The sequence below is a fragment of the Xiphophorus maculatus genome, chromosome 5 (genome assembly GCF_002775205.1).
Source record: "Xiphophorus maculatus strain JP 163 A chromosome 5, X_maculatus-5.0-male, whole genome shotgun sequence".
Lineage (NCBI taxonomy): Eukaryota > Metazoa > Chordata > Actinopteri > Cyprinodontiformes > Poeciliidae > Xiphophorus > Xiphophorus maculatus.
This window is the reverse complement of record NC_036447.1, coordinates 19,848,255-19,919,714: the sequence shown is the minus strand read 5'-3', so window position 1 is coordinate 19,919,714 and position 71,460 is coordinate 19,848,255. Positions and strand designations below refer to the sequence as shown.

Sequence of the window (71,460 nt, the reverse complement as noted above, 5' to 3'; positions counted from 1 at the left end):
AATTTTACAACTTGAGAGAAATTCAGAGGTTGTGGACTCAGTTTGGAGTAAATGCATCAAAAGGCACCACACACACACACACACACACACGCACGCACACACACGCACACACACACACACACACACACACACACACACACGCCCCCACACAAACATCCAGGATGCATTCCTTCTGTTAAACTCCTGAACCAGAGACAATGGCAGAAGTGTGTTTCCTGGGCAGCTTCCTCAGTTGCCAAATGTCCACTTTTCATGTGAAGTAAAATATTCATTATGTTTGACTATCAATACCTCCCAGCCCACCACCGCTGTCACCTGTGTAGTGACAATGAAGGGATTTATCATCAGATTATTCAATAAACAGTCCCTCAATTTAAAGCGTGTCTCCAAAGGAAATGAAGCAAATATATTAGAGTCACATACACCAAACAGACAAAAACTAACACATTTAATACACTGCTATGTCTTTACTTCAACAGCTTGGAGAAAACCGAAATTATTTGAAAGAAACAGCTTGAATCTTGTCAAGTTTAGATGTTTCCTCAGAATATTGTGCAGTAAGGCAGAGCAGTGTGTTTTACTCTGATTTGTACCACATCTTGCAGGAAATACCAATGCCATGACACAAGCAGGTCTGAGAGATCTTTAGTTTTACTTAAAGCTTTATGCCACTTCTGAGGATTCCTCTCTCTCTGTGTGTACAACCAGCAAGAAAACATGATTCATTGGAGCTGGCTCCATTCTTTCAGTGCTCCAGCCTTCATTTCAGATACTTGACTCACGCTGCTCACTAAGTGCTTTCCTAATGCACACTTACCTTTCCATCAGAGCCAGCTTCAGAGCAGCCCCTCGGTGCTGCTCTTTACTTCTCAAACACATCAACAATCCAGAGCCACACATCGACCTGACTGTTACATAATCAGACACTGTCATGCTTTGTGGCTGGTGCGTATAGACTCCCTCTTTTTGAGCAGCACTGCAGCTACACGGTAAGCTCTGCTACTCGTCAAGGTGTCAAAGACCCTTGTATGGTTAAAGTGCCTTGGCAGTAAGTTTTTTTGTAATATTTAGGTGATAACAGTGCATCGTAACGGTATCCATATCTCTTGACCGTTTTAGTCATGCTACAACACAGACTTTAGCATGTCTCCTGGAGATTTGATGTGGCAAAAAAAAAAAAAAATCTGAGAAGTGCAGCATGAATTTGTGTTTAACCTCAAACCACTTTTTGCTGCAGCTATGGGTCTTTTGAAGTATGTTGACCAGTTTTGCACAGCTGGAGGAATTTGTCCCATTCTTCCTGACAAAACTGCTTGAGTTCAGTCAGATTTGACGGAAAGCGTGGAGTTTGAACCATTCAAACATGTAAAAATGCATTTCTATAAATGAAGGGACCTAAACTTCAACCCCAGAGGAGCTGGTGTCCTGCAGCTTGAAGGTATTCAGCTGTTTCAGAACAGCTGAATCAGATATTTAGGACATTTGCAGGACTATAGTATTTCTGTGCCATGCTGAGGAGGTAATTCAGTCAGTGTGTTGGACCAGGGACACATCGAAAAGTTTTAAATATTTCCTAAACCATTTTGTTGTAGCTCTGTATTTTTAGTGTCATTTAGTTTTTGAGTCATTGACAGCACATAACGCTAATATTGAAAAAGATCTATCATTTACTGCTGTAATTCATTTCTTCTTTTGTTGTTTTACTTTTAGATTTAAAACTGGATCTTAAAATGGTTCCATTTTGGATGTCATGAAATTCTCACATTTTGGGGCCTTTGGGAAACCCCAACCAGATTTTTTTAAAGTATTATGAATCTCAACTAATTAACTGAATAAAACTATTAACTGGGTTTGTCCAGATGATAAATGCTAGTGAAATGACCCACTGCTGAATCAAAAGCCAGCTTTAAAACTGTTGTCCAATCATTTGTGGGGAAAGAAATGTCATAATGTTATTAAAAAAAACTACAAGAAAAATTTAAAAACGGAGCCAAGAGTTGCACAATAATTCAGTTCAGTGCTTCACAGGGCAAGTTACACAAGAGCAGCCTGAAGGGAAGAAGAGCGTCGGGCTGCGAACCCAGAGCCAGCCGGCCCCCTCCTGCCTGCCTGCCTTTAATGCAACGAGTGCTGCTGGGAACAGCAGGTTGGCATGAGAGGAGCAGGAGTTACATAAGAAGAATGACAGGAAGGAGAGCCTATCGCACACTGCGCTGTTGCAATCTGCAACATAAACATAATTTTATTTTTCTTCTGAACTGATGACAGCAGCTCTGGCTGGAAATTGTCAACATGGCTAAGACAGGGAGCCCCTCCCAGGAACTTCACACCGTGTTTTCATCCCTCGCAAAGTAAATCAAATGAACGGCTTCTTGTCTTGTTTCTCACTTTCAGACTGACTGAGTGAAGGGTGTGTGGTGGTAGCGGCTCACCACACACAGATCTGGTGGTTCCAACCAGTAATATGAAACTCGTTTTTTTGTTTTGTTTTGTTTTTTGGCTTCACTCCTGCTCTCTGCGCCACCCAGCAGCCAACTACAACAAGGTGACGTTCCTGAGAAACCACTTTTGGATCGGATCTCCTGTTTTCCTCCACTTTCTCACTCGTTCCCCCACTTCTTCTTCTTCCTCTTCTTTTTTTCTCCAGCCCATATTTGAGCTGTACAAGCTGCTTTGTGTTGTGCAGAGGCTTGTGAAAACAGGCCAGGAGAGAAAAAAGTAGGTCAGTGAGGAGGGATGGGAGAGGATGGAGGAGAGGGGCGAGCGGCAATGTAGAAGAGAGGGGTTATTCAAAGTGGAGAGAATGAGAGCCGGGAAGGAACGGGGGAGGGAAGGTTACATCACATCCCTCCACAGAGTAAACTTCGGCAAAGTGCTCAGAAAGAAGCTTTATTCTGTTCCAGGGAGCAGGTCAGCGGCTCACAATGGCCGATTATTTCCTCTCAACCAAAACACCTTTATGTAGGAATGCTGCGTGAAAAAACTGCAGATTATCAGATGGATTAAAAGAGACACTATTTTTTTTTTTGTAGCTTTATTTAAACAGTTGCCTTTTTGTCAATTACATACTAGAATCTGAGCAGAGGGACGGACGCATGAGTGTGGAAATTTAAAAGCTGGAATAGAGCAAGAATTATTGAGACTTACTTGATTTGACTTTTACTCTGTTTCTCCTCTGAATTAATCCATCTCTGTCAGATGCAAACAACCCTGGAAGTCAGTTTTAAGGGTTCTGTAAGGAGGGTATGAACAGTCAGTATCTTTTTGTGAAATGTACTTTGCATGACAGATTGAAGGAGCAGGACTTTATCAAAACAAGGTGTTGAATTCAATCACATTGAAGTTATTTCCAAGAATTAAATTGTTCAAATTAAATCAACATAATTCAGTTCAATTTAATTCACTTCCATCCAGTCCATACCAAGTCAACACATAGACAAAAACCAATTAACCTAAAAACTAATGCTTATAGACTATAAGTTGGTGAGAATCCAATTTTATTAAATAATCTTTATTTTATTTTATTTTTGGTATTATAGTCTCTTAACTCAAGCTCAAAAAGTATATGCATTTTTAAATTGTTCTCAAATGAAAAGATGCACACAGATACATTTGGTTTTTCTATTGTTTAAGTTTTTCTAAGTATTTTTATAAACTTTGTCCACATTCCGTCCTCGACTTAAACAAAACACTTTAAAGGAAAAACTGCAATAACACCTGCAGGTCATTAGTGAGACGATATATCAAATGAATATCGGTATCAGAGTTTGTATCGGTGATACTGGCTCTGAGTTCACTTGGTATCGGAGCGACACTGATATATGCAGTATAGCACACCTTTAGTGAAATCCATCTAATACTAAGGTGCTGAAGGGATTTATAAAACATGATTTTGTTTCATTGTTTTAGAACAGCAGAAATGTACTTTGCTCCTAACCCTACTGTACCATCAGCTCAGCTTTCCAGACAGAAATATCTTCCTCTCTGAAGACTGTGGAGCGCTTCGGTGAACGCAAGGTGCTGATTGACAATAACATCACCACGTAACCTCACGTAAAATAAACATACTGTCCCTTTAAATAAGGTTAGGCTGTAATACTGTGCTTGTGAAAGTTAGAGACTGAGAAGGGGGTGTTGGCCTCGCCGCCGCCTGTGGTGATCAACAACACTGGCTGGTTATGTAACCGGGATGCTGCAGTATGTAGGTCAGCAGCGCAGGGAGAGGCAGGGATTGGGTAAGGAGGATGAAGCTGTGCAGTGTGTGTTGGGCTGCCTGTCCTCTCAGCCGCTCAGCCGCACAGCGAGGATGTGCCGCTTAAACCGTGGCGAGGTGACGTCAGACTACATCAGTCACTAGTTAAAAATCTCTGCTTAATGACCTGAAAATCTGGAGGCAGAGGGGAGGAAATCATCAGAAGAGGAATGCTGCAGGAACTTGTTGTGCAACGAAGCCAGACATGCTCAAACATTAACTTGGTTAATGATTCCATTTCACATTCTAGTTCTTGTAAACAAAGTAGGTCACACTAAGTATCTCATTTCTCATGTGCATTTAGCTCAACGTAAAAACACTTTTTGTTTTACAGCAATAAAAGTTTGGATAAAAGTTGTCAAGTCTCAATGAGGAGAGACACTCTGTTGTGAATATTTACTGCATGACAGAACGTGATGTTCTCACACTTTGCAACTGGATGTTTGTTTTGATAACACCTCCGTGTTTTCCATTTTACCTAAATTTCCTTCAGCACAACTTAAATACGAACAAGCATCTGGCTTCGTGGTTCCCTCTGACCCAGTTTGCTCTAAAACGAGAGTTCCTCTGTCGAAACCAAAACGTTACACGTTGGTAAAAATGTAAACATTTCCCCACAGAGCAGATTTGGCCCCAAGCCTGCAGGAAATCGGGGAGACAAAACCCGGAGCGACTGAAAACAAGTCCTCGATTGGCTGACGTTCAGGAGAGAGTTAAGCTGCCTGCAACAACCCATTGACTCTCCCACTCCCTCTGTCTGACACGGTACTGTAAAATAGGTCAGTGTGTAACTCTACAGATGTGCGTGCAGAGGGCTTTCAGCGTCAGAAACACACACACGCACACACATTCATCTCAGTGTTAAAATAGGTCACAAGGAAGTTGTGCGCTTCAGAAATGAAAGTAGGCCATCAGGAATAACTGCATGTGTGTTGGTGAGCGCATGTGTGAGAGATGAATCAGCTTCGTGTTATGCAATGATTAAGCCTCACTCCAGTCTCTTTGCCTTATCTTGTGCCCTCGCGGTGAAACATGTCGCTTGCAGGTGTGCATGTCAGGGTACATAATGCAGGATGAGAGAAAGTGTTGCTTCTGTTCTGCCTTTTACTCACTTTGAAGCATTTAAATCAAATTCTGGAGTAAAATCTGGTAGTTTCGCAATCATCATTTTGTGAAAAACTTTGTGAAATAATTTATATTCAACTTCTGGATATTACCCACATTCAAGAATTAGTGTTCTCTCTCTTTTTGCACTGTGTTGAATAATCTTATGCAATGCCTTGTTATTTCCCCTCTTATGAAAGGGGAAATATTGTCGTCTGACGGATAGTTACTGCATTTGTGCGGAGCACCACCTACCGTCTCATAAAGGATCTGATAGTCCATTTGTTCTGCATAGATCCCCATAGGGACCACTTATTGCATAACCTGCACAAGCTGAGAAACCAACAAGGTCAGAGGTCAGCTAATGCGAGTGCAAAGAAGGCAGAGGTAGACGTCTGCAGAGGCATTGCTGAGCTGAGCAGTGAGCTTTACCATCACCGAGGCTAAGAAGAGAGAAGAAGAAAAGCTGCTGCCATTAACTCTGCTTTTTCTCCTGCATCAGTTCCTTCTGTGGTTTTTGTCTTCTAAAACCCCCAGTCAGTAAAGGTAAAGAGTTAGGTGAATAATTACAAGTTTAGTTGTATCTAAGGACATGTTGGTCCTCCGCTCCATCCAAATATAATTGATCACTAATCACTATCCCTCCTTTTGTTTTCCTTTTCCAAGTCACTGTAAACAAAGAGGCGAAAGGGAAAAAAAAAACCTGACTAGCTCATCTTCATGTCATCAGAAAGTGAAAGTATTTTGACACCTCTTCTGCCAGATAACCTCTAAAGTGTCAACAAACCTCTAGGAGTCACTAGACCTCATCAAGACATAATAAACTCCAATGAACTCCAAATGCATTCAGTTTGTTATTTGTTACCGGTGGAACTGGATCTGTTTCTGCTTATGAACTGGTATGTGTGCCTTGGGGGACAAAATGGTGTCCTGCAGCCATCTGTTGCATTATAAACTAACATAGTTGCTGTTTTCACTGTTTGCCAGCTGGTACTATGACAGATTTTCTTTCCCTCCAACAGGCCAAAACGTCACAAAATTTTAAGCTATGGAAACAAGTGTATCTCTGCAGAAGGTTAATAAATATTTACATTACCAAGACGCTTAGGAACTGCCTCAATGTATATAAATGTGGCAAAATCATTGAGAGAGCTGACTATGTTGTATGGCCACTGCTTTCAGAGTACATTTCTTTGGATTTGCTCATTAAAAAAAATTCCCCATTATGCAACAAAATCCAGCCCCTGACTCAGTTCAGACAAACAGCTATGTGGGAACCGCTGCAAGTTTCCCACGTTGCTGCGGGACGACTCTGACTCAGTCGGCGCGAACGCCTGCTGCCTGTTTCCATGTCAAAACATCCGCACTGGTGCCACGAACGTGGACAGAACAAATGTGCTGAAGCCAGAGCGACGCTAACGGCTCCCAAAGCTCATGAGCTCGAGTGCACAGCGCTGACTCCAAGCTCACAACGCTCCATAATGGCAATTAAACACAGCATGGCTCTGGACTTGAATATTTAACGTTTTTTCAGAACTTTATTTCATCAGAGTGAATACTTTCCACTAAAACGTGCTTCACTTTTATGATTTTGTGATGTAACAGCATCACCTGAAATGGCACATACTGGCTTTAAGTGAAGACAGGGCTTTTGTTGCAGGATCGTCTCAAAAAGTTTACTCTGGTTAAATGTTGAGCGAATAGTAGGCCGTTGGGATTTCTTAAGTAGAGATGTTTCCACTTATATAGAGTCAGATCTGCTCTGAAAAAGTTGGAAAAAGTTGTTCTGGTTGGGAAACATGCAGCTCCACAAGGCAGAATACCGTTATAGTGTGATAACTGGCTGCCATTTGTGTCAAAGGACACAACACATTATGTTTATGAATTTTATTCTCTGAGCAGCGGGAAAGAAATGTGTTAAATGTCAATGTTTGCTTCTGTTAAGATCACAGCAATTTCCTTGTCCATATGTGAACAATAAAGGAAATGTGAACAGATGAACATGGCATTAGCTCAGAGTTGCACTATTTGTTCGTTTTGTGGTGGTTTAATTTGTATCAACTTGTTTCTGGTGTAGTGTTTCAAGAAATGGCTAAAGAATTAAAAATAAAAAAAAAACAGCCAAGTTGAATGCCAATAAAAATACAACATAATGATATTCACCTATAAAAGCTGCATCATTAGCAGCTTAACAAGCCCTCTAACCCGACCTGAACTATGCAACAGGTTTGCAAACAGGATCAAGCTGTTCGTTTCTGATTCCTGAAGAATGAACTCAGCAAACATTCTGCTGACTTTGTGTGAGAAACTCTTTCCAGTCCATGCGGTCGTCAGTGCTGGACTTTTGCTTTCTGCCCCAGCGCTCAGAAAGCTTCTTTAAACGTTACCATCTCCAGTTTATTCCCCGGCTCTTACTGCTGAAATGAACTCCAGTCAAAGGTGAATGTTATGCAATCTGTGTCACGTTGAGCTGCTCCTCCGTCTGCAGCGCCTGGGCAATAACCTCGAAGCTTTGATTGCACAAGTTTTTGGGATCATTTTAAGAGACTTGCACCTTTGACCAGTGACACCATGTTTTGTTGTTGCCTTTCATCTGATTACTGCTGCAGCTGCATTTCCACTAGTTTCCACCAGGCCACTGAAAAAACCCCCAACAGGTTCTCTTTGTAACTTACGGAGGACTGGAAGATCTTTGGTCTCAGATTATTGGCTGATTTCAAATGAACACAATCCAACCAGGTCAAAGGAATGTTCTGGTGGGCAGCTGTCATTTTATGAACATCCTCAGTGGAAGTGAAGTTGACCAAATAATTAATTTTTTAAGAAAATAAAGTTATGATAAAAAGAAAGAACACCTATGTCAGCATGCAAAGGTTTCACAAATTGAGCAAGTTTCCAAGATTTTTGGGTTTTATTTTGTGAAATAAAAACATTATATAACTTTGACTGAAAATACATTACAAAGATTGAAATTACATCTGATAGAGCCTGTAGTTTACGTAGTTTATACAGGTTGTATCCATACTGGACAGTCTTCACACTCACTTTTTTCGTGGTATATTTACGGGTTTTTATGTGACAGACCATCACATTAGCAGAGCTAGTTTTCAGCCGCAGGTAGTGTTTTACATTAGACAAAACGTTCAGCTCCTCTCAGATGTTTGCTGTTTGTTGAGGGACCTGAAAATGGGATTTCTCATGGTTTTTTTCTTCCCATTCTTCTGTAAAAAACAGATTTGTGGAGCCATAATCAATAGTCGTCCTGTTAAAATGTCCTCCCACCTGAGCTGTGGATCTCTGCAGCTCTTCCTGAGTTACACTCCTCTTGGCTGCTTCTCTAAATGAACGCTGTGTTCTTCATGATGCTGTTTGTCCTCTATTGCAGATGTCTTCACAAAACATCTGGATTATTACTGTAATTAAGTAACACGGAGAAAAACTCCTGGTGACTTCTGAAGGCAAGTGGTTCATTTTATTCGGGGGTAACAGAGTGAAGAGTCTAAATCACTTTTCTAATTTTTTTTTATCCATAAAAATGTGAAGACCGAGCATCACATTCCCTCTAGTTTAGATTTGTGCTCCAATTTCAATTCATCTGGAACATGAAAATGCCACTAAAACTCACTGGTTTGTTTTTGTGAATAGGTCTGCGGGATGGGAATATTCGCGGGGTTTTGGGTAGGTGGACTGCACACTGCTGATATTTCATCTGAAAGATGTTGGCATTCCTGAAGCTCCGCAGCCTGACAACATGTTTGTCGCTGAGATAACCTGCTGTTGTTCCCGGTGGTTATTAAGTGGATTAACCCCTTTAGATTAGTCTCGGCCACTTCTCCCATCTGTCCACTTGAGCACCCCAGGTATGGTTCTGCAGGAGCACCCAGGGGATCACACACACACACACACACACACACACACACACACACACACACACACACACACACACACACACACACACACACGCACACACACACACACACACACACACACACACACACACACACACACACACACTGCACAGCAAAAGAGGCTTTGTGGACAGCCTCATGTTTACATAAGGAAATCCTTTTCCATCTTACCCACTGTACATACGGCCTGAATGTGATCAACACGCACCGATCAGAGCGCTTTATACCACCTACATGTGTTACTGCAGCCATGACCACAAGTAGAAAAATACACCAGGACTGTACATGGTTAATGATTTAAACCTCAGCTGAGAACAGTTTACATGCAGCTCATAAACACCGTCGACACATTAAGGTGGAGCGAGTGACTCTGGGCTTTGAGCGCAGCTGTTCCTCTGTGGGGACTTTAGACTAAATGGGTTTTATGCCCTGCATACATTTCTAGTGATGCATTTTATTTGTCTTACACAACCGTATTCTGATCACAAGTGACCAAACGTAGAAAGGAAGAACAAACATTGTTTGAAAAGCAGCTCCAAAAGACAAAAGTGCTTAAAAAAAGGTGAGTTTCTTGGCAGTTTGGGTAAGAAAGTTGACACAGATCCAACTAAATTACGCTGAGTCATTCAACTTAATCCTTTCTTTTGGTGTCTAAACGTTTGTCACTTTTTATCCAAACATAAAAAACTTTTTTCATATTGGTTAGATTAAACACAATTAGCCCAAATGTTTATCAGAATATAATATTTTCTCTCCATAATTGACACGATGTAGAGTTTACCTTTTGTTAAAAACTGAATGACCTTTGCTTCATGCAGTTTGCGTCACTTTTCCAGAAAGAAAACGAATCTGATTCTACATTACTTTTTAAACCAGCCTAGTTTCAGTGTGTGGTAATACTAAATAGATAATTAAACGTACAAGTAATGGAACAAATTTCACAGGTGGTAGTTTGGAAAACTTAGTGCAACCTGCACAAACAAAAACTTGCGCAAAGCTTAAAAAATGAAATATAATTAATTATGTTTCTGAAATTAAACACATTTATCTTTAAATGTTTACCAGTAAGGCTAAGACAAGCCTGATTAGGTGGATGTTCACAACAAATAAATAGTTCTGAGCATTTTATGTATTTAGTTATTTACATAAATGTACAACTGATATAATTTGTTAAATAACAAGTTGCCAGTCCTGTTTCTTTTCAGGAGCAAATAAAAAAGACAAAATAAACTCAGACAGTAAAAATGTTTTTGCGTCTCCAGCTGAAGTCGGAACCAGGATAGAAACAAGATCCTAAATATGGAAATATGAGTTTTAACAGCAACAGAACTGGCTGGACAGGTTTTCCACACTGGTTTCTGTAACGTGGGGCCCCTCACAGAGTCCTGGGCTCCCGCTGGACTCAACTTAATGTTTGTTCTTGTTTATTTATGTTGAACATGCAAACAATATGTTCTTACACAGATACTTTTATATAATAAAAGAAAGGCAAGTAAAAGAGTGTAGAAAAAGATCTGATTTCTGCACTAATATGCTGTGTTGTAAACAATATTTTATATGTACATGAAGTACACTTTTAAAAAGTAATTGCATATTCCTTGGATCATACGTGTGTATGTTATTTCTATTTGTACTGTACATTATAACTATTATAGTTATTGTTGAGCTTGTTCTTTTACATATCGTTTTAACGTTTTAGTAACTTTTCGTGTCACCCTTTATGTCTGATTTTTTCCTTTGCAATGTACATCATCCCTCGCTTTCAGTACAAAATGATTATTTTACTTAGATACTATTAACTAGAAAAATCTAATCAACAAAGAATCTGTAACTGAAAAAAAGCCTTCTCTACATTTTATGGAAATGCTTTTTAAATTGCTTTTTGTCTGAACTTCTCCTTTTTTCCTTCATAGGTCGAGTCCATAAACGAAACAATAAGTTTTCCTAACTCTGCATGGTTTTAAAGCAAACATACAATTATAATTTATACAACCTCTAAATTATAATTTACCTCAGTGAAATAAATATTTTATTTTCTCATAAACAGTCTTACACAGAAAATGGAAAAAAAGAAGAATGAGGAGGAGTTCACTTTAGGAATAAACAAACCAGAATGCGATCTTTGTGTTGTATCTGACTCCATCTAGCGGTCAGATATGATAAAACATTTTAAAGCAGTTTCGAGATTTAGCAGTAAAGATGTGCATTCAGTGACTTTTGAGCTAATAATTCCTTCCAGTATTTTTTCTGTTTTTCAGTATATAATCTGTTAAGCGCTCATAGAGAACCTTTGAAATTATAACTCTTTACGCAAGAACTAAAGAGGATAAATAAACTAAACGTGAATTCTCAGCCAAAATGAAGAACATATTTTTTTGAATGGTTAACCAGATCCCAGAACTAAGTCTGACAGGAACATCTGTAAGGTCACCTAAAGAGGGACAGGAAATACGATCTGTAAGATTTGAAGAACTTTTGGTCGAGGGAGAGAGGCAGTAAAACTAAATAATGAAAGTGATTTTAAATTTGCCTCAACCAAATATCAAAGTGTGCGCGCCCAATGTCACAAATAAAAAAAGCAAAGCGTAGAACTGTAGACTTGCTTTATTAGTGAATATATTTAATACTAAATATGTACATCATGTGCTTAGATTAAACAAAAATAAAACATCTCTTAAAAAAAACAATAAAAACATGTTTATAAAGTGACAATATAAGTAAGTCAAATGCATGAACATAATACTGCACAACGAATGGAGGAACAAGCGGCAGAAGTCGTCGATTTCTTCTTTACTGCAGATTTCAGCCCTTTTTGTCGTCAAAACTTCGGCTGAATGTCTTCAAACTGCAGCAGCTTTTCAAACTGAAGACGTCGCTCAGGTCACATGCAGAAACACGTCTTCTCACATACGAGAGCCTTCCCTCAGATCAGAAACAGCGAAGCAGCCGAGGGTCACACTGTGCATCCTTCAAATGACCAGCAGCTTTTTACATCACTGACTCAGCAAAATATAAAACAATTACACAATTCAGACGAGGTTAGAGACCAAAACCACTTGAAATCAGCAGGATGTTCCTTCATTTGACCACTACAGAAAAAAAAAAACTTTCATTTAAACTGAAACAAATATGGGTGGAGCTTATGAGAACTGTAGTAAATCAAGGTTTTATGTCAGATTTAGGCACAAAAATCAAAAACCAAACTCCTCCATATATTAACCCAGGTGTTTGCTAGATCCTACACATGACAGGAATCTTTTTAGCAACAAATCTACATGCGCTCAATAAATCGCTGCAGTCCAACTGAAACCTACAACTTGGAAGGCTGAGACATTTACAAAATTCAAATCAACGTGAAAATCCTTCATAACTCTGGTTTTGTTTTAAAAAGGACCAGAGGAGCTGTTACTGGGAAGATCTTCCCGCTTTCTGTACCTTATCAATACAGGTCAGATCGTAACAGAATAAAAACAGGCTCAAACATTTTCTCACACTGCAAAAACAAACTCGCATAGCATTTTTTTTTGTCTAGTTTCTAGTGCAAATGTCTTAGTACCCTTTAAAAATAAAAAAACCCCTAACTTTTCAGCAAGGTGACAGAGTTTTTCAGTCAATAATTCTTTAACATTAATTTGAAAAAAGTACTATTTCCACTGGCAAGTTATTTTACTTATAACAGGGGGACATTTTCTTGTTATAAGTGAAGTAATCTGCCAGTGGAACCAGTATTGTGTCATCCATATTAAGGAATTATTGATTTAAAACAAGCTTCTGTATCTTGCTAAAGTTAGTTGTAGATTAGTTTTGTCTTACTTCAAGTGGACTAATATATTTGCACTAGAAACTAGTCAAAAAAAACCTTGATATTTTTGTGTTGTTGCAGCACATTGTGCCACCATTGCTCTGACACATGAATACTGAAGTGTGTTAAATAATTTAAACAGTTAAAATTACATTTAGAGTGTATAAAATATTTAAAATTTCAACTAAAAGACATGTGAATGTTCATGAGTTTCTCTCAGGACAATGTTTCTGTATCCAAGGAGTGTTACAAATATAAAAACATGGTCTGGTTTCATATTTGATCTGTCCGAACTCGCTAACCAGTGAACGTCAGCAGCTCTTGTTACGCTTTCAGATTATCTGGGTGAAGCAAAAATGCTTCTGTAGTCATTCAGGAGTTTCCACTGATGAGTCAAACTCAGGACTGCTGATGATTTCCTCCACATGGGATTCAGATCCCACTACCGTCCAATATCCCACACTACTAGAAATCCTGGATGAACATCTGGATTATTCTGGTGTCATCTCTCCTCTCACAGAGCAGGTTTTCTCTCGCTCTGCTGGTAAAGTGAGAACTGCTCAGAGTTATTCTTCAGTCAGAGTCAGTCAGACACACTGACGGTCTTTGCGGTGATGAACAGAAACGAGGAGGAGCCTCGGATGCATCTCGGGTCTTCTGACACAGACGAGGAGATGCAGTCAGTCAGTAAATATTCGGCCTGTGCAGAAGCTTGTCATTCATTTGACGTGCCGGCCCCTGGGTCGAGCGCCGGGGCTGGAGAAGGAGCCAAACTGTTTCCCGTGGCTCCTCCAGCGCTGCCGCAGCACAAAGTCGTAGTTGGCCGAGGTGCACATGGCGTAGAAGACGTTGGCATTGTCAGGAATGTGAAGCTCTGAGGAAAACAAAACACATGTGAGGAGTTGCTCGGTGTGTCCTGTGTCGTCTAGATTTGATTCAGAAAATCTTTAGTTTTTTTTTTTTTTTTTTGGCAGCAAGAACAACAAAATCAAGAACTTTTTGAACAAGACTTTGTTTTTGTTTAAATACTGAATTCAATTAAAACAATACTTTTTATACAAGCAGTTTAAAAGTTGTTTAGTTTAGAAGGGAACAGTGGTCCGATAGGAACCTGTAATATTAATAATGATCTAAGCAGAAATATTCCAGCTATTCAGACAGACTGAAGTGCAGATGGTCACCTCTCCCATGGTTGAGCAGCTGGTAGAGGCCGAAGTCGCTGCTCCTGAAGTCCTCCATGTTGTGTTTCTCTAGAGCTCTCTGGATCACCTGCGGCGTGTGGTCCTGGCTGGTCAGCTGCACAGAAAACAGGAAGACTTCTCCAATGTAGTTACTGGATAGAAAACTCAATCCTGATATTAGCTTAATTATCTTAATGTTTAATTTGCAACTACAGAACAAATACAAATGAATAAATTAGGAACGCATGATATATCCACACTAATATGTTGGCTGATGTTAGTTATTTTTCAACCAATTGGTATCAGATTGGGTTGATATTAATGACCAATATTATTTTTATCTTGCTTTTTGTTTCTGGAGTAGAGGAGGTTGGTCGTGGTATTTGTTTAGTCATGAGATTGATGCAGCAAAGAATTGTGGGAAGTTAACCGAAGCAGAGAGGCAGTTTCTATTTTAAAGATTAGTGAAATATATACAGTATGTAATGTCTGTAAATATCGGAAATTGCAGCAACATTAATATCTGATATCAACATCGGCCCAAATTTGTATATTGGTGCATTCAGAAAATATTGCAATTATTTTTAAATTGTTTTTAATGTACAATATTACATTGTCCGCTACCATTACAATAACAGTAATAAACTTCATTTCATTCTTAATTTGTTACTCATACAGAAAAATTGACAGAAATAAAAAAGTGAATTATTCCTTTGTCTTTTATTTTGTTCAAGCAAACACTGCTCAACAATAATAATTTCTTTAAAAATTCTAATTAATTCTCAACAATGTCATTTCATTATTTTGAAGTAAATTCTAAATTGAGTGGTCCTTATAATTGGCAACCATAACAGAATAAAAGCAAGAATAGGTTTTATTTTTTTTCTGACTGAAACAGATCTCCAGTAGTTTGGTCAACGTACCAGGATGCTCTTGTAGACGTTTCCGTTGCTGACACACTCCACCGTGACCCTGATGATACACGAGTCTGCGATCTGTTTGTTGTAGAGAGGCAGCACGGCCTGAGGAGAGCAGGTGGACTGTAATGAAGACGACGACGATGAGGAGGACGACTCTGGGCTGAGCGCCAGAGAAGAAGAGGAGAGGTCAGGCTGCGAGGAGCAGCAGGATGAGCTGGAGAGTCTCGGTGAGGACGAGGAAGACATGGAGAAGTCCTCCGCTACGTTGTGAAGCGAGCCTGGGAGAGACTGAAGCCAAGGGAGAAAATGTGAGTTTATTGGAGCCCAAGCAGGAGTCTGGACACCTGCTTGGGCTCTTTTACCTTCAGTTTGAGCCTGAAGGGTGAAGGCTGAGGCGTGGAGAGGTCCTCCAGGTCTGAACCACTGGACCCAGACGACGACACGCTGATCTGATCCGAGTGCGATGTTCGCAACCTGCACATAAAACACACAAAACAAGTTACTCTAAAAAAACTGACAGCAACCAGTAGTTAATTTGAGTTTTGACAGCTGATCTTTCAAAACTTACAAAGCGAGCTTATTGGCCAGCAGACGGCGGCTCCAAGAGTTGGGAGAGCTGGGGCAGGGGTCAACAGGAGGCTCCAGGTCCCGAGACCGCTCGTAGCTACGGAAACAAAAAGACAACATGAGACATTGCAGGGTTTGGTGAAACCTTCATTAAAACCGTTTTGTTTTCCTGGTTTTACCTCTCCTGCTCCGTGAGCAGAGTGTGAGCCTGGAGCCAGGCTGTGAGGTCAGAGTTCACCGAGAGGCTGTAGTGGGAGCAGAAAGCCTGCAGCTGTCGAATCTGAGAGAGGATCTCATACTCCTAAAGGAAGCAAAGTTAAAAGCACTGAATAATCCATGAAACATATAAAACTGATGATAATAAATCAAATTCTGAACCAGTCATAAAAAGCCAGAAGTATCCACACTCTTTACAGAGTCTGAAGCTCTTTTTAGTCAATTTTGATTGAAAATATAAATGAAACGTTTGACTGTTAAAGATCCATTCACTTATAGTAGGAGTGCTGCAAACCACAATTCTTTCAATTTATTCAAACAGATATTCCTATGAAGCGCCACTAGGGGGCAGAACTTACCCGTCTCCGTTTCTCAAAGTTGATGAGATTCTCCTGTAAAAAAATTAAATAACCAAAGTTATAATGGGACCAGACAGCTCTGAATTGGACCCTAGAGAAGAGTAGGAAAAGAACCGACCTCCACAGTGTCGGTCAGCGCCGTGTCCAACATGGTGAGGACCGTCAGGTACGTCCCCAGGTACGGCACCACACCGCAGCTGAAGCTCTGAGGGAGAAAACAAACATTATGCATGATGCACACACAGAAAAAAAACTAGAAATATAAAATATTCTGACCTGAGGTTTTCATTTCTTCATAAAATAAAAGTATTTTAAACAACACATTTGCTGCTCTGTCTGAAACATTGAATATGATGCGAAACATTTTCCACAACCACCAGCCTGCAATATTTATAATAAATGTAGGAATCACTTTTTTAATTCCTTTACCTTTGTGCTGAACTTGTAAACATTTTCCATTTTCAAGCACAAAAAGAAGAGGAGGAAGCTTAAAACACAAAATCAGCTTAAGGGAAGTGGATCTGATGATTCAGGAAGACATTTAAAGACTTTATGTCACACATTTCTCTACCAGCTGACACATTTATTCTATTTCAGTGGTCAGAACTGAAATTTGGGAAGTGAAAGGGAATTTCAGAGCAAATCGCGGGGTTTCCTTTCACAGTGGGTCTAGACGCAGTCATGACTTACAGCTATGTGCGGCACTGCTTTCACGATGACTCCTCTGTTACAGGGAGAGGACAAGAGTCGTGTCAACGCTCGTGAATCAAAGCGAGGCGACAACAAGTGGACGCGTTATATAATCGTTTCCTGCACGGCTGAGTGGAGCGGGGGATGTGGGAGGGTGCAACATGACCAGTTTAGCTTCAGCCATTGTGCAACATTAGAGGGCAGGTTTTATAAAAACTGGAGTATCTGACTGTAGAGTCACTAAATCCACATCCTTATCGGCTGTTGCTCACAGTAACAAAAGAAAAGGTGAAAAGTTATCTAATATGTGAAACACCTTGAGCAATAAAAAAAGTTCACCTGGCAACCAACAAATGGATGTTATGTGTTGAGGAAAGCTGCAGTTTCAGAGAAATGTCTGCTTGCTCTTCAGCATTAAATAAAACATGCAGGATCTAGTGATTTATTTGTTGCCGTCCCAGATTCAGCATCGGCCCTCGTCTTTGCACAGAGATGATAAATGAAACTCCTCAAGTCAGAGCAGTTTCACCCAATTCCTTCCTGTTGTGCATTTGCTTACATAAAGCCGCTTCTCAATATTCTTTTGTTGCTCTGCTCCCATCCAGACCAGCCATTCCCAGGACTGGTTCTATTGGAAGTTTCTTTGGTTTGAACTGGATATGTCCAGTCACAGCTGGCTCACGGGGTTTCTATAGATGAATATGCCGAGGTGTTAAAACCTCTGGGATTTTCATTGAGACCGTTTTAATCAAAATTAAAAATAACCTGGAAATATATTGAACATAAGCACTCAATCATAAGAGCTATAAAATTTCAAAACGTCCCAGTATAAAATAAAATTTAAGACAGTGGTTATTTTTTTCAATTGAAAAGACAGATATTTAAACAACAACAAAAAATAAACAACACCTTTATGGTGGAGAAGTGTTTAAAACCAAAACAAATGTATGCGTGATAAGCTGCTTCCCTGAAAACAGAGTTGTTGCAAAAGACAACATCGCTTTATAAAAATTTGTGTTTTTTTCTAACATAGTAATAAAATATCTCTTAGGTGCTTTTTTTTTGTCTTTCACAGACTACCTTTAGAGGAAAGTAGGGAAAACTGAGATAGTCAAATTTTCAACATAACAGGAAAGCTGGAAGGATTACAGCAAAATTGTTCCATTTTATCAGCCATCAACCTGGATTTTTAAATACTTCAGCCTTTTGGAAACCTCATAGTTAAGGAAAAAATCTACATTCCCAACAGGATGAGCATAGAGACTTCTCCCTTTTGATGCTAGCTGTGCAAAATTTGAAAATCGCCAATATAAGACGCTAAAGGCTGTTTAAAATGCTGTATTACGGCAACCGTTCAACCAACTCAAGATATAAATCATTGATTTTTCACAGCGGGGGTCGTGAGAATAAAATCTTTTCAGTGTTATTTTTGTATTTTCTTTTATTTTGACAATTAAAAAGAAAGAAATCAGAATCAACCAAAATTTTTGCAAAAACCAAAACCCGGAGGTCAGAAATCAGCATGAAATTGTGATCAGTGAAGCTGATTGATTGTTTTTCCTCTTGTTCGAGTGAAAAACATGGGCAGCAAAATCAGACGCCTTATTATTAAGCCAAAAATTCAGCTGTGGTGTTCTGTAACAAACTAAATCCTTGGCAGGAATCATTTCTCTTTACATGGTCAGAATTGGGACTTTCTGCTCCAGTTACTTGCAAACACAAGCAGTTTTACTTTGTCAGATAAGTTTATGTCGGGTTACTAGAGTGCAACTTTTCAGTGGTTATCACAATTGTCAGATAAGGGTTTTCTGATAAACGCAGCTCAGTTCTGCTGAAATGCAGCTCAGTTCTGCTGAAACAACATTTAAAGAATATACCAGATTTGTTCTTCATTTGTATTCCATGTTATTTGAGAGTGAAGCCAATTTAAAATTTGATGTTTCAATCCAAGTTTCTTACATGTATGAGGATGAAAAACATGTTTACCTCAACTAGTATCTCTCCGTTTGTGAGGACACAGTTCTCATCGGGAAACGTCTCACACAGGTGATCAAAGACGGTCATGCTTTCCCTAAAAGAAATATTCAATTCATTGGTTAATCCAGATTCTCGGAGTCATAATCCTGACGCTTTCTGAAAACATCAGCACACCTGCTCACAGCGGCCCAGGTCCTCTTGAGGCGGTACACGGCGTTTGACTGCAGGGCGGACAGGATGGCTTTCAAAGACGAGAAGTTCTTCAGCTGTCTGCACTCCTGTGGAGAAACAATGCTGCTTACTCTGCAGGTCAACATAAACTGTTGTTGAACTTTGTGGCGATTTGTCTGGATCCTGACCTGTGCGACGGCGATCCACCACTCGATGACGCGCGCCCTGTGAACCGGACTGGCGTGCGAGCCGCGAGGCGAGCCGGGTGCCGAAGACGGGTACAGAAAGGTGGAGGTCGAGGAAGGGGACAAGACGGGAGAGGAAGTGCATGGGCTGGGTGAGGATGGGCAGAGGAGGGAAGTGATGACACGATTCGTCACTGCGTTGAACTGGGAAATGGTGGCTCGGACCGTCGGCGCCAGATTGCGGTTTTCCTTCTTGTCACGCTGCGACCAGATGCAGCCCAGGCAGTGGAACGGCTCCACTTTCACAAACAGCTCCTGCAGGATTGGTGGGGACATTAAGGAGAAGTCATACGAGATTAATCCATCAATCAAACTCCATCAAAGACTGTGGATTTGTGTGCGTGTTACATACGGCGTCCAATCTGGTGAGCTGCTCTGCTACGTCTCTAACTGGAAAGTCCAGGAAGTTGTGTTTGTCTGGTTTAGAGGACATTTCTCCTCCATCGCCGAGTTTGCAGCGCTGCAGGGATGCACTGAGGTGTTCTGACACGGAGCGGCGGCAATCTGTCAAAACACAACATGAACGAGAGAAATGAATGATCAGCAGGTCGCTACAGGGCTTCGCAGAACCTACTCCTTAGTCTTGTCTGGATTTTGTGAGATGGATCGACACAAAGTTGAGTTGAAAAGACTGATTGGTTTTTTTCTTTGTTCAATTGTGCATGCCACTACCTTGTTCCTGGAGTCTCTTGAGCAAAGCCTCAGCAGTCGAAAGCAAACGTCTGAAGCAGAGTCGATGGCGTAGGTGGGAACACAGCAGCCTCAAGGCCTGATACTGAGGCGGGTCCTGGAAGTCGGTGCTGTATTCCTCCAGCCACAGCCGGACCACCGGCAGAGCAGGACTGAAGAGCAGCAGAGGGAGGAACAAAACACGTAAAGCTTAGAAATTAAGTCACAGCTGATTGTTGTGCAGGTGAGCTGATGAAGCTCTGATGTTGAAGCCAGGATAGCTGGGACTGAACTCACCTGTGCAGACTGACTGCGTTGTCCAAGTTAGCAAGCGCTTTGTCTCTGAAGGGAAAAGGAAACGGTAAAGCTTATCAGCTGAACTATAAATCAAGACATCATCAGATAAAAGAAAAAAAAAAACATGGCAGCTAAGTAGTGACAGAAATCATCCTGTAAACAACAGAGACCACTACAGCAGAACGGCCAGGCTGTCCATCCTGTGGAAATGTCCTGCAACACTCCTCCATCCCCACAGAGATGTTGGCCTTGGCACAGAGCGTAAACAGAGACCCGTCTTCCTCTGGGATTTATAACCCTGCCATAAAACATAGGTGCAGTAAAACTAAAGTATCGCTCCATGTTGTCTGCGTCGCAGAAACTGAGCTGCAGTTTTACAACAAGATCCTGATGTTTATGGTATTGATATGCGATTGAAAACAATTAAAAAACTAACAGACGTGGAGCAATGCTCATGTTGCTGATAAAATACAGCTTATGGGAAACTACAGTATAATATTTAGTGGCAATCAGACGTACACAAACACTCATATGACGAACTTGGCTATTTCATTTATGTTTTTCAACTATTATTTTTCATACAGACTCAAATTTATAGATCAACAACTAATATTTGGATAAGACCCCCCTAGCAAGTTGCATCAGCAAGTTCTTTGAAGTGGGTTGATTTACTTTAAAAGATTTAGTGGAGCTCAATAAAACATATTAGTTCACAAGCTTTGAGCAAATGTTTTTTACAAACGTTTTTCAGAAGGTTTGAGGGCAGGGACATTTCAGATTTGGACTCTGGTGGCCGAACCATGTGAGAAAGACGTCTCCTGTTCCTTGAACCACTCTACCACAATTTGAGACGTCATCTTGGAATATAACCTGGTCATTTAGTTTACTCAGGTAGTCGGCTGACCTCATGATGGACCTGACCAACAACAGAAGCTCTAGAGCACAACACAGGCTTATATGGTAGAAATGCTCTGTCACTATTAAAAACAGCCCTGTGTTCTGTTATTTCTCCTTTATTTGCTTTCACCAAACAGTTTAATGACCACCAGTCACGTGTTTTTAGGATTCTCCACTTGACTTCCAGTTTTTAACAAAGCCTTGGTCAGTTTTTTACCCAATTTTAGCAGATCTTGCAACTCATTAAAGGTTTTTTTTTCTGTTTGATGCCAACTATTTGATCCTTCTTAACACAGACTTAGTTGTTGCCAACTGAAAGATAACTGTCTATGCAGTAATTACCCAGTAGGAGGATCTGACCCATTTAGCCAGTTAGATCCAAGCGGCAACTTTTTTGTGGCCTGACATGGTACACCAAAACCACCGTGGATGTTTGTTTAGGATCATCCTCTCATTGAAACACCAACCAAATGTCTGAAATGAAATCCATATGATGTAGGAAGGCCAGTGAAGCTGGTTTCAAAAGGCCAGCACTGACCTAGAAAGACACGTCTGACCTAAAATGGACTCCTTCAAGCACAAATATAAAACCCAACACCGCTGGACCCATTGTCAAGCATGGCAGAAGCTGCATCATGATGGGGGCCCATTTCACCACCTATGCTTTGTAGAAAAGGAATTTATAAAAACTAGGTTCCACGACAAAATTTTTAAACTTGACTTCAATCAGCAGCTAATCTGTTGAAATCTGGCTAAAGTTGTTTAACCACTCCAAAAAAAGTTTAAATGCATCTTTAAGAGTTCACAATTGTAATAAAATTGACACCAGTGATGAGTAAGCAGCAGAGTTGTATAATCTAATGACAGTGATAGAAATGGAACATCCTGTATTAAATCCTGTTGGGATAACACCTTTTCCAGTTTGCCGCGACCTCGTCCACTGAAGCTTACAGGAAGCCTGCCGCCACCAGCACAGCTCCGATGAGGGCGGCTGTCTGACGAACAATAAATCTACCAGTGCACCAATTAAAGCAAGCAGCTGTTTGAAGCTTTTGCAGCAAGACGTGCAAAGGCTTTTTAGGCCTTTTAGGAGTCGCTTCAGGACAAAATGTAATGAAAGGCTCTTTCTAAGACATTCCAGCAGGGAAAAAAAAAATAAAAAATCAAACCAGGTACGCCGCTGGGCGTGGAGGGTGTAGTCATGAAGCGCTCACAATACAACAAAGCTCAGGAAGCTTTGTTTACCTCGTGACGATAAAGCCTGCCCTAGAAACCAGCAGAGATTTGTTCTGAGAACAGCTGATGGGCCGTGAGGAAGCTGGTAAACTGCTGTCTGTGTTGAAAACTGATACGCGCATCTGGCCAGTCATAAACCCTTCTGACGCAGACGCTGCGCTAACGTTTGACGGCAGTGATGACCTCCCTAAAAATTGCTACAAGCTGGGGAAATAAATCAATGTCAGAAAAGTTTGAAAGCAAATACAGCGAACATCTCTGCGTCACAGCTCCAGATAAGAGGAGGTTCTGTTATGGCACGGCTGTTTTTAAAATCGTAAATGTAAAATTTTTATTCCTGATTAAATTATAAAACATTATAATCCACCAAGATCGATTTATATATTATGAAGCCTTAAAAAAAAGGAAGGAAGGAATAAAGGACACAAAGGAAAGAAAAACACAAGGAATGGTGAATGAAAGCACAATTAAGGAAGAGCACAAGGAAAGACTGGACACCAGGAAGGAAGGGAGGATGCAAGAAAAGAAGGGCACAAGTGAAGAAAGGCGGTACAAGACATGGGGGGTATTGGAGTGGGCAATACTGTATCGTTTACTGTTATTGATAAATTTCAATTAATGATGTTAAAACGAAACTGACAGTATTTTACAGTATCTCTGTTTTTTTCTCCAGAATTTGTTCCACAAAAATCTGTGAATTTGAAAATATTGAATGTAACTAGTAGAGCATTTAAATCCTGTTTCTTTAAGTAAGTGGTGTGATAAAATTCTAACTCTGTATCACCCTCTTCTAAGAGGCATTATTTAAGAAAATAAGGACAAAAAGGAAGAAAAAAAATTATAAAAAGGAGGGAAGAACGTAACAATGGAAGGACAGAAGAAAGTGAAGGTGCAAGGCTGAACAACCTTTGTACGATCCAGTTGGGAATAAAGTCTTAAGCTGATTTTTTTTTTTTTCCCCCAATTCGGTTATTTTCTTCATCAGTACTTATCCTAGCTAGAAAAATACTCTTATCAAATTTCATGCTTTTCCAGACAACTTATGAATAAATTGATATTCACAAACAATGTAGGATTAGGATGACTTGTAGAAAATGTCAAACTATTGTTTTTTCGCCCCTCCTGCACACTGACTGTTTTCTGTTAAACAGATCAGTCTAAATCAAGCAGCAACAATGAGCTCATATAGCTGCTGACTGGGCCCTCATGGTTTCTGTTAGCACCCGCCTCAGTTCAGTGAAAGCCCACAAGTTCACCTCTGAAACAGCAGTTCGATGAAGGCGCCGGTGGAGGTGAAGGCCCGGTACATGGAGAAGAACACCCGGATGAAGTCGGGCTCCCGGTGCTCTGCGTCCAGCAGGTGGGACACCAGGCGCTCCAAGGTGGCGGCCTTCAGCCTGCGAACCTTCACCGTGTGGTACTGGACACAGCCGAAGGCCGGCGAGAGGTCAGGGGAGTCGGAGCCCGGCGGGGCGGGCTCCCTTCGAAGGGTGATCCCAAAAATGGCCCCGTCCTCCTCCTCCTCGCCCCACTCCTGCACTGGTTCCTGCAGGAAAGAAAAATTTAAAAAAAAAAATGAAATTGAGTCAACACAAACACTGAGGGAAAATTAGCACAAAATAAAAATGTTTTCCATAAACATGGAGCTGCTTTATAAGATGTACTTGGAATTGGATTTAGGTGAAACTGTACATGGATGGTTCTCATTCTTAATATTCCTTGACGCAGCTTTAAGTACTAGGAGAGGACAGAAACTGCAAAGTAACCGATGACTCAACGGTTCATTGATGCCACTTATGTTTTTAAAACACAGACACTGTTAGATTCCCCATGTTAGAATCTGTTCATTTCCTCTGCATCGGTTTAATTAAACAGGGTACTGCATCAGGCTCAATCTCACATTACACCACAGGGACTGGATATTTTATTACAATATTTGATCAAATGTATTGGAATTAAGTATTTCAGAATTCCCCACAGGCGTTTTGACAATAAATCTATAAATTCATATTGTCAAGAGCCTTACAAACACCAATACTGTTTAAAAATAAAACTTGCACAAACTGTACTGCATTATACCTGTTACACTAAACGTATGAAGAAAGTTGCAATTTTAGATTGGTGGTTTTAAAACACATCTACACATAATCTCCAGTCAGACAAGTTGATATTTATATGTTCCTCGACAAATGAATAATACACATAATCAGGCATTATTTTCTAACAAATGTTGACTAAATTAAACGCAAGGATGACCATGAAGTGAAATAATTTAACTAAAAAAAGTCAGCTTTCCTGGCTTCGTATGAGCACTGGTTGGCAACATGTCGTTGTACATGAAGTCTTATTTTGGCACACATGTATTAGAGAAGCAAAGTGTGCAACAAGTTGCAACCAGAGCGTTCAGCACGGCGGTGCAGTGATTTATAACCCTGTCAAGTCAATGCAAGCATTTGTCAGCACGTCAACAGAAACACTCAGGCTCACACGAACATAAAAACACAATTAAGATTCCTGGTTTTGCTTAAAGGTCAAATAACTAAAGTTAAATTTACATACCATCGATAACTGCCATTTTCCCATGTTTTGACAAGAGATGCGGTGAATAAATCCTTCTTAGTTTTGCTCCTGGATCTCAACGTAAACTGCGGGTAGTTAGGAATAGAGCCGCTTTCTCCGACTGTGGACTCGACTTTGAAGTAAACTTAAAACATCCATGTTATCAAAACTAACGAAAATATTAAAAATGATTCAACAGGTTGATCTCCTCGTAAAGCACCGAGATACTGAGGAGAAAGAAGTCTGCAACAACGTTTTGTATGAGGTGGGCGGAGCCAGGAAGCAGGTGTGGGCGGGGCCAGTCCAGGCTGACCAATAAGCGGTTAGGAGCAGATGACAGCAGGTGTGCTGATGTTGATACTGAAACTACTGGCATTGTTTGGAGGACTATTATTATACTGACAGCAAACTGATAATAGTAGTTGAAGTACCTGAAATAACGGTGTAAATCCCCTCAATTGTTTAAACATCAGTTTTAAATGAGGAATAAAGCAAAACCTATCAATTCATTCAACTTTTAAAATAAAGGGAAAACCTATTTCACTGGAATATAACATATACTGTTCAGTAGCTACTCCATGTTCAAAAACAAAAAATAAAAATGCCAGGAAAGGAGCCACAGTTGCATGTCTTCTCTAATTCTCTCTCTGACTTTTCAGGTGAAACATTATTTAGTCACCACTTTAGACAGCCAGCCACATAAAAGCAGCTGAAATGAGCTTCCTCAGTGGACTGACCAGGATTCTACTAAGTATGATAACTATTTGTTTATTCCATTACAATTGAAACCACTAAAAGTGTGTAATTAGAGTGAAAACCTCCATCTGAAGGGAGCTCAGAATAGAGTCAAGACTTTTCTGCATTAAAGTCAGTCAGTTTAGGTGAGTCTGGCATGTGGTGATGAGGATGTGTTCTAGGCGTGACCCAAAACTTACTGAAAATTAGGACAAAATAAGAATTATCATACACTCTGTGCATCCACAGTAATGACTGTGTTAAACAGTTTATTGACTGCATTAATTCAGTAACTATGCTGTGAATTCCCCACTTCCCCAAGTCTTACTGTGAAAAATAGACGCAAAACAAAGTACAACTTCCTTTATCTAAAATATTTTACATTTATTCCACATTTTATTCCATTTACTAAAAAAGAAACCAATAACAAAAAGTGCTTACTCTAACAGCGGCTTGCAGGATGTCTGCTGGACATAAGCACAGCGTCGTCCTCCTGCTGAGATATAGATGCCTATCCTGTCACTGAAAATGGGAAGTGCGGCGATTAACTTTGTTTACAAGCTAAAATCATTCAGCTGGGTTTCTATGATGCATCTAGTGGACTGTAAATCATGCGCATAGATTTTACAACAGCGGTGACAAACACTCTCATTGGTTTGCTGTATTCTCACTGATTGGTATTGATTCTGTTTGTTGAATTGTCTTTGGATCAGTCATTAAACTTTCAACTTTCCAAAAATAAAAAGAACTTTCATTGTTTCCATGCTAAGATAACAAATAGTCATTTAAACCCAGGAACAAAACCTAAAGAGACAAAATATAAAACAGATTTTAAACTTTAAAGTTATTAAAACATTAAGACTTGTTATTTATCCCCTAGTAATCAACTTCAAACCCTATCCCAGAAGAGACAGATTTTATTTACTCTTGTCACTTTTATATTGTGTATACTGTTAATTTTAACTTCACCAACCGCTGGGAGAGAGTTTAGACTACACTTGACATGTTTTATGTTAGAAAGTTATGCATTCATACACGCATTTTACTAGCCTTTTGCTTTTCTTTTAACATCAACATGGTTGTTTTAAAAATAATTTGCCATAGAGATCTTAGTTTCACTTGTTAATTTGTTAAAACTTACAAGTAAAAAAGAAATCATCAACATACAAGTAGAAAGCTAAATAATACTGACATTTGATGACTGAGCCAAAATAAAAACAATTTCACCTAAAAAAAATATTTGACTCAAAGCTGAACCTACAACTTTGGACTTGTTCCAGGTACTTACTTATTTATGTCCATCAATCAGGAGAAAGATGATTCATAGAAAGAAATATAAGATAAATGATAGTTAATCAAATGCATCAAAGAAGTTGACTGTGGGCCAACTTTGTAGGTAAGAAGGAAAACTTTAATAAAAATGGAAAGATGCTAAGCAGCGTCTTGTTGACATTCCTGCCTGTCACTTTAAGACAAAGTACTACGTCAAACAGGTCGGTTCTGATTCTAAAAATACTCGTATGACACACCACGGATGGCATCATGGGAAAACTTTTAGATTTAGTGCCTTTCATTACATTGTAAACACTTGCGTCACAGATTTGTGGATGTACGCGTGATAAAAGCAAATCTCTGAACAGCACCAGAAGAACTTTAATCGGGGCCAGGGTTCTGCTGCTCATTAAGTCAAAAGATGAATAATGAGCGTTTTGTTTGTCTAACGAGTTTCTGTCTCTCACGTTTCTCTAGCCTCAGCGATTCACAAAGGCCAAACAAAAGAGTGGCAGGAGAGACATCAATTAGTTCAAATTAGACACATGAAGGGTTGATGTGGTGGCGGGCCAAGAAGCCGGAGCGTGACTGCAGAAAAACATCAAACTCTTTCGTCTCTGCTTGATGACCAGGACCGTTTATTTCTGAAGAATAACTTCTCAAAAACCAAAGAAATGTTGACTGATTTTAGAGAGAAGCCTCCACCAGGCCCTCCTGTTTTTATCCACAGACAAGCTGTTGAAGTTGTACAACGTTACCAAAACTTCAGAACAATTAACAACTGCCTTGCCTTTAAGGCTGATGCAGTATGTGCTATGGCTCACCAGCATGTTTATGGTGAAAAGGTCTTACTTCTGTTTTATCAGATCAGTTTTACCTTTTCTTTTATTTGTTGGTTTGAGTCACTCACTACAAACATTAAAAAAACAGACTAAGCAGAATTGGAAAGATGTTCAGCAAATTTGTAAGTTCCAGTCAGTAGAACAACACAAGCTATCCATGCTGAGCTAAACTCTCCCCTCATCATTATTACTGTCTGCTCTCAGGTACATGCTAAGAAAGTGCAAAACCAAAAGATAACAATGTTCATTTGTCCCTCTTAGTTTCAGCCTCGTCAATAATTTGACCTCATAAGATCGACTGCAGTAGTCCATGTTTAAATCCTGGTTGTGTCATAAATGTGCTGGTTATTTTTTGGATTTAATTTTCTTCTTCATTATAACATTCATCTTGAAGCTAAACTAGTTAAAGTTCTCTAAATAATAATAATAATAATATTTGAAAAAAGAAATCTGTATTTCCTTCAGCTAAAACAAAAGAGCAGTCTATCTTTCTGGAAAATCTTCTACTTTGTGTTTCCTTATTGGTTTCCTGAAACTATATGAAATGACGCAATAATGGAAGTCCCATGACAAAAAAAGAAAGAATTTGCATTACAAACCGGCTGTCCGCCATGATAATCCAGGATAATAGCAAAAACATTTTTATTCTATCTTATGTTCAACTTGTAAAGAACATTTATTACACTTTTCTTTCACCTTGACTAATTTTTACATTTGGTACAAAGCCGTCTCCCATACCAGCTGGTTACATTTGGTACAAATATAGAAATTGGCAGCCTTTTTGGTACAAAACTTTATTTGTACCAACTAAAGTTGTTCAGACATTTCATTAGTTCAGACATTTGATTTACAGAATGATTTACAGTAATTTTTACTTCTAGTCTAGTCAGACTGAAAGGAAATATGACTGTGCCTCCAATAACGCTACACAATATCAGGAAAAGTTAAAAGAGAAACTATTGCAATTAAGTCACTTTTTCCAGACCCAACTAGTCCACAGTATCGTGCCTGGAAAACCTCTAATGAGAGGCATCCTTCTTACATTCCCAAACTGGAGTCTTTAGATGTTGAGGGACAAGAACCATGGCCTCAAAGATCCATCTCCCATTCCAGCTGGTTCACCCTTTTGTGGCGCACGCTAAAGCTCAATCCTTAAAGCTGCCAACCTTTAAGAATCACATTATCTACTAAACTCAGTGATGAAATCCTGAGGTTCCCAAACAATCCTTTCTCTTTTCCACCACTGTGCTTTGAGATCCTCTCCATGAAGAGCTCCAGGTGCAGCCTTGGCAGAAGCCAACCTGCACTGGGAACAAGTTGGCTTTTTGTGGACACAGCTCTTGGATTTGGCATAAATGGATCCAATTACCATTTAATGTACAACTTCTTTACTCCAGCTATACCTCCTCAAAAACAACCTTGAGCTTTCTCCAAGTCCACAAAACACACAGCCAAACTCATGACCCCCTCAGCCTGTCCATGAAGGTACAGATCTGGGTCACTGATCCTTCTGGATAACAAGTTCAATTATTGCTACGTCACGTTGTCCCTTGCACGCTACACAAATGGGTGTTTCTATGAAGTCCAAAAATCCAAGAACCAACCAAGTTTTAATAACCAGGTTCTTAAATAATGACATAAGGTGCATTCACACCAGTCTTGCTCAGTCCATTTTAATTGAACTCCAGTCCATTTGCCTAGAAACAGACTGGTTCGTTTGGGGAGATGTGAATGTACAATCGAAATCTGATTGTATCATAAAGACGAACTCTGGTCCACCTAAAAACCAAGGACTCAACCGCAGGTTAGGAGAGAAGATATGCTGATACTTTGCCTTTATTGAACTATTCCCCATCCAAAGTATCTAAGTCAAGAAGCCAGCTATAATGCTCTGTTTTCAAACGAGACTATCTTTATCCAGCCATACCTCATGTTGTCCCTCCGTGTCCAGCAGCTGGAAGCTCCTGAGCCACACTCCGGGCTCCGTGTCCATGTGGATGCCCCCGCAGTGATTGGACTTGAGCCACAGCAGCCTCTTCATCCAGCCCACCCTGCTAATGCTTCGCTGATGACTACAGGCTTCATCGTCGCCTCCGCACAAAGAGAGAGTGGTCCTCATTTCCCGGTTTGAGTCGGTCACGCTCACAGGCCCACACACCTCTCATAGGAGATCTCCCACACCTGCTGCCTCATCTGTGTTTGGGAGGAAAGCGTGAAAACGGGTGTACTCGTCTTATTTCAGCCAGCCAGAGTGATATTAGAGTCTGCAAGCATTTAAAAACAGCCACATATTTAACTATGAACTGCTCTTAGGTGGAAAACATGTTAGTGAATGAGCCAACATCTGAAATGTCAGCCTAAAATCGGCTCACCAACCAGATTGCCATTTTATATTATATCACTTATAACAAGGCAGTTTTGCCTGGTTATGCAAGTGAAATAATCTTCCAATTGTACTAGTGCCTCTTCATATATATTAAGAATTTATTTACTTAAAATAAGCTCCTATTTCTTGCTAAGAAATAGCAAGAAATAGACATAAGTTAGTTGTGTCTTATATCAAGTGTGCTAAGATATCTGCACTAGAAACTAGAACAAAAATACTTGGTGAGATTTTGTGGATTTTGCGGTGTATTTGGATCTAAATAAAAATAAACAAATGCCTGAAACTTATTAATAAAGAATCTGTATAAAGTTCCCCTTTTCAAATGGTAAAACAAATAAACTACCTTTTTAACTATATTCTAATTTATACATTAGGTTATATTCAGTTTTTGTGCACTAATTACAAAAACAGTGTCAGTAATGGCCACTTAATCCATGCTCTTGAGTACTATGGCAGTCATCAAAAATCATTTTCAGTTCCAGCTATGGCAGATATAATGCATAAATAACATTGAGGTCTTTCATAAGGTGCATAATTACAAACAGAAAATTAAAAAAAAAATGAATAAATCCGAGCACAAAAGAGTGCAGATACACACACAAAAAACAAAAACACAGAAAACATGCATTTACTTAACTCTGTCCCGGCTCCTTTTGCCTGTCTGTCCACGTTCGGGGCTGCGTGTCTTCAGCCACAGCATTCACGCAGAAACAAGAGTGAAGCTCGGAGGAAGAGAATCTGGCATTTATCTCTGAGGGCTGATTGTTCTGAGTCAGTGGGTGGATGATGCCTTGCGCATGAGTCCGTGGTAAAGGCCTCCTCCTTGTTTAGCTGCAGCCTACTCTGTTATGTGTAAAATTGCTGTTTTATAAAATCAAATCATTCCAGCTCAATGCTCTGCTCATGAAAACAATGCACAAACTCTGCCCTCATTTTCACTTCAGTCGTGCGTAAAAAAACACGAGACTGTAGGTAAGAACGACGATTCTTTCGATGAAGGAATGCGCAAAAAATCTTAGAAATACTTTTGTTTTCCTATGAATAGAGTCGAAAACAACGAGATCGTGGTTTTAAATAACTGAATGTTTCCCCTGGCGCAGTGACGGACAGGTGTGTCTCGATGACAACTAATGACAGTCGGAGCATTTAGGCTGAAAGCCGAACAGACTGGCATGTCTAAAAACCTGTTTGCGGGCCATTTCGATGAAGCAGCACACACACACACCCCACACACGCCCACGCCCGCCACGTTTCAAACCGTGCGACAGGAAGGTCGGGAACTCTTCCCCCCACTGATTGGCTGATCAGAAACAGCATTACAGGTCACGCGTAACCTTCGCCATGGATGGAAGGAGGCCCTGTCAAAGATGTGATTGTTTTGGATAATAGGTGTATCTCAATAAATATCATCAAAACTTTTATTTTAGGGATTTAGTTTGTAAGGTGAAACCTGAAAATCTTTATTCGTTATGGTCTGTATATAATGAAAAGTCAAATTCTACTTTCTCAGAAATTAATAATCTTGCAGAGGACCAATCATTAAAAAAAAAATAGATAAGGTCTGCGCCATATTGGAAATACTGACGAGGAGCAAAGTCGAAAACCTGTAGCAGAGAAAGCTGCGCAATCAACAGTCATAAGTTTGGGGAAGATTAATTTTCTAATTAGAATTACTGTAATAATGTATCCTTTACTGATATCCTCGTTTATTTATATGCACTTGTGTCGTTTATATTTTGAATATTTAATTTAGTTTTTTAAGGTTCAATCTTTGTTTTTCTCATTAGTGTAATTGTTTGAATTTGATTATCCTTAATATCAAAAGTGCCACAAATAAGCAAAAAAAAAAAAAATCATAATTTATTAAATAAATATTACATGTTATCATTTAAATAATATCGGAACAATAATAATTACATTTAAATGTCCAATTAAATTACAAAACACAATTTAAAAATGAACTTGGCAAACATTTAAGTAGGAGCGGTAATTATTATGATCTGAAGACATATTTCACTGTTGTGGGCAGTACTTTCCTGTTAGTGAAAACACTTACATTTCAAAACAAAAATTGACGATTAAATAAATATTCATAAATGTGATGTTAATAGGGAAAATAGACTGGAAATGTAAACATTACATAAACATTCTTGAATAATTATTTAAAAGTTAAAACATGAAATAACTGAACATGCAAATATTTATTCAAAATTTGTGTTAATTATATGTTGAAAGAATAATCAGTAAGTGTCTTTATTTAATTATTAAATCTTGTGCTGCAGCACATCAAGCATGTCTATCTGTCCGTCTGCAGACAGGGACAACACTGCCACAGGCGACAGAAGCTGGAAAATAAATACATTAATACCTAAATAATTAATTCTGAGATGAATGCATGACAAATGCAAATAACGACTTGTTACTTAATTATACATTTAATAAATAATTACGCAGAATTCATTATTAAATGAATACACCTAACATCCCTTCACAAGGTCTAGCAGTAGCTTGGATTGCCTTTTACCAGCCTGACTATTGACGAACGCAGGATCAAACAAAGAGTACACAAACGATGAACAAAACACAAACTCTGGAGAAACTAATTTTAGAAAAGAAAAGAAAAAAAAGAACAGAACTGGAGCAAACATTACGCCACAGCTGCTTTATTGTCACCTTCTTTACGTCACACACACACACACTGACAAAGAGAACCAGGCACCTGTTGAACTACTTGGATTGAAGCTTTTTGTTTTTGGCTGCAGCTGCTGGGTCTACGTGTAAGACCTTTGCTTTGCAACTAAAAACAGAAATTCCCTCTGGCATAGGGCAGACATTTGAGAGGTCAGAGAACAAAGGTGAGCACCTGACATTCAAGAGCTGGCTCCAACAACACGTGAATTCTCTGAATAAAGCTGCAGAACTGTGCCTGACGTACTTAACGTGTTGCATGTAACCATGCACCACATACCAGCAGGTTCTGATTCATCCCAACGAAGAACAGAGTCTGAATATGTCATAGGTGTAGGTTTTCATGGCTCTGCAGCGTAATATCTGCAATTTGAAACCTGGGGTATTTACAGTGAACTGGTTTCAGTCACTAGAAACAAAGAAAAAAAAAAAAGGACAAAAACTTCCCCGAAACTTGACTCCATTCACCGTGAAAGGATTCATAAGTCGGAGCAACCTTCTGTCGTTGACTCCCAGGAGGCAACGGCTGAAATGTTGCCTGGTGATAGGTGGAAATATCTGTGTTGGTGCAACACCCTCAGCAGCACACGGCTGTTGTCAAAACAAAGCTGACACGAGAACACACACACACATGGATCATTTAACGAGGATCATCTAACAACCAATGATGTTCAGTGACGATGCAACATGTACAATGAGACATTAATCATTTTTATTAGATTTTTTAGTATTTATAGCAACTGAGTCATGTTTAACACAATGAATTGTCACAAAAACATTTTAACTCCTGAAATTTTTTCTTTGTTTTTATATTACAACCACAAACTCCAAAGCAATTTACTGGGATTTAATGTGATAGACCTACACAAATTAGTACATAGCTGGAATTTTCTTTACCATTACAAAAATTTTAAAAATGTGGCATGCATTTGTATTCAGCAACTCCAAGTCAATACTTTGTACAGCCACCTTTGCTGCAAATATAGCCACAAATCATTTGAGTTATGTCTTTAACCCAAAAGACAAATAGACAGAAATTCAGTCGCATTGTTGGCATTGCGACTGAATTTCTGTCTATTTTTCTTTGTGAAATAGCTCAGGCTCAGACAGATTAGATGTGGAGAGTTTGTGAACAGTGCTTGTCAAGTCTTGCAACAGATTTACAATGGATATAAAGGATTTTATTGCACCTTTGGTTGTTTGTTAAAGGGACAGTATTATATATTTTCCATGCACATCGTAATCAAATAACTATGCTACCTTCAGTTGTAAATCAAACAAGACTTAAAAGAAATTTGACTTTGCAATTTAACATCTTGAAATTGTGTCACTGTCTCTTTAACAAGCTCTTGCTCTTTCCATCACGCCACCTTCATCGCCTTCTCCATTAAGTCTTTACCATTTTTCCCAATGCTTCACTTAGAAGTAGTTCCTAACTAAGCAGAATCGCAGTTCCACCAGGTGTTTTCAAATTGCTGACTGGGTTAGTTGTGGGGGAGTCGTGCTTTTTGAGGCGAAAACTCAGATGGAAACTGTGTTTCTGGGGAGGAGCTTCAAGGAAAAGGCGGGGCTTTGTGAAACCACACGTTTTTCCAAACAAAATGGTTGCCATGGGAGATTCAAGAATTTGTCATGAATGAATAAAAGCAACACTTTTACGGAGGATTGCCATGTATAGCTACATTACAAGCTTCTCTGCCCCTGCTGAATATGATGATTAAGACCCTCATGTCAATGCATTTCACATTGTGTGAGGATTGTGTGTTAAGGGTGAAGTACAGTGCTAGTTTTCCGTTACATAAAATAATTATGCATGCATTCTTATCTGACCAGAGAATATTCCTCTGAGTATGCCATTTCTCACATTTTTATTAGGAAAAACAACCCCACCACATGTCATTTTCCTTCTACTTCACAGTCGTGCAACACTTTGTGTTACTCTTGTTGCTTTAGATCAGGACTTATTTTTTCCAAGGCTTTTTGCTCAAGTTGGATTCAATGATGAGCTGAGACTGACGCTTCAGGGCATCTCGTGTTATGATGTCAAACTCATCATCTTTGAGTTCACCCTCTGTGACACAAGCATGGACACAAAGACACATTTACATGGTGTGTGTGTGTGTGTGTGTGTGTGGGTGTGTGTGTGTGTGTGTGTATGTGTGACTGTGTGGATTGTTACAACCCACCTTCTTTGCCCATGTCCTTTATTGGTTTGTATGGCACTTTCACTTTTGTGTTGGTCTTGGGAAGCCTCCCTTCAATTGTGGTGTAGAACTGCTCAGTAGAAAAAAAAATACAAGCAAATAATGTTGAAGTAGAAAAAAATAAGTGTTTTGAATTTGTTTTTAGCTTTTTCTCTGTAAAAGCAGTCTTTTTAAGACTAAACAGACTTTATTCATTACAGAAAACTGGTATTCAGTAGCATACATGTTTTGAGAATTTTCGGATTTCATTTACTCTAATGACTGGGAGATGTTTTTATCCAACATGCCTTACAAATGACAACATAAGAATGAAGGTTATATCAGTGCTGACAACAAGTTACCCAGAAAGAAGACCACTAGTCAGGTTGTTTTACAGGTGACTAGTGTACAGTTACAGTGCAGGTATAAAGAGAGGACAGAGTGCAGCAGAGGGCTAGGCAAGTAGAAAGTAGAAGATGCTCTCTGACGGATATCTGTTCTAACCAATAGTCCTTTTCAGGACAATGAGAGAGTAATATCAAACAGCTCTCACTGCTTTTATACTCCACTCATCTATTCTTTATCTACAGAGAATTGGAAAGCAAAGAGCCAGTGATCAGACCACCAACTGCACAATCACTGTAAAAAAATACAATATACTGTCTGGTTGGTTGAAAAAAATGCTGTTAATATTGCAATGATGCCTCAATTAACACAGAGAATAATGCTACAATTAATACAGCCGTAGTTAATATTGAGTTTCCTGAATGTCCATTTCCAAAAAATAGACCAATATTTCCAGTATTGTGTCAACCACTGCTCTAATTTATACATTTTACAATAGTTTTTTTTATTATATAGATATTATTAGATGTTTTACTGAGTTTCGATCTTTTCAGACTTATAAAAGAAGGCCCCAAAAATGATACAGTGAGCTTTCTATCTTATGACCTGAGAAATTATATGAATCGACCCCATATTAGATTTGAGCTAAATCCAATAGCCGATATTATTACTACCTATATCATATATATCGTATATATTTCCCTACATTTCTGACACCATGTAAAAGCGACTCAGACACCATAATCCTGTGCTGCATCACAATCACTGTCACATGACAGGGCAAATAAACATGGCCAACCTCATCCCATGCCCTTCCTGAAACACAAATGGTGACAAAACGGAAATAAGCATGTGTTGTTAAGTAAATCAACCCAGATTTACTTATTGGACCAGTGTCAGTGTTGTTGTGGCTATATTGTTGATTATAACCGAATAAAACAAAACTGTTCTGGAACCACAAGCTTGTAACTTAGGCACAGATACTTAGGAATACCTCAGAAAAAAGCCGCATGTGGAACTTTCCTTGTGACGGTGTTAGCGTTAATAACTAAAAACCTGCTAGTTTTATGAATCTTGGCACTAAACTTGGTCCCTGAATTGGAAGTTTAGGCAAACTAACCAGTCAGACCTGAGTGATTCAACGGTGCATCATCATCAGCAGCTCTAATCAAATTTTGTCATCACTTTATCTGATTTTCCTCCCAGACAGATTTGTCTTAAAAAGTCTGGAGAGCTGCCACGCAGGTTTATTTTCGTACAGGGGAAAGTAGTTTCCCAAGTGCCAAATATTTCTGTGACGTAGTCGTACACTTACCTCATCTTCTTCTATCTCCTTCATGACAGAGGCCATGTCCATCCCTTCAAGCTCCTTTAGTAAGATCTGCAGTTTCGCGTCACACTGGTTCAAAAGCTCCAGCACAAACTCATCTGAAGTTGGGGAGGATTTGAAAGGTTTGTCCTCCATCTGGAAGAGGCACAAAATCAGAACAAAAATGAACTGCACCGTTAGCCGAAAGGTTGACGTAAAACTTGAGTGGCATCTGTGATTTACAAGAGAGGTGTCCTGCAGTTTCCCTGCCAGGTGCTCAACTCCGGCTCTGATGGTGCCGAGGGCCTTCACATTGTCGGCCAGGCGCTCTGCGTCTGCATCACGTCTCTGTAGCTGGATCTGCAGCTGCTGCTCACACTCCTCCAACTTCAGCATCTCACTAATAACAAAAAAGAAAGAATCACTTAAAATCCCTCAGCACAGGTCGTTCAAATGAGGAGAAACATAAACAAGGTGAGTGATCTCTGGTGAATCGGTTGCACCTGGACAGCTTGGCCTCCCCAGAGTATTTCATTTGATCAAACTGTTTGCTAAGCAGCTCCTTCTCCTCCTTCAGCTTCTCCAGAGCCTCATCATTCTGTTTCTTTAGATTCTCTAAATGTTCACAATTCTCCTTCTCTAAGGTAAAATGCTCCACAACGTCCTGTGTGGGTGACATGGAAGATTAACAGAATAGCATGCATGAATCTGTTTGTTTTTTTTGTCAAGTTTACAGTGTTCTTTTGTTTGTTTGTTTTGTTTTAAACATTTATACCTGCAAATCTGAGACTCCAATGGCTTCCTTGAGGTTCTTCAAGATCTCCTCAAAGATGGGGTTGGCTTTCTCTTCTTCAGGTACGATCCTGGTGCTTTGCTGGGCCTCGCTATCCAACTCATCTACCTCCAGAACTGTTCTCTGTACCTGCAGAAAACCAGGGTCAATACAGATATTAAAACATGTAAATGGACAAATATTTAAATGTCTTTTAAAATAAGAAAATAAACATTTTATTACCTAAAATGCAATAACATAGCGTTCCTTTAGTGTACGCTTGATTATTTGTAGCAAAGGATGCTTCTGCAGGTTAAAAAAAATTATTCCAACAACATGTGAAAAGCTCAACCTCTTCTTCTTGACTCAACATCAGTACAGTGTAATACTAATCTGTCGATTAACCAATTAGTAATAGAATATCATGAGGTAGTTAATAAGACTTTTTTTTAACATAATTTGAATTGGGTGAGGCTAAAAATGCCACTTGAGGAGTTCGGGGTAGAATATGCTTTTTTATTGTAAATGCTAAATGCATATATTTTCTGTAAAGTTCTGGTTTAATTGCAGGTCTGAGGGTGTTGTTCTTTCAGGAAATGGCCTTTTTTTGAACCTGCATGCTCCCTTAATTGATTACTAAATTAGTTGACGATTATTTCAATAATTGATTCATCACAATTCATTTGATTAATTGCTTCAGCCCTAGCGCAGACAAACCAAAATCACTTGTCCTTAGATGACAAGTAACTTTTTAAAAATTTATATCCTAAGCTTATTGGCATCTAAATCTAAATCTAAATCAGTGTCTGACTTTTAATAGGACCATTCTCCCAAGGTAAAGAATATTTACATCTCACCTTTTTGTCAGGCTTTTCAGACTGAACCTTGCGCTGATCAACTTTCTGCCTTAACCTTGCTATGTTACTTTCTCTCTCCTTGTGTTCTTTCAACAGCTGTTCCTCCAGCTGGTGTAACTCAGCCTGATGGACGCCAGACAAAGACACACGGTTAAAAGGATCAAAAGCAAGAAGGACCAGGGAGTTAATAAAATAATTCAACATGGCAAAAATGTGTCATGAATGATCTGACAAAAATGGATTTGCTGACGTTGATAAATGTTAGAAAATCATCACTCTTAAACAGGTGGAAAACAAATTTTGGACAAAGAGAGAACAATATATTAATATCTTTCCAGAAACATTCGGTGGTTCACCTCAGCAGTTGTTTTTGAGAGGTAAGCCTCCATATTTAGGGCCTCCAGGTTGTGAAACTCCTGTCTGTACTTCAGCAATTCTTTTTCTAAATTGTCGATCTGTGCTCCATAGCACCGAAACTCATCCTGGTTGGTTGAAATGGAAAAGGCACATGAAACCATGCGATAAACAAAGTACAAGAATACATGGGGAAAAAAAGAGAAAGCATCACATACTTCATTCTCAAATCATATTATGTCAAGTTAAATCCTCAACAATAACACTCTTTATGTGAAATGTGAATGTGTACACTCTTAGATTTCTAAAAAAAAAATACCTTAGTGATTTTGTACCTCAGTTTGTTTGAACAATTAGGTCCTCTAATCATTACAAAACCAAAATGGATAAAAAAAAGTACAAATAAACATATGCAAATCAGTTAAATTCCATAATTTACAGAAAATAGAAGATAACTTTGCAAATATTAAGAGATAATTTGAATTAACAAAGACTTTGAACGTTTTGTTAATTCAAATACACACAAAAAGAAAATAACAGTTGACTAAAATGACCCCACAACAGAAGAGGTTAAATAGCAACAGGTGAGGAGCATAATTTTGGTATTAAAGTTACTGATGTTATCATAATGGTATATGAATTTCTATAACTGCTTGTTACAATGTCACTGAAATATTAATACAGCTGAGGAAGAGGTTAAATTACTATCTCTTTGGTAAACTCAAAGCTCGACATCCTCTGTGATAAAGATTTTAAAAAGTATTTGGTTCGTTACAAAAACAAGCCCAGTCTGTGATGGTTCATTCTGGAAAAAAAACAACAACAAAAAAACATAAAAGTATTTATTTCTCACTGTCTGATATTAAATCAGACTGTATTGTGCCTGTTTTGGGTCAGCTAGGACTGCTAAAGTTTGCTAAAAGCCAGATTAGAAGTCAGTTATTAAAGAACTTTTTTAATGTCTTAAGCTCAGAAGCCCATAAGATCCTGGCTTTGTTTCTGATTGGCTTAATTTAGAGGAACTCCATTGGGTGCGTCTTAGGAAAAAACTTCAAACATCCAGCTTCCTTGTTTACCATCATGAGAAAATAAAAGAGAAATGCTTGGCTTTGTGAGGGACTAGTGCACTTCATAAAATAAACGGGATCCTGAGAAAAGAACATAATGTGGAAATATTGAGGGAACATCCCCAAACACCAGACAGGAAGTTAAAAACTTGTGGTTAGAAAAGACGATGAAACATCTTATTGACATTAAATAATGTATTAAAGTTCATTTCAAGCACAGGAATTCGGCCTCAGTACTCTGGACGTATCAGGTCCTCATGTATTGTAGTGCTGACAAAGCAGCTCAGGGAGTGTAGATGGTATTATTTACAGAACACGGTGTTACTGTGGTGACTATGCATTTTTATTATTCAGAGAGATAATCAACAAACTGGGTCAGAAAGTACTGTACTACTGTGGTCTTTCACCTTTAGTAACTAGTCCTACATTAAAGCACCTCTTTGCTCTCCAGAGCGGCACATAACCCATCCTTTGTTACGATGATTAAAGTCTTAACAAATATGAACCGCAGACCAAACAATGAACGAATGAGCTTACTGTCAACCATATAACAACCAGAATAAATACAAAATGCCATCTTTAAATAATGATCTCAATAATTTGGAAAAAAGCTATTAAAACCAACATGGCCCTTTGTTAAATCCTGTCGATAATTAAATTACGAATGAATGTGTTTACCTGACTCATATTGAATAGATTAAATACTTGACTTGTAGAAACAAGAAATCACTTAAACAGAACCTGGCTGGAAATAAGAAATAGGTTAAAATATCTTAAGGAGTATGAGTAAACCCTCACATCCCGATTGCAAGAAATTCATGAATAAATGAGAAACAAAGTTGTATAAATAACATTTCTATGGCTTTAAATGCAAATAATAATACGCCTTCTCCAGAGTGACCCACTTATCATAATTACTCCACGAGGTTACAGGTGATGTGTCCAGGAGAAAACAAAGAAACCAAGAATATCTAAAGAACTGCAGGCCTCACTTCCCTGGTCATAGCGTGAACTCCAGAATGGTACTTTTGTTGCTATGTTATTGTTGCCAAGAGTGCAATTACTTTCTCATGTAGTGTCAGGTTGGTTGCGCAGCTTTTTTTCCCTACAGTATCTTTTCCAGTTAATGAGGATCACTGTCAAAAATGACCAACTGCACATAAATAGGGCGAAACAGAAAGCGTGTTGTTAAGAAGGCGCATCATCCACCTACCTGCATCTGTGTCTTGAGCTTCATGTTGATCATCTTGCATTTTTCAGCCTCCTTGCACTTGAATTGAAATTTATCCAGACGGTTCTCCAGCATACGAAAATTCTGAGGAGATACCCACAAACAAGTAACAATCCTTCCAGTAGATCTAACGAGCATATTGTTAATATACAGTAGCTGCAATGTCAGTGTATTCAAAATGAATATTGCAAAGAACATGACGAATGTCAGCTGGTTCAGTTGATTAAAAGCCGATTACCATCGCTAGTGCTTAAAGCTTGACACATTTTTAGAGATTAGAGAGTAAACTACCCTTGCGTCTTCCTCTAGCTCAAACTCCCAAGCTACAGTGGACATAGCTGCCATGCTGTGCTCCTGGTTCCTTCTCTCTTCTTCTATTCTGAGCTCATCAAGGCGCTGCTGGTAGCTCAGGGTGGTGTGGGTTAGGGCATCGAGACGTCTTCTCCGGAACAGCAGCTCTTGCTCTAGTTTTGAAACTGCTTTCTGAGGGGAAAAAAGAGCACCTTATGACGGGCAAATACAATGCACAATTTAAAACACTTAACAGCTCGTAGATGTTTTTGAAACCAGAAATATCACCTGTCAAGCATATTTATTAGTAACATAAAAAACTTTGCCTCTCACCTGTTTTGACAAGTTGTGTTGATCAACCTAATTTAAAACACACAGAAATTTGTTTCAATTTTTTATTAGCATTTTATACATTTGCACAAGCATTCATACTTCTTGAACTAGTTATAATCACATACTGCACAAATTTACATGAGAGAAGTACAAAATACTTTGTGGAACGATCTTAATACAGTTTGTTGCAGCAACTCTCATTACAGTATGTCTGAACCAGCTAGAGACATGTAGAAGTTGTTCAACATCTCTTTTGCAAGATAGCTCGAGCTCAGTCAGGTGGAGCAGAGAGCGTCTGCAAACATCCACTTTCAAGTCTGTTCACAGATTGGGTTCAGGTTTCAACTTTGTCTAGGTCTATTAGTTCTGACACATGAATATGCGTTAATCTAAAAAAAAAAAAAAATCCAATGTAGCTCTGGCTATTTGCTTAGGGTTGTTGTATTGCTGGAAGGTAAACCACAATGTCAGTCTAAAGTCGTTGGCTGCCACTTTTTCATGCTAGGGATGTGATGTTCAGGATAATAAGCAGACTTCATTTTCATTTTGCACATTGTCAAAAAGTTCAGTTTTAGTTTAGCAACTTCTTCCAGATGCTTGCTGAGCTCCCTGTGTTGACTGGTCAATACAACTGAAATCAAATGGCCGACATGGTACTTCTGGATAACTAAGATAGAAATTAAGCACAAATTACACAAAGAAATAAAACAATAGTCTATCAGTAGCACAACATAATCACTGAAAAGAACAACTGAATTTATGTTAGATTAAGACTGCTAACTAGGATACATCTTAGTAAAAGGATGACCTGAGCCAGTTCTTTGTGCAGCTTCTGGTTCGCCGGCCTCAGTTGGAGGATGATCTCATGGTTCTTCTTGATAACGGACTGAGAACGCTCATAAAACGCAGTCCCTTCGCTCTCTAGTGGACACATTTAATAATTGCAGCAACAAAGAAATGTGAGCACCGTAGTCATTCACGTTTCAAGTTAACCTAAAGCTCCGTTAAAAGTAAGACATCAATGTAAGCTAGCAGCAAAGTAAGCAGTACCAAACATGGAAACAGCTGAAAACCCCCAAAACCCCAAACCTACCCAGCAACTGAATTTTATCTTGAAGCTCCGCTTTCTGTTCCTGCAGTGACAGTCTCACGTTTGGACCAAAAGACAACATTTTTGAGCGCTAATTTTGGACCGACTTAGTAAAAACTGTGGGAGTTTACTCAACTCGAAGCGGCGTCAGAGGGCTGTGCTGTTGCTTAGCAACGTGTAAACGAAGGCTGCGTTCATTTCCCCACCCGCCACCCAAACTTTATTTAAACAAGAATATGTACAACAAATCCTAGCAACAAGCACAAAAGTACCAGTAGGCCCAAAAATATAATGTATCTTCGGCGGGTTACTATGGAAATTCAAGGCCTAACGTTTTGGGGTTTCGCATTAATATCTAAGGTGGATTGATGGGAAGATATATAGGCATAAAATACTGTAATTTTGGGTGTTGGTTCAGAAAATGTAAAACTGTGGATATACTTAGCTATTACTAAAACAAAATTTACAACAACAAAACTTTTGTAATTGAAGGATTCATACAAAAAAATAGAATAAAATGGCAGGTCCATGTCCTTTAAACAAACAAGAATGTGTCATTTCAAAATAAATTCGTGTCAGCTGTGGCTGGCGTTAAAGAGCTTAATAAATTAAGTTTTGGTTGATGATGATGACTATGATGATGTTACAGTCCCAAAAAAGATAAATGATGGCCTCCTCTGTGCTGTAAACAGCACTAAGAACAATGTGGAACCAAAACATAAAAAAACATCTTGTTTCTATGTGTATTGTTTTATATTTTCTTCCAGAAATATTCCTTAATCTATGCTCAACAGTAGGAATATATGGAGTAAAAATAGTCTCAAAATATCTGTGCATGTGTAAAAATATCTGTGCGTGTGTAATACTGGATTTGTAAACATTAAAAATAGAATAAACATTTTCCTACGCCTACAAAAGTATGCACAAGTCAGCTGGTACACACACACAAAACTGCATTTATGCACAGATCTGGTTATTTTTTGTGTGTGTACCAGATGACTTGTGCGCACTTTTTCAACATTTGTAGGCATAGGAGAAAATTTATTTTATTTTTAAGGTTTACAAATCCAGTATTACACACGCACAAATATTTTTACACACGCATAGATACTTTTACACACGCAAAGATACTTTTACACATGCACAGATATTTTGAGACTATTTTCACTCTGTAGGAATAAGACATTAGTTGTGTCTTCTAAAGCCCTTCCTGTATTCAGCCAAGTTTGAAGAATGGGTGTCCCTAGAGTCCAGGGCTGGTTGAAAATGGTTCTTTATACAACCAACTGTCTAATATGAAACAAAAACGCTCTGGTAAAGTTGAAATGTTAAGATAAATAAGCTCTGATGACATAATGATAACAAATGTTCAAGTAGGTCCTCTTTTGTTTTTCCATTATAAAAAAATATTGGAGCCAACACAAAATTAGCTGTTTAGCATCTCTTTGTAAATAATTTGTCTCCAAACAACTTCATGTTTTCAGGTTTCAGGAATTTTAATAGGTACTAATTGTGTACACTTTTACACCCAACAAAAAAAGCATAGTTTCACAATTAAATTTTTTTTCTGATGTATTAAAAAAACAAGCAAACAAAAAAATATAAGCTTGACAATCGTTTATGAATAAACAATCTTGCAAATTTTACAGACTGGAGAGCTTTCTATTCCACTTCCAAAACTTACGATAAAAACACAAACATTTATCTTCAAAAGACAAGCAATGCAAAATCTTAAACTCAAAATTATCACAATAAAAATGTTACATAGTCAGTGAGACATTAAAAACAGCAATATAAAAAAAATAGGTGTAGTATCAAGTGTAACACACTTGGGCTATTGATAACCTCTCAATGGCTTTTCTACCAATTTGGTGAGTTAATTTGAAACAGTGCAATTTATTTGGTTAAGCTTGTAAATCTAAAGTTTCTTCTATCTGACTTATAAAGGTTTCCATGCTATCTGAATGTCAGAATAAAATTAACGGAAAAGTTAGAATAAAACATATGACATTACTTATAAAACAAGGCCTTTCAGCATTCTGTTGCACTTACATAAGCAAATGTAATTCCCAAACTCATGTACTTCAAGTTGCCTGTGTTGGCAATTTCTCATCAACAGTATGACGTTTTCAACATGTTAAAAGGAAAAAAAGTCTCCACGTTTATGTACAGACATCAAATGAAATGGCACAGTAATTTATCTGCACATTCAGACACACACACAAAGGGATTTAGTCAACAGATTTGGGTGCGTCATTGGACTTATTCATGACATTGAGGAGATTTTGTGACATGAAGTAGGGCCTCTCGGCTGATCCATCATTGCGTTCCATGTCTTCCACTGTGACAAACAGAAATAGAAGTTAAAAACGTTTTTCTGACACCAATTCTAATTTAACCATTTCAGGCTTACAATGTCATGTGTGAACCCTTATTTTAACTCGGTGCATTTTCGCAATCTAAAAGTGGGGAAGATGACTTGCCGAGGATCCAGATGGGACAGAAAGGGCATTTATTGACTCTGACCAAAGCAGTCATTGTAGTGTAAATCCTACACCCCTCAGTGTTGTTACTGACTATGTCCATCCCTTTATGAGCACCCATCTTCTGATGGCAACTTCCAGCTCGATAAAGCATCATGTCACAAAGCTTAAATCATCTCAAACTGGTTTCATGAACAGGGCAATGATATCCCTGTGCTCCAGGGGCTCCACAGTCACCATATACCAATCCAATATGGCAACTTTGGGGTGTGGTAGAACAGATCTGATCATGGACGTTTAGCTAACAAGTGATGAGGTCAATGCAGACCAAATTTCTTGAGGAATATTTCTGACATCTCATTGAATCTATGCAATGAACAAATGAAGGGAGTTTAGCAAGCAAAAGTGTAATCCACTACCAGTGAGGTATACCTAATGAAGAGCTGAAAGAAGATTTTTGAAAAGAGAATTGAGAGTGTAAGTTGGAATTTATTGATTTTTTCCCCCAATTTACACAGGGTCTAAATATTATGTAGAAAGATACAAAACTATCCACGAGCCAATATTTGGTTAAATTTTCCTTCTTGTCAGAACTTTTGGCTGAATATTTTGCAGAATGGATAGCAAAACACATTTAAATAGTTTGGTTTCATCTCACAGGCATAACTTTTCAGAATATTCCATAAATTCTTAATCATTGCCCTTTTGGAAATTCCTTTTCAGAAGCTTATTGTCAGCACCCATCTGACACAAAACACAAAAGCCAGGCGATTTGTATTTGGGATGATTTGAGGTGAAGTTGAAGAATTAAGAAGTAGTCCAGCTTTTTCATTACACTCTTTTTGAGTAATGTTTGGCGTTTGCATCTGACTGTCAGTGAAACCCACCCTCAGGATGATGCTGCCACCATCCTACCTGATAGCTGGTAGTGTTTTTTTTTTAATTAAAGCCCAAACTATTGGGTTTTAAGGACAAGATTATTTTATAATCCTGCTTATATACCAGGATTATAGGGTAATCTTGGTACATAAACATCTGACAAAGTAAGCAGGTAAAAGAAGTGGACATTTAGATTCAAATCATTTATTTAGTCACTCCATTTTCAAATGTTTCTTCAGGGATTTCAAAGACTTTTTCACAAATTACAATCACACAAAGTCCAGAATGTATACACCTTGTATTCTGTTGGAGGGAGTCACAAATCAAAAATGACAATTAAACAATTAAATGGACTTCTGTAAAATTGTCAATCATTTCATTTATAGACAAAGAAACTCACCTTTTTGTCTCAGATCCCAAAACTCACCTGTTTCCAACCATTATACCCAAATCATCCTTCACATGTTTACCCATAACAGAACTACAATTATTAAATACGAGTATTTGCAATCAGGAATTACACCCAATAAATATGGAATGTCATCAGTGATTTCAGTGGGGGGATAAAAATATCAGCTTACAGCTTTCACAGCATGACAGACAAGAAGAAGAAGTACAAAAGCTTTCAGACACCTAAGATGTTAGTTGCGAGCATTCAAAAGGCCATGTTAATATCATGCAGCACTTAATAGACAGAAAGATTCAGGGAAGGGACAGAGCAAGGCAAGAAGAGGGGTCTGTAAACAACTGGGAGGTTGGGTCGGGGTACGGAGAGTCTGAGAGGTCATGATTTTTGCATCATGGCCGGACAATCACAGCACTTAACGCCAGTCCAAAATACCAAGGCAAATAGGTGGCGATACAATATATGGAGTCCCATCATAGTGAGAGTCTCAACAAGACTGAAGCCAAAAGATACATAATAAACACGCACCAGTGCATATATACAAGTTTTTCTATCAAGAAAAAAAAAAAGAAAAGGTCCAGTATTCATAGCGTATCAAATAATGTGAAAGGTTTTGGCATCAGCTGGTATTTCTGTAAACTGTGAAAGCGATTCACCGTTGATTGAGATGTTTGCTCAGACTGTAAACATGGTTCCGGTTCTGTGGTGCTTCCGGCAAATGGGATTGAGACGACAAACACTGACAGTAATCAGGCACGGGGTTCAGCACGCACTATGTGTTACAGACCTTCACGATAGAAAAACCAACACTGTTCTAAAACCAAAACAAAGGAATGTGTGTGTGTGTGTGTTTTCTTCAAGCTACAGAGATGCACTGGGCTTTCGACCTCCTTCGGCCTTCGCTCTGGCCGGCCTTCTCCAGGTGGAACATCAGCTCTCTCAGCAAAGCCGTACACTTTAGCTTGAATGCTGTACATTTAACAGGTCCATATCACACAGCTGAGGGACGTAACTTCTATTCTTTCTGTTTTATGAGGTCTAGCGAGCCTTCTTGCTTTGCTGCATCTACTCCTGTGGTGCAGGTGGAGGATTATCATCTTTGTGTTGCTCTTTTTCTTCCACTTTCTTCACTTCCTCAGCTTCCCCAGCTGCAGCTAACTGCTCCTCTGCCTTTTCCTCTGCTTTCACTTCCTGCTTTGATGCAGCTTCCTTCACAGCTGTCTCTTCTTTTTTCTCAGTGTCCTCCACCTGACTGACTTGTTCCTCCTCCGCTTTCTCCTTCTTCTCCTCCTCAGTACTGGACTCCAGAGGCTGCTTTTCCTCGTTTTCCTCCTTCAGCACAGTCTGCTGTTTCAGCTGGACTTCCCCGTCCTGCTGCTGGAGGGGCGTTTCCTCCTCCACTTTTACCTCGTCCGCTTGTTTGGCAGCGTCCGCCACCTCGACGCCGTCACACTCGTCCTCCACCTTCCTGGACTTGGAGAGGATCTCGTGCAGCTCCGGATTCATGAAGTAAGGTCTCTCGGACGAACCGTCGTTCCTTTCCAAGTCTTCGCCTTTTGGCGGTGTGTGGCATCGATTCAGAATGGGTTAATGGAAAACGGATGGGAAAAACGCAAAATGCAGAGGGAATGTATGAAAGTGAAATTAACAGGAGACAAAGAGGAGAGAAGTGAGAAACAGAGCAGCAAGAAGGCAAAACAAGCAGCTTATCAATAGGAGGAGAAGATCTTTGGTTATCTTTGAGAAATGACTCACAGAAACACAGGAAGAGTGTGTCCACACACATGGCGTACACGCTGAAGAAGCCGTGGGCAATCAGATAGGCTCCCACTACTACTGTCTGCAAAGAGAAAAGCAGGATGTAAAAATATATATATATCTGAAAACTCATGATTATGTCTGTCTTAAACAAAGAACTCTACACATATTGACCCCCTGATAAACATATGTAAAGACATCTTAAAATAATTAATCTTTTATATCAATAGTCTAATTTGAAATGGGAAGTTTTAAGAAAGCTCCATGCAGTCTGCCTAGGATCTAAAAATTATTATTTTTTTCTCCAATCCATCAGATCCTTCAAGATGAAGAACTTATTTTTCTGCATGTACTTTGTTTTTTTTTAGTTTTGTTAAAATAAGATAAATGTTAGTCCTGTGAGGTATAAATGCGGACATTTAATCCTCATTTAATCTCTATGTTTTCTAGTCCACAAAAAAAACATCTGAATTGGAATTGGTAGATCAGACATTGCATAACACTGTCGCAGCCAGAAACATCCTGATCGCTGCATCTCTCACACGTAGAGAAAAGGTTTAATAAATCTCAAGCTGTATTTTAAAGAATCTCTGTGCAGTGCATTGGTGTAAGGTTTAATAAGTCTAAGGAATTTATATTTTGACCTAGAGACAATAAAATGCTGCCCAAATTTCCTTAAAGCAATGAAACAACTTTTTTTGAAGCACCAAACCAGAAGCTGCAGCTCAGATAACAACATTAGCAACCCAACAGCACACAATCCTGAGGTGGTCACTGCATATCGACAGGACATGTAGATAAGGAATAGGAAAACCTCAGGGTTGTGCTGCCCCAAGCAGTGAGCCACACTGACGCTCTGAAAAAATGGCAAGCTTCAGTGGGGGATAAAATGCATTAAGAAATGATTGTTTTTAACATAATCATTGCTACTACAATTATTCCTCTGCTGTCAGTACATACAGCAAATATGTAAAGTATAAATAAGGTAAAAATATTTTTAGTCAAATTTATTCTTTAGGACGTGCAAGGAGTACCAGTAAGTACTCTGTTGATGTAAGAAAACAACAACTTTTTGAATCACAAGATAAATGTGTAAATAAATTGAAGTTTTCTCAAATGTATTAAATATGATACTTTATTACAACGCTAACAATTTATTGTTAAGCTTTTTTCCACAACTGTTCTTACCAGTATTGGCACCCAGTAGTAGTTGAGAGATGGAGCCGCCTCCTCTACGGCTTTTATTCTTCCAGAGAAGAAGAAGAAAGAGAAAATCCCTGTGCAGAGACAAAAAGCAAAAATAGTTTATTTGAACTGTGGGAAAAACACACGGATGTCTCCAGAGTGTGTTCATCTATTAATAAAGACCTCCCTTACCCACAATGCCAACAATAAGGAGCTTCCCAAGAAACAGCAGGAAGTCAGTCACTTTATCTAAAACCGCCACCCTGCGTTAGAGAGCACACAGTGTTGAGTTTAACAGCGTTGTCATGTTGCTGCAATACTGGGGAAGAAATTATTGTAATATGAAGGTTAGTGAATGAAAAACAAACCTGACAATGTTTCTCATGAGAAGGAAGAAAGCATTTCGAGCTGAAGCGCAGAAATTTTTTCCATAGATTGCAATCTAGAGGGAAAACAAAATAACGAGAAGTGAACTTCTTGGAAAGAAGAGCCATCGGTCAGAAGTATCCAGTTGCAGCAGCTCACCATGATGTAGGCGTTCCGGTTCAGGAATTTGATACATTTCTCCAGACACCAGAAGCAGCACCTCATGCAGGTCAGCAGAAATTTAGCAAACTTATTCTGAGCACCTGGAGGACAGGAGGGGAAATGGTGCAACATTTTAGGATGAACAAGTATGCTTATGTGTGTAAACTTTCTGTTTATTCTTCACCGCATTGAGGTGAGAGAGGAAGTACAGTAACTGATGTGCATAATCATAGCTCTATGAACAATGACACACAGATATGTTGGTCCGAGACTGACTAGACCTGCTAGCAAAACAAAACGCACAGTAAAAGCAGATATTGCCATAAGTATTAATAACCCTAACTTCACAGTTTGTCATGTTACAATGACAGCCATCAATGCATTTTATTTAGATAGACCAACACAAATTATTCACAAATTAGTGAATAATTGCGAAGTGGAAACTAGAGAACAGATGGCGTCATGAAGACCGAGGAAAACACCAGTCAGTTCAGGGACAGAAATAAAATTATATATATATATATACATATATATAGATTATAAGATTTCCATCTTTGAATCTCTCAGAGTCTGCCTTCTAAAAATTAAAAGGAGTATGGCACAACTGAACATCTGCTAAGACAAGGCGTTTACATAAACAAGATAAGAAGAGCATTAAACAAAGAAGCAGCCCAGAGGTCCATGCTGCAGAGCTCCTGATGGGACAATTATTATTCATACACTCCACAAATCTAACCTTTACAGAAAAGTGAAAATGAAATTGAAGTCAAGATGTCCTGTAAAGATTAGACTCAACCCACAAAGGGACACGATAAACATGTGGAAGAAGTCGCTCTGGTCAAACCAAGATGTAACTTCTTGACCTACATTCAAAACGCAACATGTGGAGAGAAAAAAAGCCGACAGCAAACATTACCTGAACACGCCACAGAAACATAATGCTTAAGTAGACATGTGGAAGCTGGTCAGAGTCGGTGGAAGGTTTTAGGTTATTAGCACTTGTGTTACTATGGTAACCAGGGTCACTTGTGACTACATATCTCCATCGCCACTATTAAACGAGATTTAATGAAGCGTTTTTCCAACCTTTCAACTTGTGATCCAGATACTCCAGGAGGACCCTGATGACCTGGACCAAAGACAGGATCAGGGAGCCAAAAGCCAGGGAGCCTGTGTGGTATCTACACAGGAGGAGACCACAGACGAGAATTAGTCACAATTTTCCATGTCACATGGTCTGAGGCACCACCTGCAGACCTCACCATATGCCCCATTTGGGACAGATTCAGCTGCTTTTATTTAAAAGTAAATGAATAAATAAATAATGCCACATTTGTTCTAGAATGTTTTCAGTTATGATAATTAAAGTAAACATGGTTTCCAACAACCTAAGAGCCCGTCCGAGAGAGGAGAAGATGGGATAAGCAGGGATATCATCTGGCTTCTTGAAGGCCCAGTAATAGGAAGCAAAAGCTCCCGACAGCGTCACCTGGCCCAGCGCCGTCACAAAGTTTGCACACCAGAAGAAGAGGAAGACGTTGTAGAACTGAAGCAGGATGAGGTATCTGTGGTACAGCGTCTCACCACCGTAAAAAGCAAACAGGCATTCTGCGTCCGGGCACTGGGCTGAAACATTGGAGGTGTTAAATGTCTGCGGGAAAAAGGAGAAGAGGTGGATCAATGCGGAGATTGTCTTTCTAACTAAAAGGCAACCTGTTTACAGCATCAGTACAGTTCCAGGATTTGAAAAATGAGCCTGACTGAAAAGAGACATTTTGGGATCACCTTGGGATCGCAGGTGTCCATCGAGAACGGGCAATCGGATTTGTTGTACACTTTGTAGATCTGCTCATTCGACGTAGACAGAAATCTGATTGGAGGCGTCAAGGTGACAAAGTGTCATCATTGAAAACATCATGTGACAAAATGAGGGATTGAGCTTCTTGGAAGGCTGATGAAAGGATACACTGCAGTGACGGCCCAGTAAGCGATCACCACAGCCAGGAGGGCGAAGGTCAGCAGCGGGTAGAACATCGCCGACATAATATGGCCCACAGCTCTGACAAAAGAAACGCTTGTTATTCTGCAACATGCCATTACTATGATATCTGAAATTTCTATAATTGCTACATAGAAATTGCTATAAAACATTTTGACTTAATAAAAGAACTTGTAAATTAAGCAATAATTTCATTTACAACATTTCTATAATTATGCTGCTTAGACATAACTCCAACTTAGACAGCAGAAGGATTTAATGACCACTTTTTTCTCACACTGATCTGTTCTCCTGCTAATTTTTATTTTAATTATATTATTACAGTATTGTTTTCATAGAAGGTATTCACAACTTATTGATTCTTTGTTTTGCTGTGTCTTACTCCTAGATGTACTACTGACAAAATTGCTGCTGCAATTAACTTTATACATTCCCTCAATTTTATTTTTGTCTTTTCCACAGAAAGTTCTCCTGGCTCAGTTGCTCTGTGTTCAGGTGTGTCTTGCTCCTGGACAGTGTCAGTGACAGAGCTGTTGCTCTTATTAACTGCGGTACTTTCTCTCCAGTGGAAAGTACTCCTGGCTCAGTCATTCAGTGCTTTACCATGTCTCTTTTCTTAATTCTGCTATTAGCTGCGTTTTTCTTTACCATGGGAAATAAACCTATTCTAGCGCAGTTCTATATTTTCAACCCTCAACCGCGATTATGCCTATTAGTTGCTCTATCTGAGCTAGGTTTTGCTGTAGTACTTGTATAGCGCTTCATACTACATTCAGTTACCATTATATGCTTGTTCAGGTGGAGGTATTGCTGCAAAGTCAACAGCTCCATGCAATCACATGAGCTTATATAGTTAGATAGCTTATACAGATAAATAATCAAAGACAGATTATTACATTAAATAATCAACTGACTTTGATTGTATTATAATGTGGATTGAAATTGGACTTTATGTCTACAGATCTGAATCTTTGTGTTTGCTCTGACACGAATTGGATTGATTCATTATTTGTTTCCATATAATTGGATATGAAATGTGTCAGTTTTCCTTTTAAGGCGATTAAAGATTAAACTTGTAGACAATCAATGGCGCATAAATATGTTGAATTGAATTAAAACTCTAAATGTAACTTTCATAACGCATAATCTAGCTGCACTGTTTCTTTAATCGAGTCAAAACGATGATGCAACACATGTGACACATCTGTGTGAAAATGCACCACAGCTGACATGTACAGACCTGCTGGCCTCTTTGATGAGAGCGATGGCGATCAGGATTCTTTTCCTGAGGAAGATGAGCAGCAGGATGATGATGAACTCGACAATCGCCAGGATGATCACTGTGCAGCAGATTAAAATGATGAATAATCAGTTAATTGAAAGAGATAAATCACGGTGAAAATGTCTTACTGAAGGCCAGCCATGTCTGTTGGATCTGCAGGTAGACAGAGAAGTCTGTCTGCAGGCCCAGGTCACGGATGGTGACGTCTGCGCCCGGTTCTCCCTTCAGGGCAGCGTACTCTATGTAGCAGTGGAAAATCCCTAAAAACAATCAAGCTTGTCAGTTATATCAATCGTCTTTAAAGACAACCTTTAATTTTAGCATTTAATGCTAGCAGGATTTACCGTATCCAATGACAAGAATGACCAAAATAATAATGACCCAGACCATGACGGCGGCCAAGAATCGCAGTAGGACGATGAAAATCAAGCTGACAACCATGGCGATCACCAGACCGCTGCAGAGCGAGAACAGATTAATGAGTTACTTTATTAACTGGAATATCATCAACCAATCAGAAGTCAGTGTGATTGGTTGATTCTTTTCAGAAACCACACAAAGATTTTTTATACACCAATCTGAACCAAAGCAATCTGTCCGTCTCGGTTCAGTATGAACTGAATCACTTGAGAAAATTGAAAGCTTGTTCAGTGCTTTAGCATATAACACTTAACCTTTTATTTGAACAGTACAGGTAAGTAAACTCACAGTAGTATCCAGTGCCAGGACTGAGTGTAATCTTCAAAGATTCTCATGGCCACCTGACGAGCTTCCAAAACAATATTTGACTTCCTTTCAAGAGAAAACATCAGATGAATGGATCATTACAGGTTAAACAGTAAATAGTCTAGATGGGGTCATTCAACTTAGCAAGAAAATGAATGACGTTATTAAAGTAAACTCCCTTATCAAGCAAATAAATTATATTAATAGCATGTGTGCTTAGTTTCATATTTTTCATTTTATTTCATATCACTTAAGAGCAATATTTCTGAGTTTAATGTCTGAACAAAAAACAATGATGGAGAAAACTGTTCAGCAAATTTAAAAAGGTTTTGATTTCTGTAGTGCAGTGTTGTCTGAACATCTTGCTACAGCTGCCAAAAATGTCCAACTGAAAGTGTTTGGGGCCCAGATACATTTTTTTCCATTTATTAAAATTGCAAAACTATTCATTTTTTAAAAATCTTTACCTGCTAAAAGAACAAACAAAGAACACAGTTTAGTAATGAAACAAGTAAAGTTGTCTGATTTCTGTAGAAAAGTGATCTGTAAATCACAGTAGGTTGGTAAACATAAAAAGATTCTCAAAGGTTTTCATGGTTGGATGGATACTTTAATTATCCTGTAAGAGCAAATAAAATGTTTCCCAAAATAAACTTTCTTTGCATAGCTATTAGGGCCCAACACAAATGATGATCCGACCGGAACACGGTGAGCTAAATAATGAAATAGAATTTTATGAAGCTTTGAGGCAGATACATTTTCTTCAACGACTTTTAATAATTGAGGTACTCGAATCATTCGAGGAATTGCTACAGCACCTAATAGCTATACACATTTCATAAACTGCTATACTGATATAAATGTTAAAACAAAAACTAAAACACGTGCTTTATAACATTATGTTGTGTCTCCATATAAATGGAAGTAGACTCACTTTGATGCCTCCAGCAGGTCTGTGGCGTTGACTCTGTTGTTATTGTCATCGAAAAATGAGGTTTCGTTGCCTACAACCACCACCCCGCCACTCAGCTTTCCCAGGGCAGGCAGGCAGCGCCGTGTGACTGTGGAGGCAGGCCCATAATCACTTTTTGAAACTCTTGGCAGCAGAAACTAATTAACAGAGACACCATCATAAGAAGTGAAAGCTTGTCACTTACAAGCTTTGCTGGGCAACAGCATGGCAGGACACAGGGCATCCCTCAGGATCTCAGGAGGACTCTGAATCATGCAACGAGAGCTTTGGTTAAAGATCCCCTCATATCGCACACATAGCTCTTTACATCCGACCCCATTTTAAGGTGAATAATCTCAGTATTTGAAAATGTACCAGTGCGGTGAAGTCAGTTCCCTCTTTGCAGTATCTCGAGTAGTATTCACGGTCTTCGTTGCTGCCTAGCTTAGCCTTCACCAAATTCAAGTGCCTGTCAGGACACTTTTCCACACATATCTGGGAACAGAAAACAGCAGGCAGGCATGAACCACTGATCGGTGCTGTAAAGAAGCTGCAGCAACCAGATGTAGCCACACTTCCTGACCTGAGGGGTGGGACACTGGAGCTCCAGGAGCACCAGGGGGCTGGCACATTTCAGGATGTTGAAGTAAAACAGAAAAGGTTTCTTCCTGTAACGTGACAATGACACAGATCACAGCCAGAATATTTTTACTGACAGACCCAAACAGAGCACTTTATAATCATGAAGTGGAAAGGAAAATGTAATACAACTCTGGTAAAAAGCAAGAGACCACTGCAGTGAGTCCCATTGAAAACATCATGGTTATTCCACCAAATATTGATTTCTGAACTCTTCCTGAGTTAAAACATTAGTATTGTTGTTTCTAAATGAATATGAACTTGTTTTCTTCGCATTATTTGAGGTCTGAAAGCAATGCATCTTTTTTGTTATGTTGACCATTTCTCATTTTCTGCAACTAAATACTAAATTGTTTGCTCAGAATTTCAGAGACATGTTGACAGTAGTTCATAGAATAAAAGAACAATGTTCATTTTACTCATATACCTATAAAAAGTAAAATCAGAGAAACTGATTATTTTAAATGGTCTCTTAATTTTTTTTCCAGAGCTGTATGTCTAAAAAGTGTGGCATGTATTTGAGTTCACCCTACTTCAGCCAGAAACCCCTAAATGAAAATCTGTGAAACTATGAAAATTAAACTATAAATAATTTTCCTTTCCACGCACAGTTGTTCTGCACTATGTGTTGGTCTACAAAATAAAATCTCAGTAAAAACACTCTGAAATGTTTTTGTTGTATCGTGAGTAAATGTCGAAAAGTTCAAGAAGTACGAATGCTTTTGCAAAACTCTGTTGGTGGAAGTTACACAAGATCATGAGCAACCTTTAATATTTCAGGTGACTTACTCCAGTGCGGTCCCGGCCTGCCCACAGAACTGCCCTCTGCTGTCTGTGGGATAAATCACTTTCCTGGGGTCACCCTGAGACCAGGCTGCAGAGGGATGAAATACTTCAGTTTGGAGGTTTTACATAAACTTAGCAGGTTTTAGAATAAAGTAGCAGATACAAAAATAAATGAATAAGATATTATATCAAGAACCAGATAAAATGCAGAAGCAATGTGCGGTGTAAGCAACAGTTCAGCTCTGCTAATCAAATGCATTGATTAACTGATCATCAGCAACCACCTAGATAAAAGAAGGAATTTCAACAGTGTGACTATCAGGAAAAAACATACAAACACATCTCAGGAAAGCAGAAGTTGCAGATGTTTGCTGAAAACAGAAAAAAAGGCAAATATGCCTTATCTGTCTAAAACGGTCCAAGCTGTGTCCCTTGACACATTGCAGCATAGAAGGACTGTTTTACTGAGGTGGAAGCTAAAAACAACAGAGCTGGCCAGAAGTGACTCATAGTGTGTGTGTATATATATATATATATATATATATATATATATATTTATTTGCCCGAATGTCCTCAGATGGAACATATTAATTTTGGTTTGATTTGGTATGAACAAAATAAAGAAAGTTGTAAAAGGTCTTATCAAAACAATTAATTCAAATAACTTTTCTAAAAAAATGTTTGAAAAGTTGTCAAAAATGCAACTAATCAAGGCTCTGCGCTGAGTTTCTTTTCCTAAACAATGCTCTTTTTAGTAGTTTTCCTTATACAAGGGAATAGGGCTGCATAATTTTCCATATGTAAATTTAAGTTTGTAAAAATCAAAATCAAATTAATCTTCGTCAAGATATTTATGGGTTTTGAACAGAATCAAAACAGGATTAATGATATGGGACGATTCTTACCGAGGATACCAACAGCGAAGTAACCAAACAGGAAGAGGATGAAGAGCAAACAGCAGAGGATGTCCGTGCAACCCCTGGAAAAAAGCATTAGACTCATCATGTTGCTTTTTTGGTCTTACAATAAATTTTAAAAAAAGAGAACACACACACAAACACACAAAATGAGTGAAACAGATGCTTTCACCTGTTCTGGATTGGCCCTTTGAAATTGGGATCAAACTTTCTGGACTCCCCTGAAACAAAGACAGAGAGAAATCTTTCTTAGCTCTAAATGTATCCTTACTCTGATGAGATGGCAACACATGTACAAGAGTAGGCAGAACTAAAACCTGTTGCAAGTTCAGGGATCCCTCTTGTCTTACCACATAACCATTCATACACTTTACAATGAGTAAGACTCCACATCAAAGCTGAGCACAACTCTGGGCTAGAGGTAAACTTCCTCAATAGGTCCTTGATCGAGCTAAAATTTACAACTGAAATTAGTCACAAAATTTAAAAGAATGCCTTTTATAAAGCAATTGTGTGTAATACGGCATGGCAGAATAAGGTTGTTTTTTTTAGCAATATCAATAGATCATCACAATATGTATTTTTAAAGACGTGCTATAGTTTTACTTAAATCTGCATTGCTGATATTGTTAAAATGATGTAGTGGTTAGTTAGTTTAGGCCTACCGTCATAATAATTGCTGTTTACAACATCCTCAAAGAACTTGGGTTTACTTTTTAAAATAAGGGCACAGTGTTTATGAGTTTGAAAGCCTCACTTTGACTTCTCAAACATTTGGACATTTCTGAGTGGTCAAGCAGTTCAGTTTTTGTCTCTTTTGACCCTAAATATGTTTCTCCAGAAGACCTATTAACCTGTCCATGTGGGCAGCTGCAAATATCAGCTGGGCCTGAAGGTTCTGATTTTAAAGCTGGCAGTTCTTTCTTGGTTTGCATCTCCTCAGTCCATGGTGATGTATAACTTGCTTCACTGTGAACAGCAACACCAGTTTAAGATCAGGTTTGGAAAAGATAAAGCACGTTTACATAGAGCTTCTGGACTGGTCCCAGTTTCAAACCTGCCGACTGTTTATGGACTATACCCATCAGGTCTGTTTTACAGCAGGTAGGCTATGCAGGAAAATATCCAACTTGCTGAGAGGCTTTTAATCAAATATTACTGCAGATGAACATTTAAGTCAATACATGTAATTTTGCACTTGAAATAAAGAATATGTTCCTTTTGGACAGAAAAAAAAACAATTTTATCTTCTCATATATTTAGATAACTGTATTTTTCAGTAATTTTTAATTTTGACTGCATTACAAACCATAAAGTCAATGTAAAACATCTACACCGTGTTCCAAATTATTATGCAAGTGATATTTTTTCAGATTTTCTTAAATGGTCAATGCAAATGATGGTCAGTATAATTTTCAAGTCATGAATTATTACAGTATAAATCAAATTTTACTGAACAAAGCTCCCCATGAGAACAGTATTTTTTTCAAAAATAAAAAACTCAAAATGCACTGTTCCAAATTATTATGCAATGCAAATTTTCTAAACATTTTATGGATTATAAAGAACTGCAAACAGTCATTCTTTGAATGTGCAGCATTAATTGGTCACATGTACTAAAATCAAAAGCTATTTCAATCAAAAACATCTTAACAGACCGAGTTACATGTTAACATAGGACCTCTTTTTTGATATCACCTGCACAATTCTTGCATCCATTGAACTTGTGAGTTTGTGGAAAGTTTCTGCTTGAATTTCTTTGCAGGATGTCAGAATACCTTCCCAGAGCTGCTGTTTTGATATGAACTGCATTCCACCCTCAGATCTTCTGCTTGAGGAAACTGCAAAGGTTCTCAATAGGGTTGAGGTCAGAGGAGGATGGTGACCACACCATGAGTTTCTCCCATTTCATGCCCATAGAAGCCAATGACACAGAGGTATTCCTTGCAGCATGAGATGACTCCACCACCTCCTTGCTGACGTCACAGCCGTGTTGGGACGTGGTGGCCATTCACCACCAATCCACTACTGCGTCCATCTGGACCATCCAGGGTTGCGCAGCAGTCATCAGTGAACATTCTGTTTGAAAATTAATCTTCATGTACGGCTGGGCCCACTGCAACCGTTTCTGCTTGTGGTCACTGGTTAGGGGTGGCCAAATAGGAAGGCCATGAACCGCAAGCCTCTGGATCCTCCACCTTGAGGTTCCAGAGGCTCCAGCAGCTTCAAATAACTGTTTGCTGCTTTGTAAGGACATTTTAACAGCTGCTCTCTTAATCTGATGAATTTGTCTAACAGAAACCTTCCTCATTTTGCCTTTATCTGTACAAACCCATCTTTGTTCTGAATCAGCCACAAATCTCTTCACAGTACAATAACGTTTCAGTTTTTGTTAAATATCTAATGTTTTCATACCTTGTCATACGGCACTACACTATCTGATGATTTTCGTCAACAGAGAGATCCTTTCTCTTTCCCATATTGCTTGAAACCTGTGGCCTGCTGAATAATGTGGAACATCCTTAATTAGATTTCCTTTAATTGAGCTCACTAGATAAACTAATCAACTAAGCTCTCTGAAATTAATTCTAGTGGTTCAAAGAGCCCTGACACACAATACCATCTATAAATTTAATAGCACAACAAAAAATCTCATCTTTATTATACTTAAATCCAATTTGCATAATAATTTGGAACACAGTGTAAAGAACACACTGGGAGGTCAGTATACAACACACACAGTTTCTTTGAAATGGACTGACAAGTACAGGAAGTATGAGGTACATAGCTTTATAAATAAAGACTCCTTACACAGCTGGTGTTGTTTCATGTTCCAGATCATCATTTAAAGTCAGATGTTTACAGCCATAGTGGTTTAACACACACAAGTAAGCTAACCACAACATACATATTGAAGACGGAGGTACTTTTGCATAACTCTCCTTTCCGCATTCCACTGCACTTCCTGTCTCATTATAGCTGTTACCAACAAGTAAATTAAGAAAAATATAAGGTTATATGGAAAAAAATGCTAAAAGGTTGTTTTTTTCATAATGTGGTCATACATTGCTAGCAGTTTCATTAGTAATACAATCTGAACTGAAAACATGAATAATTTTTATATTTCAAACAAAACGTGAAACTAAGCAGTACATAATAAGGATCAGTACATCACTAAGTCAGTCAGTAAGCTAAATAACAACAGGCCAAGACCAAGCAAGGCGACTCCCATCACCCTCAGAGTCTGCTGCATCCACACATTGAAAACTCCCACTCCCCACCCAGAAACCAACCACAGCCAAGCCGAGGGTGCAGGTGCCAAACAGAGCACCAACCACTCCAAAATCCCCACAAAGCCAAAGAACACACCCTACTAGAAGAGGCAACGGGCACACGCCAACAACACTGATACTGGCTGAACCAAATCTGTGCCACCCAGCAGACTGTGGCAAGTCAAACCCCAAAGGAAACCAGAAATTGACCTTGGCCAGTAAAATGATTGATCAGTGCATTTTTTAAAAATAAATTCAGCCTTTTGCTGCAGAAATATTTTTTACTAGTTCACATTGTTGCATGTAACATATTCTCAGTCAGTGTGCATACAGGACATGATTAGTTGATAAGAGTCAGGCCAAGCATTGACAAAGACTCCTGCATAACAAAAGGATTTTTCTGCCTGACTGTCATTCCTCACAATCCACAAAATGGCTCCCCAGTGACGGCAGAGGGCTCCCTGTGGGCATCGCCAGACTCCATGGAAACCCTTCAGACGAGGCAGAAGAAGGAAACTTCAGCCGGGCCCAAGCTGACCACAAATACGCCACAGTAAGACAAACGAGTCAAAAGACTTTCAAGAATCACATGTTTGAATACTTGGTAACAGGAAAACCAGCTCGATGGAGAAATTCTGTTGCAAGCAAGATTTAGTGGAGTTCCTCTGAAATGTTACACGTTGTGTCTGACACACTTTATGATAGCAAAGCTACATTAAGCTCATGTTAAGGTGTGGAAAATGAGCAATAAGAGGCAAGAGACAAGGTATCAGCCATGACGGCCTTGCAGCCAAAACAGTGCTCACACGCCGCACATACACAGGATACCCGAACATTTCCTGCCAAAATGTCGCAGACACAGCTGAAATATAGAACTACTCAAAAGCAAAATGTGACTACAGAACAAAAATCCATCAAAACTGCTAGAAACAAAAAGTCACAGTTCAAATAATTTGTTTCAAACAGGACCTCCAGAATGCTGTTGAATTGAATCCAAAGGGGAAACAGTACCTGTTTTTTCATACATGGTCATTTTGTTGCGGTTTCCCTCCCAGTTTGTCGTACAGAGAGTTTTATCGATCCTCCACAGCAAGCTGGTGTTCAGCAGCTGCTTCTTGTCGTCTCCTTCCTTTTAGAGCTCCTAGGCCTCCGACCTTTTTACTTCCTTCTTTCACTGTTTTGAAGCTCTTACTGGGGGTTTTTTTTTTGTTCTTTTACCGCTTCCCTTGAGTATGTCACTCTGACGTTATAAAGGAAATTTGCAGCAGCAGCTTTTCTGAATCGTGCCGTTTTGAGGTTATCTAACAATACATAAACTTTGTGGAACTTTGTAGGAAGGACAGTATGTTTCTTACTTTCATTTTACTGAATCAACATTTTGGGATGCTAACATAACAGGGGAGTTACTCCTCACGCAAACACCCTCTCTTTCCAAAACACGTGGCCTAAATGACTTCTGAGCTTTGCTGAAGCACAGCAGTGCTTCAGTTCTAGATAAACAGCTTCATTTGTCAGAGTCTCTCCAGCTTACTGTTGTAAGTTTAAACGGCATCATTCAAGTTCTCACAGTGTTTTGATAGCAGCCAATAGGCTACAAAATAAAATTCTCTCTGCATTACTGAAGCACTAATTCTGGTTCTAAACCATTATTGTTACACAGAGAACAGTACAACTGAGAAAAGGCCGTCCTACGTAGTCAGTGGAGCACATGACATGTGACTGACAAACAATACACTAACTATTGATTTAATCTGCTCCATGGCTTGACACAGTCAAATCGGCACATGTCATCTTGTGTATTTCTGCTGTGAAAAGTCCGCTAGCTCCCAGTTAGAAGTCTTATTTGGAAATTATTTCCAAAAGAAAATACATATTTTATTTTCCCTGAATGCAATAGTGATTTTTAAAAAATAAAAGATTATATCATGTTGGAATCTGAATCAAGGTTTCCAATTGGTAACCTCAGTAATTTCAGTTAAACTAATATAACCACATTCAAATTTTGCAACATCATCCGTTCACAATATCTTGCAAATATCTGCACAAAGAATTTAGTCTCAAACAGTAATAAAATATCTTTTAGATCACAAAAAGCAGTGTGTAATTATGCATAGCTCTTGCCAGATGTCAATAGAAATGTATTGTTATTCAACCAAGAGGTCTGTAAGGAAATGAGAAAGATCTTTCTCAAAAGATAATAAAACAAAGCAGCAGAGTGTCAGCTTTGATACATATCATATGAATGATTTGTTTTCATTTATTTTTTGATAAAAAAAATCAACATGATGAATATTAATTGCACTCTTTTCAATAATCAATAGAAATTATTATTATTTTTTTGTATTACAGCAGTCAAACCCCTCTTATGCTTGCTGACCAGCTTTTTGAATAGTTCCACTAGGAGAAATCTATTTTTGGTGATGATCCCCACGTCTTCCAGGTTGGAAGCAATCCTTGCCATCACCCTAATCTTTAGTCAGGATTCTGGCTGGGTTCTTCCATAATATTATTACTACATCCAGTCAAAAGAAACATGTGGGTAAAATGAAAAGGTTGCGTTAAACCTAACCCTGCCACGGGTTTGAATACATATGGGCTTATCTTCATGTAGACACCTACAGTGTCTTCAAAGCACTTAAAAGATTTGCCGTTATTTATGTTCTTTGAGTTCCAACAACACATTGCCTACTATGGATCACTACTGCTTCCTGGAAACCAACTTTTATTGGGACATGAGGTGTCCACTAACACTGCCGAGAATAAGCCCTAGCAGAGACTGCAGCAACTCCAGAAGCACAATCAGTCACAATAACTGCTGCTCATCTCCCTCACAGCCATTATTCAGTCTGTCCTGTGTTCATACAACATCGTGTGGTTTGGCTCAGCCACAAAACGGGGCAGGGCCAGACTCCACTGATGGTTACATATCTGGGGTCAAGAAAAGGGAAGCTAAAATATCTGCAGACCCCCCACATTCTGGACACAAACTGTTTAAGCTTTTACCTTCTGGTAAAAACCAGCTGCCCCAGAAACAGTTTCTATCCTTAGACTGTCAATCTGATGAACACTTACCAATTAGAGTGCCCAAAGTAATTCAGCCTTATCTTCCTCTTTTGGTAAAAAATAATAATAATATATATATATATATATATATATATATATATATACACACACAAAGAAAAAAAAAATATATATATATATACACAAAGAAAAAGAATATAAAACTTTAAAGTGGAACTGAAGTAAAGTTCCTTCTTTGTGTGCCCAAACCTGGCAAATAAAATTGACTCTTATTATTAACATTATATCAGTAGAGTTACAGGGGTTTTTTTATCGTTATTTGACATCAATTTAGATAAAATTGATGCCAAGTTATATATTATATCATATTTTTTTGCTGAAGGCTATCATACGCGAGAAGAATCTCATTCTGGCCAATGCAAAGACATTACTAAATGCCATAAAATCAGTCATTTGGCAAGTTAAAAAAAAAAAAAATTTTGACTGCTTTTATTATTGCTACTTTTTCCATATTGAAGGACAAAATGAATTTGAAAGACTGAGGTCTCAGAGCTGGAGGACAACTCGGCTCTTATACAGAAAAACAGATCTCTGATTGTGCTGGAAAGCACGCGAACAGATTTTCATCTCGCTGCTCTGCCAAGTCTTTACAAGCTCAGATGTGTTTGCAAATTTGTTGAAATAAACATGGCAGTAGTTTACTGATGTGCTTTGGCGCATCCAAATGCTGTGGATTTATTTATTTATTGTTCTGGAAGCAGCCTATTATCTTCAGGCACAGCATTACTCATCCAGCAGCTCTGTATGGGATTAAAGCCGGTCCTAAACGATCCAGCCTTTAGTGTGGTCAGTATTAGGAATCTTTAAATTATTTATAAGGGGTGTGAATGTTAGGGCAGGAGTAATTGTGTGGTGTGTGTGTGCGTGTGTGTTACCGGGTGTGATGATGTCATGGCTGATGTGCTCCACTAATGGGCTCTGAGGGGTTATCAGATGAAGCTTTTCCTGTCTGCCTTAATGGATTCTGGCTACTGTGTGAGTTCCTTGGAGGGAGAAGATGCATTTGTCTCCTGATGAGCTTATTCCTTACAGTTTATCTCTCTTTTTAAAGAATAAGAATAAAGACTTATTTATTAACTATAATTAGAGGAGAAGACAGACTCACAGCTGCTGTGTGTAAGTGTTTTAAACACATGGGATTACCTTAAAAACTCTATTTCCAGACACTATTCAGGACGTTGGCCTACATACTTTTTAAAGGAAATAAATTAATGGTTCTTTACAGACAGAACTGAAAGAAAAAAAAAACTGGCCCAGATATACAACGACAAACTGATTTAATCAAATCCAGCAGCCTAGTTTGTTTGAGTTGTTCTAAAATATCTATAGGATCAGCACTGAAACATTCAGCAATAACACTGAGTAATCTCTATAAGAAGAAATGATGCAGTGTGTGTGGGGGGGTATGTGCGTGGGTGTGGGTGTGTGTGTGTGTGTGTCAATAAAGAGGAGTTTGCAGGCCTAATATTGACTGGAAGTCTCCTGACTCGTGTCTGCTGTGTGGATCGAGCAGACAAGGCTGAACATAGTCCAGGAATTGCAGGCTGCAGCCTGCCTTCAAGCAAGCGTACCAACTCAGAAACGAAGGATTATGCTGCAGCTCACCGCATTGTTAGACTACATTGTTAAAAGAATGCTAGAAATTACTTTTCAGTGCGCAAACTGCAATACAAAAACATTTTCCAGTCTTATCCTTATCTAAGCATCTAAGGAATGACAAACAATGGGAGTTGGGAGCCAAGACTAATGTATCTTTTGAAACTGTGTACATGTGTTTCAGAAACACTGGGTACATAACAAGTGGACATTAGCTGGCTAATTAGTCAGGCTATCTGCTGGTAGAGCCTCAAGTCAGCTGCTTAACAGCCTCAGACTCCAGGTCAATTTCCCACTTCCCCAATTCGCCACCTACTTTAAGTCAACAGACCATGTCCTTTCTTTCCTCTATTTTATAACTGTAAACAAACCATTTCCTTCCCATCTACTTAAACCCTTCTGTTTGATTCAATTAGAGTTCATATTATTAAATCAAACTCTTGCAGTACTATTGTAGTTCTGATCCATGTAGCAGAATGTAAAAAAAAATTATTTGAGTAATAACTTCATAATTTTATAATTTTATCTGTTGCTGAAATCAAAACTGAAGAGCAAATAACTCAAAATAACCCCAAGCAGCTTCCTGATGGTAGATACATTTTACATGAGTCATATATTCACAATATACTGTAGATATAGATTATATAAAACTACTTTAAATCATCAGTTGTCAAAGAAGGGTCAACATTCCCAAAGGGTGCATGAGTTGACGTATGTTCAATGTAAAATGTCCAACAGTAGCTTTAATTCCCACCTGAAAGGGTTGTGCATGAAACAACCAAAGCCACAATGGTACAAAAATGGTGATAACACCCAAATGCTACTTGAAGCTTGGCAAATGAAGATTTTATAAACCATAACAGACTGTCGATGCTTTCTATGTCAAAAAATATTTCCAAAGAGACACATTTTTCTTTCTTGTAACTGAGGGATCAGCGTAATTCCTAAAGCCAGCCGAAGGGCAGTGTGTAGCAAAAAGAAGAGGAAGCAAAACAATTTTTTTTTATCCAACCCCCTGGTCTTTTCATTTTGAAACACGTAGCAGACCCAATGGACAACTGGTTCATCATTAACGTTTTCAGGAAGCCCTGTTGTGGCTAAAATCCCCAAGATGCGGTTAATTTATACCAAAACAAAATGCATCTCATCAGCTCCTGAAACATTCACAATGCATTGTGGAATTTAGCAGTAAGGCAGCACTGGTGATCTACTCCCAGTGAAACGCCAGCTTGGGGATTGTGGCTTTCTATGACTATCATCTCATGTTGCAACTCTTAACTTGGGGTTATTGCAGCAAGGCTAAGGTTAGTTATTAAAACTTCATGACTCAACAGCCTGTATGAGCAACAATCCAGCTCAGACACAAGAGGACCAGGGTTCATGTGGGCTGAAACTTTGGAGAATCAGTAAGAAATCAGTAGTGAGTCACACGCTTGTCTGATGTAGAGGGAAGAATTCTGGCATTATGCGCATCTAAGGAGAATCCATTGTTGTGTTTTAAAACACATCTGTCAAATCCATGTGTTTCTCTGTTTGTGGGAGGCTGTGTGCAGCTGAGAATGAAACGACCATATGCTGATCTATAATACACACAAATACACACACACACGCACCAAATGGTTTCCAAGCTCTGGGGAAAACAGTAACCAAATAATAAATCACACATTTAGATGCTGGTTTCTTTCAAAGTTATTTAAACCAAGCCTTCTTTTTCAGTGGTTTTAAAAGCCAAATAGAATAATTTACAAAAAAAGGTAGACTTGTACCGTTATCCGGTTGTAAAAAAAAAAAAAAAAAACCCGAGGCTACGTAAAATCAAACTATCTTGTTACAACATAAAATGGTCATTTTCTCCACGATAAATAAAAGTAACTGATTTTCGAGAAATCCCAGTGACAAACGCCCAGTCTACAGCTGATGAGGATGTCTCCAGATCAGCGTACCACCCTGGAGGTCCACACCCATTCATCCATTGCAGTCATTGTTTCCGTTTCTTCGCCCCGGTTTGGAGAGAAGAGGTGGGGAAACAATCAAAGATCGAGGAGAAAGCTGTGACAGATCTAGCTATTTTCTTTTCTTACCGTATTTAGAGTCTGGGTTTTTCTCATCCGGCTCCATTCTCACACTCGGTTCTTCTCCTCGCTGATGATCAAGCCTCAGACAGCACAGTTACCATGGAAATGTCCAGGCGGAGAAAAACATCAAGAAGTGACCGACTGTTAGCTGCTACAGCGCTCAGAGAGAGAGAGAGAGAGAGAGAGAGAGGGAGACCATCCCAAAATGCACGGTTTCACGTCGCATTCCACAAATAATTGAAAGCAGACGCAGCCAATCAGAGAGCGAGGTTTGGGACTTGATGAGTTCTACAGCCAATCAAAGTGTCGCTGAGCAGAGAAGCACAAGCTTTCGCTGACATTGCTCTGGAATGTTTATGTTGAGAAAACTAAACTGTTTATTTCAATGGGCGTAAGAGGTTTAAAAAATTTATTTAAAAAATGTTTTATGTTAAAAAAAACCCGTAATATTGTTACTTTTGTGAATCTGCGTTTTTGTTTTATATCAAAAACTTGTAAAAAAGTAAGAGTGAGCAGAAACTATTTCCCTTTTCACATAAGTAAATCGTTTGCATTGCAAACATTTAGGCTATATACTTTTAAATGGAAAATTTTTACCATTATAACAAAAATAATTAAAAGTATAATTGGTTATATACTGTAAAGAAATTAAGAACTAGGTTATGGATACTTTTTTTTTTATTATTCGATTTTCTTTTTCAAAAATGGGAAAAACATATACTCTTACCGCTGAGTTAATACTTTGTGGAACCTGACATCAACCGGAACTGCAATTTTTTAAAAGTATTTCTTTGCCAGCTTTGCACATCTTTGTCAAATTTTGCTAAACCTCACCCTTTTTCCCCCTTTTTTTTCTTTTTCATAACGGCTTAATCACAGTCAGATTACACTGAGGACTCCTGTGAATTGAACTGTATTCACAGGGAATTAGGTTTAGATCTGAACTTAGATCTGGGCAATTCCAACACCTTAACATTTGGCTGTATGTTTCGAGCCTTCCTACTCGAAAGCAGTACTCCGCCCCAGTCCCAAGTTATTTGGAGCCTGTAACAGGCTTCTTTCCAGCATTGTACTCTATTTTAACCACTCATCATATCAGCTCAGAACAGCTTTCCTGTGCCTGCAGACGAAACTCATTGCTACAGGGTGGCAGCATCAGGGAAAGTGTGTTCAGGTAATGAGCAGTGTTTTCCTCCACACATAACATTTTGCATGCAAGTGACAACAAATATTTTGTCACTTGCTGTATGCACTTGTTGCAACTTGACTTGGTGCAAGCTTTAAACTGGACTTACCATGGCTTTAATACAACAGTGCCATTCCTCTTACCATTATTTGATAAAGTCTGGATTTGTGACGTACTCGGCTAATCATTATTGGGTGGACAGATAGTCTGACCTGAGCTGTGGAGCTCTGCAACTCATCACGAGTTACCACAGGCCTCTTAGCTAATTCTCTAAATTAATGTTCTCTCCTGGCTTGTCAGTTTATGTGGAAGCTGTGCCACACTCTTAATATTGTCAGATAATGGATTTAACAGTGGCATGATAAATACATGTTCAAAGCTTGGGATATTGTCTTTTTAGCCTAACCCTACTTAAAACAAAAACAACTAATGCCTATTTTGAAACCAATTGAGTCCAAATTAAGTTCTGATCAATCAATTTTACTCCAACAGAAAGATTAAAAGCGTAATCTTTAGTTTGTGGCTATCTGGCTTAATTACTCCACAATATACCACAAAACCTACAAATATGGACCTTTACAATGTGCATTTCAGAGTAATAATAGTACAAGTAAAAGATCATGCAACATTAAGAGTAGCACAATGTGTAAAATGAGACCCTTAGGCTTGGTGAGATGCAGATAGATGTTAAACTTAGTTGATGACCTTCCTGGTAAAATAAAAGCATCTTTGAAATGGCAAAGCTTTGGGAGACACTCTCACATTTCTTAAAATAACTCAGTTTGCTGAAACTGTCAGACATAAAAGTGTAACGTGCAGCTTTGCCAGGAAAGGAATGAATAATTTAACAGATTGAGATGTAATCAGGTTTCCTCAGAAAACCATGAGAGCTCATCCCCTGTGCTATAACACCGCAGAAGCCAAAGCAGCTGAATACATCTTACAAGCTGCAAAGCTTTCTTTTAATTATGTTTGCCTTTGATAGCATACTAATGTAGAACTTTGCAAAAAGAGAGAAAATACCAGTTTCAACAGGATTATTAGATTAAATGCTGTGTCTCAGAAGTGAATCTTGTGCAATATTTGTATTCCTGCAACAATGCAACTGGAAGTCGTGAAAGTAAAGCTTTTCTAATTTTTTCACAATATGATCTCAGATGGAATAAATGGCTTAAGACAGGAGTGGAGGCCCAATTTCTTGAAGAACAATGACCTCAAGCATACAGCCAGAGCTACAATAGAGTGGTTTAAATTGAAGGGTAAGAATGGCTGTCAAAATGGCCCATTCAGAAACAAGACCAAAACGGATAATTTTGGTCTGTGGGAAGATTGAAAATATTAAGAACTCTCTTAATCCAATCTGACTCAGATTGTGGTATTTTGCAAAGAAGACAGGGCAAAAACGTCAGTCTTCATGTGTGCAAGGCTGGTATTGTACTTTGTATTGTTCACTTTATGATTATCCACAATCTTGTGTTAGTCTATTACATAAAATCTCAATATAATTTAACAAAATAGTGAAAGGGCTCCTTTTTGAGATGTTTGTTAACAATAATTTTCTCTCTGTTTAAACTACAGGATACGGCTGTGCAGGCACTAGTTATGTTGCTTATGGGTTGATTGCTAGAGAGGTAGAGAGAGTGGACAGTGGGTATCGGTCTGTCATGAGTGTCCAGTCTTCGCTAGTCATGCACCCCATCTATGCTTACGGCACAGAGGCCCGGAAGGAGAAGTACCTGCCCAGACTTGGTAAGGTGCAGCTTTTTTTCCAACCAACTTTGGTTCCAGAGGGAAAACAATTAGATCATTGAACTCACCGGTATGTGTTTATTTATTCTGCAGCTTGGGGGAAATCATTGGCTGCTTTGGGTTGACTGAACCAAACCATGGCAGTGACCCGAGTAGCTACCATTATTTGCTTAAAACAATGGTAGTAAGAAGTTCTGCGAACATTGTCTACTTGGATGTTGCCATGTTGTATGGCGTTAACTTGAATGCTGCTTTTTTGGGTGTAAAGTCCAACCCAGCTCAGAGTTCCAACTTCTGAGGCAACTGGAACGCAGCACAAGTGTGAGAAGAAGGTGGACTGAGATGAAAAGTAAACCTGAGTGCCATCTGCAATTGAAACATTCTTGAAGGAAGGAGAAATGTAATAAAATAGAAGGGGTCCAAGAACAAGCCGATGAGGAAGTTAATTTTCCAGTAACTGGAAAATTATACTGATTGTTTGTTTTTTTTCACTTGAATGTGCTGAGCGCATCCAGACATATGATATGGACGGTGCTATTTTTTTCTGCCAGGATCACAAACTCACCTGTTGCAGACATTGCTGTGTTCTGGGCCAGGTGTGAGGATGGCAGAGTTTAGGGCTGGAATAGCTGTGGCAAGGCTCTGGATATTGCCAGACAAGCCAGGGACATGTTGGGAGGAAACGGCATTGCAGACGAGTACCACATCATCAGTCACGTCATGAAAATGGAGGCTATCAACACTTACGAAGGTGAGTGAGAGGAGCAGCCCAAACTTAGACCACAGATTCGACTTATATAGGTTTTCTTTACGAGTCCAGGGCAAACTAAATTTCAGTAAAACAACTCACTCTAGATGTGTGTGCAGTCACATAAACCAGGATGGGTTGTAATAAGAGGACAGATTGGTAGGGGAAAAGCAGGAAAAAGCTGAGCTATAAAAAGAAAAACAAGTTTTAATATCGTATTTTCCAGACTATAGAGCGCACCATACTATAAGGCGCACTTACAAATTTTTAGGACAAAAAAGGAAACGTAAGCCGCACCGGACTATAAGCCGCTGGTATCTCCGTTTTCCATAAGGACCCAGCAGAGGGCAGCAAAGGGCTGCGTCCTAATAAATCTGCTGGATTTATTAAGGCGCAGCCCTCAGTCTC

The 71,460-nt window shown here is 38.9% G+C and overlaps 3 protein-coding genes and 1 long non-coding RNA gene across 8 annotated transcripts in view; 1 reads left to right on the top strand and 3 right to left on the bottom strand.

Annotated features, from left to right (window-relative positions):
• Positions 1-12,964: 12,964 nt before the first annotated feature.
• rgl3 (ral guanine nucleotide dissociation stimulator like 3) lies at positions 12,965-31,179 on the bottom strand. 3 transcript variants are annotated; one of them, XM_023333049.1, is made up of 17 exons: positions 30,923-31,179; positions 29,827-30,092; positions 23,748-24,037; positions 20,359-20,403; positions 20,065-20,234; positions 19,745-19,896; positions 19,336-19,647; positions 19,151-19,254; positions 18,986-19,070; positions 16,428-16,514; positions 16,310-16,342; positions 15,914-16,035; positions 15,736-15,831; positions 15,530-15,641; positions 15,171-15,455; positions 14,248-14,362; positions 12,965-13,940 (listed from the first exon to the last, which is right to left on the bottom strand). In XM_023333049.1, exons 2-17 carry the CDS (start codon positions 30,016-30,018, stop codon positions 13,786-13,788), a joined length of 2,355 nt encoding a protein of 784 aa, XP_023188817.1. In that variant the 5' UTR covers positions 30,019-30,092; positions 30,923-31,179; the 3' UTR covers positions 12,965-13,785. The 3 variants fall into 3 exon arrangements, with proteins under 3 accessions (XP_023188817.1, XP_005797346.1, XP_023188818.1); XM_005797289.2 differs by lacking the exon at positions 30,923-31,179 and having other exon boundaries at positions 29,827-30,450; XM_023333050.1 differs by lacking the exons at positions 29,827-30,092; positions 30,923-31,179 and adding an exon at positions 25,051-25,261.
• Positions 31,180-32,798: 1,619 nt separating this feature from the next.
• Positions 32,799-42,959, bottom strand: ccdc151 (coiled-coil domain containing 151). The gene is made up of 13 exons (XM_014476048.2): positions 42,809-42,959; positions 42,524-42,636; positions 41,716-41,742; positions 41,383-41,574; positions 41,074-41,175; positions 38,796-38,921; positions 38,440-38,562; positions 37,586-37,732; positions 37,314-37,474; positions 37,054-37,210; positions 36,817-36,966; positions 35,160-35,247; positions 32,799-35,044 (listed from the first exon to the last, which is right to left on the bottom strand). Exons 1-13 carry the CDS (start codon positions 42,885-42,887, stop codon positions 34,935-34,937), a joined length of 1,575 nt encoding a protein of 524 aa, XP_014331534.1. The 5' UTR covers positions 42,888-42,959; the 3' UTR covers positions 32,799-34,934.
• Positions 42,960-44,280: 1,321 nt separating this feature from the next.
• LOC102236050 (choline transporter-like protein 2) lies at positions 44,281-67,552 on the bottom strand. 3 transcript variants are annotated; one of them, XM_023333907.1, is made up of 22 exons: positions 67,376-67,551; positions 57,518-57,566; positions 57,334-57,407; positions 56,432-56,516; positions 55,587-55,671; positions 55,379-55,498; positions 55,209-55,269; positions 54,986-55,112; positions 54,034-54,117; positions 53,670-53,782; positions 53,454-53,585; positions 53,284-53,383; positions 52,011-52,103; positions 51,830-51,914; positions 51,433-51,695; positions 51,131-51,225; positions 50,042-50,145; positions 49,885-49,958; positions 49,709-49,779; positions 49,520-49,608; positions 48,329-48,413; positions 44,281-45,146 (listed from the first exon to the last, which is right to left on the bottom strand). In XM_023333907.1, the coding sequence occupies exons 1-22, from the start codon at positions 67,410-67,412 to the stop codon at positions 45,037-45,039; spliced, it is 2,136 nt and encodes a 711-aa protein (XP_023189675.1). In that variant the 5' UTR covers positions 67,413-67,551; the 3' UTR covers positions 44,281-45,036. The 3 variants fall into 3 exon arrangements, with proteins under 3 accessions (XP_023189675.1, XP_023189674.1, XP_014331547.1); XM_023333906.1 differs by lacking the exon at positions 44,281-45,146 and adding an exon at positions 46,356-48,126 and having other exon boundaries at positions 67,376-67,552; XM_014476061.2 differs by lacking the exons at positions 44,281-45,146; positions 67,376-67,551 and adding exons at positions 46,356-48,126; positions 61,629-61,795.
• Positions 67,553-68,913: 1,361 nt separating this feature from the next.
• Positions 68,914-71,460, top strand: part of LOC111608631 — a 4,086-nt gene continuing 1,539 nt past the window's right edge. The window contains exons 1-2 of the long non-coding RNA XR_002752781.1: positions 68,914-70,304; positions 70,398-71,055. This is a non-coding gene — a long non-coding RNA (uncharacterized LOC111608631). The remainder of the gene's footprint in view (positions 70,305-70,397; positions 71,056-71,460) is intronic.

Coding starts and splice junctions, on each gene's coding strand:
- LOC102236050 (XM_023333906.1), bottom strand. CDS start 67,412: ATGGAGCCGGATGAGAAAAACCCAGACTCTAAATACG. Junction 55,113..55,208: donor GCTGTTGCCCAGCAAAGCTT/GTAAGTGACAAG, acceptor CTGCCTCCACAG/TCACACGGCGCTGCCTGCCT. Junction 51,915..52,010: donor TACTGGGCCGTCACTGCAGT/GTATCCTTTCAT, acceptor GCCTCCAATCAG/ATTTCTGTCTACGTCGAATG.
- ccdc151 (XM_014476048.2), bottom strand. CDS start 42,887: ATGTTGTCTTTTGGTCCAAACGTGAGACTGTCACTGCAGGAACAGAAA. Junction 36,967..37,053: donor AACTGCAGGACACCTCTCTT/GTAAATCACAGA, acceptor TGCCTCTTCCAG/ATGGAGGACAAACCTTTCAA. Junction 35,045..35,159: donor AAAGGACATGGGCAAAGAAG/GTGGGTTGTAAC, acceptor CTTGTGTCACAG/AGGGTGAACTCAAAGATGAT.
- rgl3 (XM_023333049.1), bottom strand. CDS start 30,018: ATGAGGACCACTCTCTCTTTGTGCGGAGGCGACGATGAAGCCTGTAGT. Junction 19,897..20,064: donor CAAGAGACTCCAGGAACAAG/GTAGTGGCATGC, acceptor GTGTTTTGACAG/ATTGCCGCCGCTCCGTGTCA. Junction 15,642..15,735: donor CTGGCCAATAAGCTCGCTTT/GTAAGTTTTGAA, acceptor TTTTATGTGCAG/GTTGCGAACATCGCACTCGG.